Source organism: Acomys russatus, chromosome 5 (genome assembly GCF_903995435.1).
Source record: "Acomys russatus chromosome 5, mAcoRus1.1, whole genome shotgun sequence".
Lineage (NCBI taxonomy): Eukaryota > Metazoa > Chordata > Mammalia > Rodentia > Muridae > Acomys > Acomys russatus.
In genome coordinates, this window is record NC_067141.1 from 31,118,130 (window position 1) to 31,175,941 (window position 57,812).

The 57,812-nt window shown below is 51.8% G+C and overlaps 2 protein-coding genes across 6 annotated transcripts; both read left to right on the forward strand.

The window, feature by feature from the left end:
* The first annotated feature begins 6,459 nt into the window (after nt 1–6,459).
* Rab3il1 (RAB3A interacting protein like 1) lies at nt 6,460–28,113 on the forward strand. Of its 5 annotated transcripts, none has more exons than XM_051146108.1 (11): nt 9,546–9,708; nt 18,297–18,552; nt 18,976–19,071; nt 19,155–19,232; nt 19,886–20,104; nt 20,901–21,047; nt 21,565–21,693; nt 21,792–21,904; nt 24,178–24,277; nt 26,854–26,920; nt 27,592–28,113. In XM_051146108.1, exons 1-11 carry the CDS (start codon nt 9,698–9,700, stop codon nt 27,672–27,674), a joined length of 1,299 nt encoding a protein of 432 aa, XP_051002065.1. In that variant the 5' UTR covers nt 9,546–9,697; the 3' UTR covers nt 27,675–28,113. The 5 variants fall into 5 exon arrangements, with proteins under 5 accessions (XP_051002066.1, XP_051002065.1, XP_051002061.1 ...); XM_051146106.1 differs by lacking the exon at nt 20,901–21,047 and adding an exon at nt 18,048–18,194 and having other exon boundaries at nt 9,558–9,708; XM_051146104.1 differs by lacking the exon at nt 20,901–21,047.
* A 6,652-nt stretch (nt 28,114–34,765) lies between these two features.
* On the forward strand, nt 34,766–51,876 carry Fads3 (fatty acid desaturase 3). Its single transcript, XM_051146110.1, has 12 exons — nt 34,766–35,160; nt 45,112–45,222; nt 45,751–45,948; nt 47,083–47,184; nt 47,310–47,432; nt 47,698–47,758; nt 48,232–48,308; nt 48,777–48,874; nt 49,312–49,408; nt 49,563–49,642; nt 49,803–49,928; nt 51,172–51,876. The coding sequence occupies exons 1-12, from the start codon at nt 34,936–34,938 to the stop codon at nt 51,221–51,223; spliced, it is 1,350 nt and encodes a 449-aa protein (XP_051002067.1). The 5' UTR covers nt 34,766–34,935; the 3' UTR covers nt 51,224–51,876.
* Nucleotides 51,877–57,812: the final 5,936 nt, after the last annotated feature.

Consider the following 57,812-nt stretch of genomic DNA (forward strand, 5'->3'; position numbering starts at 1 on the left):
ATGTATACAGTGCTCTGTTTGCATGTATGCCTGCATGCCAGAAGAGGGCACCAGACCTTATTATGGATGGTTGTGAGCCACCATGTGGTTACTGAGAATTGAACTCAGGACCTTTGGAAGAACAGCCAGTGCTTGTAACCTCTGAGCCATCTCTCCAGCCCCAACCTTGATGAACTCTTGATCTTCCTGTCTCTACCTCCCAACTGCTGGAATTACAGGACTATATTGCCATGCTTGACATGGAAATCCAGTCACATCGCACTTCTGTATTCACCTGTGTCTAATTTGTTTTCTCTTCAACCTGTCTCTGTAAAACTCTCCCAGTAAAGATCCCTCTGAGTTCCACGAACTGAACTGCCACAAACTCAACTCCACTGCACTGCCTCTCAACTCCCTGACTCAACAGAACTGACTAAAGTGCCTCTTCATGCCTCTGTCTTCTGGGTGCTGGAGTTAGCAGCGTGTACTACCACATCTGGACCTAAGCTTTTCTTTACTTGAGACTTGCTCTATATCAGGTTGGCTTTGAATTCAGAGATCTGCTTGCCTGTGTCTCCTGGGATTAAAGCCGTGTCTGTATTCCAGCTGGATCACACAGACCTAGAAAGTCTTTGGATGTGACCTCTTTCCAGAGCAGCCATGTTCTAAATTAAAACTCCTCTACATTAAATGCCTCCCTTCAACATTTAGGCAGGTGGGTGGTTGGGATCTTAGGTCCAAGTTAGGAGTTGCTGGATGAACTTCCAAAGTATTCTGTACTTCCTCTACTAGGTGTCTTCTGTACAGTGCCACAGTCAACTGTCTGAATCTCATCCCTTATACACCACAACCTCCCAAGCTGTAGTCATGAATGGAGAGATGCTGTCTTGATCAGTGACTTATCATCCCCCGACTTCAGGCCTAATTAAATGACTGTTAGCTCAACTCCCAGTGTTTTTCTTATTGATTCTTTTGAATTCTTGATATGCTAAAGATATGGCCCCTTTGCCATTGGCTGAGCATGTTCTTCCAGTTTATCTGTCTTTGAATTTTTGCCGTGAGGTGATGAGGGTGAGACAGACAGCTTGGAAAAGTTTTCAGTGTTGATATGAACAGATCAGTTGTTTCTCTTCTGTCTCTATCCTATCCAGTGCTCCAAAACTGACCAAGTCACCCTGTGCTGCCAGCAGCTCATGGATCATCCCAGTGTCTTGCTAATGGGATGAATGAATGAAAACAAAATGTTAACGGCACTAGAACATTTAGAATGAATTCTGAATTCTTTAGTTTAGCCATTGGGGCTCCAAGCCTTATGCTTTCTTCCCAGCCTTTTCTGGATGGCCCCACATTGAGCCCCAGCTACAGGCAGGATGAAGAGTCTGCCCCTCTCTGGATGTGTCTGCTTTTGCCACTCCCAAATGTGCCGGTCCCTTTAACCTAAAATGCCCCATTTCTACTTTAAATCTTGCATAGTCCTTAAGCTCCATTGTTTCTAAAAAGCCCCACCTTCAGCACTCAGGAGCTTGAGGCAGGAATGGTTGCTGTGAGGTTGAGGCCAGCCAGGTTTCATAGTAAGACTCTGTTCCAGAAAAATAAGAAACTTGGGCTGATGAGATGGCTTAGTGGGTTAAGGGTGCTTGCTGGTAAGCCTTACAACCTGAGTTCGATCCCTGGGACCCACAGGTGAAAGGGGAGAGCTGACTCTCACAAGCAGGTCTCTGACATGTGTGCTGTGGCATATGCATGTCCCTTCCACACTAAATAAGTGTGAAAACAAAACACAACCAAAGACATTGGGCTGGGGATGTAACTCAGTTGACCGAGAGCTTACCCAGCAGAACATACATGAAGCCCTAAATTAAATCCTCAGCACACATAAACTGGGTTTGGTGGCACATGCCTGCAATCCAAGCACTACAGGAGTTCAAAGTCATCCTCAGATACCTAACTAGCTGGAGGCTAGCCTAGGCTACATAAGTCCTTTCTCAAAGCAATCAAACACCACTTCACCTCTCTTTCCAGAAAGGTGAAGAGTGGAGAGGTGAGGAAGCAAGCTTTGAAGTCAGACCCAAGCATCTCCATTTGAATGCTATTGGCTATATTCTTTAGCCTTTCCAGTGTCTTCATCCTGTCTTCCTCCTCCAAAGCTTGGGGTCTTACGATGCTAGGCCGGTGCTGTGCTACAGAGCTATGCCCCCATCGTTAAAAATAGGAACCGAGTTGGCCGTTGATGGCACACATCTTTGATCCCAGCACTCTCAGGCAGATCTCTGTGAGTTGGAAGCCAGCCTCATCTACAGACTGAGTTCTAGGACAGCCAGGGCTACCCAGAAGAAATCCTGTCTCGGAAAAGAAAAAACAAAAGTAAAAATCAGACAGGAACAGAAAGCACTGAGGACCATATTAGATGAGTGTCACGTCCTCTGTGAGCAAGTCAGTGCCGAGCCCCACATTCCTTCCTATGGAGCCTCCCACTCCAGTCATACTGTCTCATAGCTCCTGAAGGTCTAAATGACCCTCACACTCCTCCATCAGGTAGCTGAGCTTCCCCGCTGGGCAGATTCTGAGTGAGCAAACAGGTTTCATCCCTGAGAACCAGCCCAGGCCCTGGAGCACCTGGATGCATTTCACACACCTATCTGGCCTAAAGTAATCCCCTCCTTTCTCTCTCTCCATCTGAGCTCCAGTGGCTTCCTCAATTTCCAAATTAACTCTTCAAAGAGGTCTACCAGTCCCCTACGCCCTCCCTCCTCACCCCCCCCCCCCCCGGCCATCAGCAACCCCAATACAGTAAGGAATCAAACAGTTCTCAACTTGTGAGTTGACACCACCCCACAGGGGTCACATATCAGATATCCTGTATATCAGATATTTTTTCCTTTGGGTTTTTTTTTTTTTTTTTTTTTTTTTTTTTGAGACAGGGTTTCTCTGTGTAGCCTTGGATGTCCTGGGCTCTTTGTAGACCAGACTGGCCTCAAACTCACAGAGATCTGCCTGCCTCTGCCTCCTTGAGTGCTGGGATTACAGGCATGCTCCACTATGCCCAGTGTTTGTACCACCTCACTCAGCATGATTTTTTGTTTATTTGTTTTTTCAAGACAAGGCTTCTCTGTATAGCCTTGGCTGACCTGGACTCGCTTTGTAGACAAGGCTGGCCTCGAACTCACATCGATTCACCTGCCTCTGCCTCCCAAGTGCTGGGATTAAAGGCGTGCGCCACCACATCCAGCTGAGCCACCTCTTTTTTTAACAGTAGCAAAATTACAGTTATGAAGTAGCAATGGCATAATTTTGTGGTTGGTGGTCACCACAACATGAGGAACTGTATTAAAGGGCCATAGTGTTAGGAAGGTCAAGAATCACTACATTAAATGAAAAATAACATAGGTAAACTGAGTCTCAAACTAGCATGGCTGTATTTGAGTCTAAGCTTGTGTGCTTTCTCTTCTTTTTCTTTTTTTAAAAGTTTTTTTTGAAACAGGGTTTCTCTGTGTAGCCTTGGCTATCCTGGACTCACTTTGTAGACCAGGCTGGCCTTCAGCTCACAGAGATCTGCCTGCCTTTGCCTCTCAAGTGCTAGGATTAAAGGTGTGTGCCACCACCACCCTGCTGCTTGCTGCTTATGTGTTTTCAAAGCCAGAGAAAAGGATTTTCTTGTGAGGTCTTGGAGGTGGGGAGTGCTAGGGAGGGGACAAAATCTGGACCACAGAGCACAGACGGGACACACACACACACACACACACACACACACACACACACACACACACACACACACGATAGGGTGTCCTGACTCTCAGTCTCTCTCTTAGTTTACAAAGCAGCTGCTAGCGCACTCTAAAGCCACCCTAGTGCTCTGTCTGTTGTTTTGTGAACATAGCCGTACATCAGAGGCTGTCTGGCCCATGTCTTCTGAAGAGCAAAAATGATGTGTGTTTCCAGGCCTGAGGGTGAAGACTTCCTGGACAACAAGTGTACATTTATTACAGGGTGTGGTGAGGCATGCCTTTAATCCTAGCATTCAGGAGGCAGAGTTAGGTGGATCGCTGTGAGTTCAAGGCCAGCCTGGTCTACAAACTGAGTCCAGGACAGCCAAGGCTACACAGAGAAACCCTGTCTGAGGGAGAGTGGGAGGGGGAGGAAGAGAAGTGCCAGTTTAGCATGAGGAAGTCTGGTTCAGTTTCAAGTCTAAGTCAGCATGCTGTGTCCACTGAGGCAGACACACCTGCCCCTGGGACCTCAACTGTTAGCTATAAAATGGAGAGTCTGTGGGACGAGAAAAAGATCTAGGCTAGAATAGTCTTCACATTCTTAGAATTCTACAAGAGCTGTGGCTCACCCAGCCCTGCCTCAGCCCAGATTGTCCCCAGGGTCTGACTTCAGCGTTGGCCTGACCGCATCTTTGACACATTACAGCTGCCTCCACCAGCCATCCAGCCTTTCCTTAGGATACTGGCCAGACCTCAGAGCTCCAGTGGAACAGGGGCTTCAGGCAGTCCTGTCAGGCCAGAGGGCACAGAGAGTGGGGTGTTCAGGCCCATGTTTGAACTCCCCAGTCTCTTCCCTCTGCTGGAACCGGCATCCTTCTCTCCTTCCCTGGTGAAATATGAACTCAGGGATCCAGGGAGAACTCTGGCGGCAGAACATTCCATCCAGTTGTCCAAACACTGCACAGCTGGCGGAGGGAGGGGCAGCCAAAGGAGGCAGTTGGAGAGCCCAAAAGTTGTGTTGTTTTCATGGAAATGAGGGAGACCTTGCTGGGGGAGTAGGGGCACTGGTGGGTATGTGTTCAGACCCTGGCTGCCTGGAAAGGCTCAGAGGACAAGGAAGACAAAGCAGTCCCCTCTTGTGCACACTGTCTTGGGCCCTGCTTGTCCAAGGTCACCCTGTGGAACTCCTGCAAGAGTAGATTCATCTACCTCAGAGCCTGCCCAGCCAGGTCTGGGCAGCTACCTCTCGCCTTGGGAGTCTCCTCGTGACCAGACACCAGGCTCAACCTCAAGCTATAGGGGGAGGGCAGGCAGGGATGAGAATGAAATAGGAAGCCCCAGAGAGACAGACTCTAGACGACAGCTCTGTTGCCAGCTGGCCCAGTCCCAACTCTCTCTCCCAGTGCCCTCTCGTCAGTGACCCTGGCTGACTCTTCAAGCCTCAGTTTCCTGATTTGCAAGAGGAGGGGGTTGACCCTTTACTGGCTCTGTCAAAGCTCTCTTCTAAACAAATGCCCAGAAAGCAGCTTGTTTCTTTGTGAGGTTCTCAGCACCTCTGACTCAGTTTCCCCACTAAGCTCCCACCTCCACCCCCACCCCCCACCCTGTGCCTTTTGCCACCATCCAGGCCAGGTTGCCTCAGGGTGGTAGGAGATGCACCCCCTTTCTGCACATCCTGTTTTCTGCTAATGGTTTCCAGGTGAGGCCTTGGTTGCCCTGCAGAGGAAGGTGGGGGCACTGGAGAATTTAGTAGGGGGATGAGCGAGGAGCAAAAACAGGAAGGGGGTGGGAGCAGGCCATGGAAAATTCACAGCCAGGAAACCCTCCGACAGCATCTGGCTTGCATTAGGCTAAGCAGGCTTTCCAGCCCAGAGCTCAGCAGAGATACTGTTATCCGCTGGCTGGTTGGGCGGGGTGTGGTGCTGGTGGGGGGGGGGGGAGGCTCAGAAGAACCCAAAGGCTGACCAGAAACAATAGTGAAGGTAGAGGACAAGGGGGTTAGGAGGTGCCCCTGTGACGCTAATAAGGCACAAGACCCTCCACGAAGGCTGTTGTCTCCCAGAGAGGAGACTCGGTCTCATTTTATAGGCTGAGCCCCAGAGAAGTTAAGTGACTTGTCCAAGACCACACAGCCAAGGAGGAAATCTTTTTCCTTTTTTCAAAGGCACAGAATGGGATGGAAGCCGAAGTTAATGTGACAGTTGAGCGTAGGGTGGCTCAATATTTATCTTGCATGCTCAAGGCTCTGGCTTCAACCCCCAACACCACAACCACCCTGCTCAGAAAAAGAGAGAAAGAATGTGGGGGACGATGTTTCTTTGTTTTTTTTTTTTTTTTTTAAAGAGCAGTTTGAGGTGTATCTGGGAAATGACAGCTGATCAGATGTGTTTCAGAGGCTGACATTCCATTTTATGGCTGGGAAAACTGAGGCACAGAGCCGCCAAAGCTACATTGAATTGTCCTTTGGTGATGGTAGTTAATGGTTTTAAGGGGTTTTAAGAGGACAGGAGGTGGACAGTCTCGAAAGGGGTCTTGTTGAAGCCCGGGGCATCAATGTGGGGGGAGCTTCTCTCCTGCTTTCAGGTATATTGTCTTGTCCTGCTCCTAACCCACAACCCAGGAAGGAGGCCCAAGTCTTCCGCTGCCCGCTGAGCCTCAGGAGTTAATAATTAAGGGTTTAAGAAGATAGAAGCCTGTCTGAGAGGCTCCGCCCGACCACTCGGCTGCTGCTCCTGAGAGATAGCAAAGGTTAGTGTGAGGCTCTGCCTGGAGTGGAGGCAGGCTCTGCTGCTTACTCTACTGGTGGTCTCCAACGAGACCTCAGCCTGGCCCCCAGGTATGGAAGCCTCTGAGGAGCCCAGGCAGTGTCCTGCCCGAGGGTCTTGCCCAGTGTTCTTGGCCTTGAGCTCAGGCACTGTCCGCTATGCACCATCAGGTTTGGGTCCTGTACCTGAGAGGAACTTTAGAGAGGAGCCCTGGGATGCAAGCAGGTGAGCTGAGGTCTTGGGACAGTGAGGGGAGGTGGGGGGATGGGTCTTGCCACTCTGCAGTGACAAGGGGCACCAGAAGATGGCTTTGAACATTGGGATGTTTTGAATTGGGAAGAATTTTAGGAGCTTCCTACAAGGTGGGCATTAAGAGAGGAGCCCTGATTGTCTGGTCCAACTTGAGGGTTAGAAGGTAGAAACTGAACCTCAGAGAGGGTAAGCCACTCACTCATCCCAGGACACAGCTAGAAACAGAGTCTGCGACTGATTCATCCAGGCTGTCTCCCAAATCCCATCTGCCTTCTGTTTCAGTCTAAGGTCTGTGGCTAAAGGTAACAAGCTGGGGAGGGGAGAGTGGACAGGAAGTGATTGTGTGGAAGGAGGGAAGATGAGGCTGGACCAAGCACCTAGTAGGTGTTCAGTAACCTTTGGAGGGCTGGCTGTACCCAGCATAGCTTCCAGAAAAAGAAAGAAAGAAAGAAAGAAAACAGTGGCTCTGGGTTGTCTCTTGGGAAAATTGCTGTAATGAGATTCGACCTCACCACCGCTGGCCATGTGACACAAGGCAGGTTCCTTAACTTCTCTGAGTCCATCCCTTTCCAGTGGCACAGCAGGGATGCCTGTGCTGCTGAGAGGGGGATGTGTGGCTTGAGTTCACAGAGGCTAGATGCATAGGTGACAAGATATTTTTGGTTAATAATTGCATGTCAATGCTCTTAGGGTGGTGACCACACACTTGTCCTTTGAGGCCTCCCTGAAGGGCTCCAGGTTGAGGCCTCTTCCTCTGGCTCTGTAGACCTTTATCTCCCACTAATTCCACTGCCATCCTTTATCTTTGCCCTGGCTTTTAAAGACTTGGAGGGCAAGGGCCCTGGGCTGGCCTCTGTGTGTGTGTGTGTGTGTCATCGTTTCCTCCTTCCCTTAGATAGTGACCAGAACGAGGATCAGAAAAAACAGCATTTGCTCAAGGCTTAGCTGGTGAGGGGTTCAAGTCAACAAAAACATGTTGACGTCTGCTTTGGCCAGACCCTAAGCTGGGCTGGGCTGGGCTGGGCTGGGTGCAGGAACATAGCTCCAAGAAGGGGTTGGTCCTTGCCTGGGAGAAACCAATAGTCTGGTAGATAACCACCCGATAGGGAGGGAAGGACACAGGAGACCTGGGCTGAGAGATTCTGTCAATGTGAAAAGGATGCTATGGAGAGCTGTCAACGTTCTCCATGACAGATGATACTGGCCATGGAAAAGACATGGATTCTAGTCACCATGTCCTTGTTCCTATACGATGGGAAGGAACATTTTTTTGTTTGTTTGTTTTTCAAGACAGGGTTTCTCTGTGTAGCCTTGACTATCCTGGACTCGATTTGTAGACCAGGCTGGCCTCGAATTCACAGTGATTCACTTGCCTCTACCTCCCGAGTGCTGGAATTAAAGGTGTGCGCCACCACTGCCCAGCTCTCTTTTCTTTTTTTAAAATTCTTATTTTATTATGTGTGTATGTCCCTGTGTGGGTTTGTACACATTCATTCAGGTGCCCACTGAGACCAGAAGCATAGGATCCTCTGGAGCTGAAGTCAAATGAAGTTGTGACCTGCCTGATGTGGGTGCTGAGGACCAAACTTGGGTCCTCTGCAAGAGCAATGGATGCCCTTACTGGCTAAGCCATCCATCTCTCTAGCCTAACTCTTTTCAGTTATGTTATGTTATGTTTTTGGTTTTTTTGAGGCAGGGTTTCGTTGTGTGGCCCTAACTGTCCTGGAGCTCTCTTTGTAGGCTAGGCTGGCCTCGAACTCCAAGAACTCACTTGTTTCTGCTGGGGTTAAAGGTGTGCGCCACTACTGCTGGGCTCTTTTCTGTTTTGAAAGAGGAGACATTTTTAGTTAGTGAAGACGAGTCCTAGGCTAGTCGAGGCTTTGGCAGTTAGGGGCCCTTGAGAGCAGCAGGTCTCCCATTCCCCTTATCATCTGTGTTACTGGGGTTTCATAAGCCAAGCATGGTGGCACATGCCTGTGCTCTCAGCCACTGAGGAGGCTGAAGAGAGGGTATCAGTTCAGCCCAGAAATCTGGAGATCAACCCAGGTAATATATGACACACCCACAGAAAAGAGGGGACTAAGGGAGAGGAGGGAGGGGGGGGGTCCAGCCTGGAGCAGCTCCTGTTTTCCCATGGTTCTTAGACAGCTCAGAAATGGCAGCTGAACGCCTGTTTGTGTGCATGGGTGAGTGAGATGTATTCTCCAAAGCCCAGAGAGGCGTTGGCTATTGGATCCTGATCTGAGGCTGAGCTTCATTCAGGTCAGTCAGTGGTCAGGGCCAGGAGGACAGAGGAACTCAGGGAAAGGTGACCAGTAGCTAGGGATTCAAGCTTTTTGCAGATTTTTTTTTTTTAAGTACCTGGGATAGGCAGGTGCTTGTGAAGTTGCCACAGTAGTCTCCAGAACTTAGGATGGCTAGAAAGGCTGGGTGAACAGTCTGGCCAAAGGAACACTCTTTTGGGTTAACGGCCCCGCCCCCTTCCAGGAAGCCCTATGTCACTCAAGGACTGATGCAGAGCTGGGATAGAGAAGTCTGAGTGAGTGTGCAGGAGGTGTTGCGGGCTTTAAGTGACAATCTGCACGAGAATCAGATGAGACCCCCGAGACCCATAGTAGGTTCTCAAGCAAGGGCGGTCCAAAAGGTCAAGGCAGAGAGTGACTGAAAAAGGCAAAGGCCAGCTCTGGCTACGAGATGAAAGAACCAGTCTTGCCCTCGCTCTGCGGGATCACTGTCCCCACGCAGCTAGAGGGACAGGGCTGGGCCGGCAGAGGGGCGGGGCCGGGCACGTGGCCTGGGGCCCGCCTCTTGGGCACGTGACCCTCTCTGGGCCAGGGAAGGGTTGGGGTGGGGCGGAGCCGCAAACCCTAGGCGGCCAGCTGGACAGACTGGCGGTGAAGCGATTGACAGGCGCCAGGGCAGCTCTCGGACTCCAGCAGAGTTGGCGGCGCGCGTGGACGCGGCTGCGGCAACGCGGAGAGCGGAGGCGCCGGGATGTGGAGCGGGTAGGTCCCCACACGCCGGTGGTTCTGCGCTAGGTCTTGGGCCGCGCTGGCCTCCTAGGGTGGGAGACTAGGGGGTCACCGCTGTTGTTTGCACCCCATTTGGGAGATGATCGGTACTCAACCCTGCCTGCAGTGGAGGGGTGCCTGGTAGCGTGAGGACACGCTGCAGCCAGAGAGCTGAAAGGACCTTGGCGGGACCAATCTGAGTTGCTTCAGGGTGGGAAGGGTGACAGTGCCAACTCCTCCTAGCTCCAGTGGAGCGCGTGAGAGAAGTGGTGGAGAGAGAACGAGTGGGAGTTATGTATACCCTAAAGTAAATCTGGGGCGCACAGTTAAAGGAAGGAACACCCATGAACTCTGGGGAAACAGTGCAATTGGGAAAGCTGCCTGTGTCTCTCCAAGGTCCCTGGCCAGTTGACTGGAACCTTTTGATTCAAGATGTGGGGTGAGTAATATCTTCCCTCAGTTTGGAGCGGTATAGCACAGACCCCGAGTCCTGGGTGAGCCCCCTTCCCATCATCCCTCAGCTCCACTCCCCTTCTGTTAGGAACATTGGTTCTTAAGGCTGACCCCTGTTCTTGGCCAATCTAATAGGAGACCCTGTCCTGTGTTCACAAAGGTTGGTGTCCTTTCTTGAATTTAGGCAAATGCCATTTTCTTCCCTGGGCTGCAAAGACTAGGTCTTGGCAGCGGGGGGGGGGGGGGTGGAGGGTTGGGAGGTTGGGGGTGAGGGGTGGGGGTGTTTCTGCTAAAGACTGCTCCAGGCTAGGAAGAAGAAGGAAAATGCCTGAGAGAGGAACAGGTGAGTTCCATTTACTCTCATGGACCCCAGCTGAGTCTGAGCTCAAGTGCCAGAGAAGAAATAAATGGGGCTTCGAGCCCAGCCAGGGCACCAAAGCTGAGCTCCTGTGAGGTGTGGGCAGGCTTGGCTCTTTTAAGTGCCGCAGAAGCCAGCCTGTGTTTGTTGGGATTCTGCTCCAGTGAAAGTCTAGCTAGGCCTGGGAAGTGTTTTGGGGTGGGTCCCTGGGGTGCCTGCAGAGGTTGACGCCATCCTGCTTGAGGATGCATATGCTTTGGGAACTGTGTGATTGAGGAGCAACCTGGGCTGAAGGAAGTTGTGAGCCCTTATGGTGGATGGACTGAGGTAATTGCTACATGACCCTAAGGGTGGCTCCCTTTCTCTGGAGCTGGGGCCACCTTGAGCACTTTGTGTGTGTATGTACGTGTGGAGGATCAGAGGAGATGTCAGGTGTCAGGTGTCCTCTCTCTCTCCACTGTAGTGCCTTGAGACAGGGTCTCTCACTTAACCTGGAGCTTGTTGTTGACCTGAGCTGGTGGTTAGTGTAGCCCAGCGATTCCCATGGTGCCATGTGCCCCTGACAGTGCTGAGCTTGCAGCCATCTGTGGCCACACTGGGATCTGAACCCAGCTCCTCATGCTTGTGTACAAAGCACTCATACCCACTGAGCCATCTCTGTAGCCCTTGGACATAGGAACCGGAGTCTGAGCTTCTAGCATGCACTGAGGACGTAGGAACTTGGAGTGCTCCACTCCCGGCAGCAGTTAAGGCGGGGAGGACCATGCTCAGGGTCCCACACTGCCATGTAACTCACTCTGTGTGACCCCCTAGAAGCTGCCAAGGAGGTATATCCTAGGAGCTATGGATCCGAGCCCAGAAGGGGCTGGGGTCTGGCCAATCCAGAGTTTCTGGGGTTGGCTTCCTGCTGTTGGATGTACTGAGCTGTGGTGTTTATGGCAGGGTTAGGACCTGGGGATGAGTGGAAGTGACTGGACTGTGTAGCAGCCAGGAGCAGAGATCCTCCTTAGGACTCCAGAGCCTAAGCCTAGCACTCTGAAGTCAATGGCAATTCTAGTCGGATTTTAGGAGTGGCAGAAGTGGGTTCAGGGTCTCATGTAGCCCAGGATGTCCTCGAACTCCTTGTATGGCCAAGGATGACCTTGTCTGTTTCCCAGGTACTAGGATTACAGGCATGTGCCACCATGTCTGGTTGGCACAGGGCTGGGCATAGAATCTAGAGCTTTCTGTGTGCTGGGAAAGTACTCTAGCAACCGAGCTGTCTTCAGCCTTAGTTTTGCTTTACTTTTGGGCACATGTTCTTGCCATATGGACTAGGCTCACTGGAACTCTTTTAAAATAAACGCGCGCGTGTGTGTGTGTGTGTGTGTGTGTGTGTAAGATGGGGGAAGGAGTGCATGTGTCACTACACATACAGAGGTCAGAGGACAATTTTGTGGAGTTGTTTCTCTCCTTTTATGTAGGTTCTGGGGACCTAACTGAGGCCCTGAAACAGCAAGCCCCTTTCCTCACTTAGCCATTTCACTGGCCCTCACCTAGAATTCTTGATTCTCTTGCCATAACCTCCTGGGTGCTGCACCGCTACACCTAGCTCTCTGATTTCACGTTTAGGGGTCCACCCTCCCCGCAACGCACCCCAGACTGGGGTTCCCCTCCTCCATCTCCTATAGTTTTATAGGCCTTTGGTCTTAGGGGCCAAGCCCAATCTAGACGATAGAATGAGGATGATGCCTTTAGAGTTGTGCACCCAACACAGTCCTTGGCACTTCCCACTTGGTCAGCTTCTGGGCTGCCTCTGTCCCACAACTTTGGTGTGACCCGCTGGTCTCAAGTTTCCCCACTTGCTGGATGGGACTAACCATACATGTCTCTAGGGAGGGCCAAACTCCAATGGACTGCTGAGAGAAATGTTAAGATCACCCAGCCTCCCCGCTGTTAAGGGCCATGCCTTTGCCCCAGGCCAGTGACTAGGGCATTCCAAGCTTACAGGTGTCTAGGCGCTGCATTCTTGAGCAAGTCACTTAACTGTTCTGGGCCTTCACTGCCCTAAGAGCTTCTGCCATGAACCCTAAGGCACAGGGGACTGAGGGCCCCAGGATGAGGCAGATGATTCCTCCCACAACCCTGGCCTTTCAACAGGTAGAAGTGTCTTCTTGCCTGCTGCTCCTTACCCAGCACATTTGTGTCCAGGATCAGACCAGACCCTCGGTACAGCTCTGCCCTGCAGGGCCTGGGAACTGGATGTATATTCAGTAAGCCTTGGGAAATGAGGAAGGGAGAGTATAACGTGAAATAGGAGGGAGAAGGGGACGCCATGGTGGCTCCTGGAATCTTCCTTGCACCCATGGAAGGATCAGGATGTGGAAGCTGGCACAGCAGGCACTCACAACACACATGCTGAACATCAGAGGTCGTGTGTGTGTGTGTGTGTGTGTGTCTGTCTGAAATCTTGGACTAAGTGTTCAGGGGGCCTCTCAGAAGCCTGTACCAGCAGAGTGTGGGATTCTTATCTAGGCCTGGCCTGGTTCTTGGTGGAATCCCCCGCCTGGGCTGCCCTGGCTTGGCCTGAGGGGCAGTGACAGGAAGAATCTGGCCTGACCACCTACTTAGTCTCTTGATCTCATCTTCCTGCTAGAGCCTGCTGCTGTTCTTGTAACCCCCACCCGCCACCCTTCAACTGCCCCACTCCCCTCCAACTGTGGCCAGGCCCACCCTGTCTTTTGCCCCTCCCTGCGCCTCCTAGCCTTGGCTTATTGGATCCTGACTGGACTCCAGATCCTACTCCCCAGAGAAACAAAATGTGTCTCTGATTCTCAGGGTCCCCCTCTCCCACCCCTAAGCCCAGGCTTGGGTGCTGGCTGTTTCCACTCCCAGCAGCTGCCACTGTCCTGCCTTTTCCCTTCAACCACCCACAGCACCCTGTACTTCCCAAAAGCCTGAGCCACCCCCTTTCGCTTCCCTGAAGACCCCATCCCACTTCCTCATTCCCACCCCACTATTCTCATTCACCTTTCCCTTGGTTTTAAATTAGCTTGGTTAATCAATTACTGTGCTGCATATTTTACCTGCCCTCCTACCCAACTCTGGTTCCACCCCCACCCATGCCCAGGGACTCCGGTACAACACTGTGTATGTCCCCTCTCAGCTTAGTCCCTGCTAGGCAGGCAAGGAAGCCCTAGGCATCACCCTTCACCATCCCTCTCTCATTTGGGCCTTGTCTCCCTCCAACTTCCTCAAACCCCATCTGCATCCTGCCTCACTTCTCCGAAACCTTCATTTATTCCCACTTCTGGGGGCGGGGGCAAAGTCATATGCTGTTTGTGCTGTGCCTGCAGTCTGGGTTCAGTTCTCATCCTGCTACCTCCTTGTGCGCTCTCTGTCTCTCTGTCTCTCTCTCTCTCTCTTTTAATCCAGGCCACACACTCCACCCCCCCCCCCCCGCCCCGTCATTCTTGGTTGCCTTGTCATTAAAATTAGACTGCAGTACTATCATGACATCCACGGTGCTTGAAGTGTGGTGGGTTGGCCTGACTCTGAACCAGGAACCTAGAGACCAACCCTATGTACTTGTTGGTTTGGGCCTGAAGACTTGGACTGTTTCCTGGGACTGTTGTAGGCTGCTTATAGAGAGCCGTTATAAAGCCTTTTCTGGTATCTTGTTGCCACCTGCATGTCGTGTGTCTGCCATTCTGAGTCTCCTGAGTCTCCTGAGTGAGTCTGAATCCAGCCCCTGAAGCGAAATGTTGCCTTGCTGAGAGTCAGTTCCAGGCATCGGATGTGGGCTCCCAGCCCCACCCTTCTCCTGTCCCAGAGCTGCGCTCAGGGCCCCCTCTGCTGTTTATTTAGTGAACCATTGTGGCCTGGAAGAGGGAAGGGAGTCTTAGCTGTAGAAACAGCTGCAGAGAGCCATGGCCACTTGCTAAGGAGCCCAGAGCAGGCCAGTTTATCTAGGCTGGGAGAGGCAGAAGCTCAGAGGGCTGAGAGAGATCCTGTGTAGCTCTGGCCAGGAATTCCTGACCCACCCAAGAAGGTTTTTTAGTGTCTGAGTGATTGACAGGCCACAAAATTCAGGAGCCCTCCTTTAATTATACTTTGAGGGTAGAGACAGAAGTTTCTGCTGCCTCTACAGGGCAGGCATGGTGGACTGAGGATTGTAGGCATTCTACTATGTTTCCTGGGGAAGTGACCCAGGAGAGCACTTCCTGTATGTGGGGGCCCTAGGCTCCTAAGGCAGCTTTGGATGGCGGATGCTGGCTAGCTCATCTGACTCTGACCTTGACTCTTAATGTCTCTCACCCCTAGAAGATTGATTCCCATCTCATAATATACTCCTCACAAAAGATTCTATGTCCCACAGAGCCTGGGCTGCGGAGGTGCAGGGATTGTGGGTCCCTGCCTATTGGAGACCTGAGCGGTTCACATGCAGTCTTTCAGGTTAAAGTGTGTGGAGGGTCAGAAAACCTAGCTCAGTGGGACCTGTGGAACCCTTTCCTCCTTTCTCTGAACTTAGAACTGGCCTTGAAGCTGGGAAGTCAGAAAGGAAGAGGGTCTGCGGACTGGAATTCCTGCCACACTCACACTGTGCCCTTCTTCCCTTCCCGCCTCTGCCATCCCTTGCCAGGATATGAGCGCCTGCAGGTTCAGCTTCGGGACTCAGAGTGAGGGCAAGCATTTTGGGCATCTCTGCCCAGTAAGGGTTGATCCCTATTCACCTGGCTCTGTGTAACACTTCCTATTTGAGTTTGATAGCATTCCTGTGCCTGATGGTTTCCTTCCCTATCTATGGGGAAAGCAGATTCCAGGAACTTGAGACATTCCCAGGGCAAAGCATGCCACAGTCCCCTTCCTTACTCTCTCCTCAGGCCATCACTATAGGCAGGGTGTTTCTGGGTCCTAGCAAGAGTCTAAATTTATTTATTTTTTGGTTTTTTAAGACAAGGTTTCTCTGTGTAGACCAGGCTGGCCTCGAACTCAACAGCGATCCGCCTGCCTCTGCCTCCCTAGTGCTGGGATTAAAGGCGTGCACCACCACACCCGGCATGGAGTCTAATAATTTGAGCTAGGCCTGGGTGAGGCTTCCCTGCTATAACTCATAAAAAGCCTGCTAAGTTCCCCTGGTCCCAGAAACCTTTGATCATAAAGCATATGTGCTGATTACAATACTGACCCCATACTTGGCCAGAAGCTGAGAGTCCAGCTGAAGAGCTGGCTATCTGTCTCCACAGTACCCCTTACCAGCTGTTGGACCTCCATAGAAGTCCCCTCCTCTCTCTGAGCTTGTATCCCTATCTATGGTGTGGGGGAAAGACTACAGTTACTGTGTAAAGAGTGTTAAAAACATGTGGAGCTGGGTGTGGTGGCACATGCCTTTAATCCCAGTACTCAAGGGGCAGAGGCAGGCGATCTCTGTGAGTTCAAAGCCAGCCTGGTCTACAAAGTGAGTCCAGGACAACCAGGGCTACACACAGAGAAACCCTGTCTCGCAAAAAAACAAAAACGAACAAAACAAAACAAACAAAAAAACAGCAAACAAACAAAACCCCCCCAAAACAAACAAAAATAACCCACAAAACCACTAACAAAACAAAAACAAACAACATGTGGGACTGGAGAGAGAGAGAAAGCTCAGCAGTTAAGAGCACATGCAGCTCTACCAGAGGACCCAAGTTCCCAGAACCCACATCAAGTATCTCATGGCTCCTTGTTACTCTAGCTCCAGGGGGTCTGATGCTTTCTTCTGGCCCCTGTGAATACCAATACATATGACATACATAGACATACATGGACAGACACATAATGTGGGGGAGGAGAGAGAGTCAGCCAGAAGCTGGCTTAGCTGATAAAGTGCCTGCTATGCAAGCCCGGGGACCTGACTTTGAGCCAGGTCTGGTAGCACATTCTCATAATCACAGTCCTGGAGAAACAGAGGCAGGAGAATCCCCGAGGCTGCTAGTCCAGCTAGTCTAAGCAAATCAGCAAACTCCAGGGCAGAGTTCTCATCCTACATGGCTGCTGCAGCACTGTAAGGTGCCTGGGACCTCAGGGACCCTGTGCCAGCAAGCCCCCTCCCCCAAGAATAGTATTTGGAAAATGTGCTTGCCACACACACACTGGTGGAATGGTGAATCTCTGCCCTTACCTTATATTCAACGAGGCTAAGTCCCTGCCAAGCAGGGCCCAGTTCCAGGAGCCTCAAGGCCGCATGTTGGGCCTATTCCAGGACAGAGAGAAGGCTGGGCTGGGCAGTGGCCAGGGTCTTGTTAAAAGGAGTTGGCAGTGGGCTCAGTGCTGTGGTCTTTGAGATCTCACTTTCTTTTGTGTTACTCACGGGGAAACTGAGGCTCAGAGGTTCTTTGGTGAACTTCTCAGGGTCTTGAAGACAAGAGAAAGGGACAGGCCTAAGCATTTTCTTTCAAGAATTCCAAGACCCAGTCCCATTGGCCTTGTGTTTTTCCAGTGCAGGCTTGGCTGAGCCCCTCCCCCTCAATTCCCCACTGTTATCAGTCAGCCCAGCCCCCCTCCCCAGCAAGCCCCCCCCCCAACCCGCCAAGCCACTGTTGCTCTGAGGTTGCTGGCTCAGGAGCACTAGATTTTGCTGAGCAAGCAAACCCAGAGGTGCTGTCTCTGCACAAACGGCCACTGGCCAGACCTTCCCCCTTCCCTCTCCAGGGTCTGCTTTCTAGGGGGTACTGTAGTTTGGAGGTGGGGGCTGGTTAAGGGCAGCACCCCCACCCCCATCCCCAGTGCACCTAGGGTTTTCAGCTTCAGCAAGCACTGGGTCCCAAGGCCTCCGGAAGAGGGAATGTTTGTCTGAAGGCCAGGGAGAGCTGAAATTTGCTGCTCACAAAATCCATGGTTGGCAGGAAGTAGGTCTGTTCTGCCTGGGCTATTTGTAGACTCTTCCTGCCTACTGAGGCCTGGTGCTTCCTCTCTGGTCCGCCTTTGTGGACTTCTATCATATTGGCATTTCCACTAACGATACCATGTTATTGATAATGTTTGATTTGCTTTACTGTGTCTATGAAGGCTCCCACTTAACTCCCTCTTCTGTGTCAAAGTGTTCTGCCCCCTTCACCTCTCGGAAGTGACAATCACTCCCAAGACACATACATGTGCATATGAATACAAGTAAATCTTAAACCAGGCGTGATGGCGCATGCTTTTAATCCCAGCATTTAGGAGGCAGAGGCAGGTGGATCGCTGTGAGTTCGAGGCCAGCCTGGTCTACAAAGTGAGTCCAGGACAGCCAGGGCTACACAGAGAAACTCTTGTCTTGAAAAACCAAAAAGCAAAGCAAAACAAAACAACCAACCAACAACAACAACAACAACAAAAAAACACAAATAAATCTCACACACACACAAATACCTGCCATGCACTAGGTCACGACCTTTGGCATAAGAGTATAGACCCCTTCTCAGCTTCAATACATTTTATTTATCTGTCTGCTCAACAAATGTGAATTGAGTTTGGACCTAGAACTGGTCACCTGCTTCATACCAAGCACTGCCCTGTGCCCTAGGTTGGGGATGGTGGATGACAAAGGTGCATGAGTCCTGCCTTGGCCCCTAAGAGAGTTCGTGCTTGGTCATTCTGCCCTTGTGACAGTCCGGTTACAGCTGGTAGTGGCTCTGTTTTACAGATGGAAAGACTGAGGCTCATGTGACAGGTATGTGGCCTAGGGTTGGTCCCTGGGCTCAGTTCTGCAGGTCTTGAGTCCCCAACCTATGTGTGCTGATGCCCCCCCCCCTTTTTTTTTTTTGCCTTGCAGCTCATCCCAACAAGACGAGGGCCTTCCTGTGGGCCTCTCTGCTGTTTCTGTTCCCTGGAAAAACCTGGGCCCCAGCAAAGGTAACAGGGAGACCCCAGGAGACCTAGAAGAAGCCTCTGCTTCCCGAGAGGAGACCCGAGGTGAGGAACACTCAGCCGCCACTCCACTGGACGTGTCACGCCTGCGCAGCTCCTCCATGGAGATCCGAGAGAAAGGTTCAGAGTTCCTGAAGGAGGAGCTATACAAAGCCCAGAAGGTGTGTACTCCAGGCTAGGGTTGGGGGCTGAGGAAGAACAGGCAGACTGGGTGAGCCCAGATTGCTGTGGAAGGAAGGGAGAGAGAGGCCATCACTTGCCAGAGCTACATGGCCACACCCATGCTGGAGTCCTGAGCGCTCAAAGGAAGAGGCTGGCTTAACCCGGGGCATCAAGCATGCTGGGCATGCATGACACCCCTGAAGTCTCAGACGTCTAAAATGAGTTTCCCACGTCTTGTCTGGAAATCTGCTTCCAGCTCTGATGGGCTATCAGGATTTTAACCTTGTGCATGGGCTAAATAAAGTCCCACCTGGTGAAGTGAGCTGGTGGCCCCAGAGCCTGACACCAGTGGCTGGGGGAACGGAACCTGGCTGGGGTGGGGGTGTGGGGGTGGGGGATGACAGCCTCCTGCCTGCACCCAGGAGCTGAACCTGAAGGACGAGGAGTGTGAACGGCTCCGCAAAGTACGCGCGCAGCTGGAGCAGGAGCTGGAGGAGCTGACCGCCAGCCTGTTTGAGGTGTGCTGGGCAGCCTTGGGCATTGGGTGGCCCATGTGTCCAGTGTCCTGTGATCACTCATGCAGAGGTGCCCCGTCTTCTAGGAAGCTCACAAGATGGTACGGGAAGCCAACATGAAGCAGGCAGCATCAGAAAAGCAGTTGAAGGAGGCTTGGGGCAAGGTGAGACCCAAACCCTGTGTGCCTAGGCCAGCCCAAGGTTCCTGTCACAATCCTCGTCCGGGGTGTACTGCTCTCTCAAGCTAGCAAGGGCATGCAACAGATTCCTCACAGACCTCCCAGAGACCAGGAACAGGGGAACACAGGTCTGGGACATACAGGGAGGGTCTGAAACTAAGTAGCCTAGGGTACCGACTCCATCAGTGTTCCTGTTGCACCGTTGGAGACTTCTAGGGTCCTATGGAGTGCAGGAGGACCCAGTGGTTATTCTAAGGTCTCCTCTTGCTTCCAAAGCAGAACATGGGCCCGTGGCTATAGAAGATAGGCAAGCAGCTTCCTTGCTCATAGTGTTTGCCCATCGGTAAATGTGAACCTGGGGCTGTTCCTGGCTTCTGAGGGAATTCCTGAACACTCAGCAGGAACTCCAGGAAGTTCCCAGAGACCTGCCTTCAAGCAGAGGTTCACACTGTGACCTGAGGCAGGCCACGTCTCCTCTGAGTCTTGGTTTCTCTATTTATAGAATAGAAGTCTTAGCGGTTGCTCCAAGGGTGAGGGGGATGGGCTAGGTACTCCTGGGGATGCTTGGCTGCCAGGCCATGGTAGCCATGATAACACTAACCCCACATTGGGGTTGACGGTCATCTTGTCTGGGCCAGATCGACATGCTTCAGGCAGAGGTGACAGCCTTGAAGACACTGGTCATCACATCCACGCCAGCATCTCCCAACCGTGAGCTCCACCCACAGCTGCTGAGCCCCACCAAGGCCGGGCCCCGAAAAGGCCACTCACGCCATAAGAGCACCAGCAATTCCCTCTGCCCTGTCGTGTGTCCCACTGCAGGGCGTATCCCCACCCCAGACAAAGAAGGCAAGGAGGTGAGGCACGGGCCATAGGGAGCTCACCACAGGGAAGGGTGAGCATTCTTAACCATGCTAAGTCAGCGTCCTGGAAGAGCCATCCTGACCCCTCCTGTGGGACCTATCCTGTCTCTCCCTTCTCTGAACTTCAGGGTCCCTTGAACTGTGAAAGCTGGGCAGGCTCTCCTTGTTCTATGCTGGCTCTTAGAGCCTGATGGTCCTCTCTCAGGAAGCCTCTTCAGAGATACATTTCCTGTGCTAAGAGTGACAGACAGGTGCCACTGGACTTCTAGAGAGGGCTACCTGGTATTTATGACTACAGTCTTGAGATCTAAGACTACAATGTGACACTTGCATGTTCTAGGGTCCTCAGCATCCCCTGGTTGTGGTGCTGAGGCAAGTATGAGTTAGACAATATCTCTCTCCTGAGTTAGCAGGGAGACTTGGTCCAGGCTGGACCGACATGACCTTGGGTCCTTGGGTAGCTGTTAGCACTCCATTAACTTACAGGCCACAAACTTACCTCCCTCAGGGAGAGGGACCGTGGGGACACTAGAAAGCCAGCTTAGGCTGTATTAGACAAACACTGGGGAGACATGGGGTAAGAATCAGCTTGCTGGGGCTCTTGCTCAAGCCCACACTAGCTCAGAACACTCTTCATCTGTTCCTGAGCTTCTAGGGAGGAGGTGCAAGCAAAGTTCCTGGGTCCCCTTCTGAGCACTGAGCTTCCCATTGGACACTGACGTCTCCTCCTTCCTCCTGTCTGTCTCTATATGTCTGTCTGTCCATGCGTCCACCCATGCCCCTGGCCCAGCCTGGGCTGCCCCCTCTACTCTCCCTGCTCCTGTGCGTGATCCCCAGCAAGGCCATCCACCTCACCTACGAGCCGACCTGGCAGCTCCCATCTGGGGGGCCGCCCACGACCCCCAACTCCGTTACCTCTCTCTCCTTTTCCCGACAGGTAATGGCTCCTTTGGGGGCCACCCCACCTCTCCCCCTCTTGGCTTCACTCACTGTGCATGCAGCCCAGGGCAGGCCATTGTTGCCTCCTCCAATGGGCAGCAGGGAAACCTGTGACGTGTTCTCTCCTGTACGCATGTACCTTTATGTGCACCCTAGACATACAGAGACCTACGGGTTCCTATGGGGGTTTGTTCTTGAAGTTTTCTTCTGAAAGGAGTCAGTAGCAGCATTCAGGCCAAGGCCCTGGATACAAGTCCGTATTTTTGCACTGCCAAGAAACTTAATGTACACCCAGACACAAACTGTGTTGTTCCAAATTCTTTGGTGCAAAGGGCAGACGGGACCTCTTCTTCCCCTGGACTCTGCTCCCCTGCATGGCTGCTGAGGACAGGCCTGATGGTCCCCTGAGCCCTCCTGCATTTCCCTGCTCTCCTTTCTGTCAACTTTGCCTTCTCTGAGGTGCTCACTTTTATCCTTGACTACCCTTATCTTGCTTCCCCCATCCCTTGCCCCAGGTGGATACAACCCTGTTTGCAGAGTTCCAGGCTTGGAAGACATCACCTACCCTGGATAAGAACTGCCCCTTCCTGGAAAGGGTGTACCGGGAGGACGTGGGCCCCTGCCTTGACTTCACAGTGCAGGAGGTGAGGTGGGCTAAGGGTGGCCAGCTGGGAACTAACCCAGCCTGTTAGTTCCCACTCACCCAGCATTTATCTCACTGCTCTATCTTGATCTGCCACAGCTCTCAGCTCTGGTGCGGGCTGCCGTGGAGGACAACACACTCACCATTGAGCCCGTGGTGTCACAGACTCTGCCTACTGTGAAGGTGCCCACTGTTGACTGTAACAGCACCAAGTAAGCTAGCGCCCTGGACCCCTTCCTGCCCACATGGGAAGGGCCAACATGGAGCCTCAGACAGCACTCTAGGGATGCTGAGAGATGAGCCTGAGTCTTGGGCCTCCTAGGTGGTCTACAGAGCCTCAGGGTGGGTAGGGACTGTAACATTCAGGGTGACTATCTCCCAGGGTTCATGACCTAGCCTAGGACTCCCAAGAGATGGCTACGGACTAGAGGTATAGCTTAGTAAGGTCCTTGACCAGCATGCACAAAGCCATGGCATCTGTCCCCAGCACCATGCAAAACCAAGTGTGGTGGGTTTATACCTATTATCCCAGCACTTGGGAGGTAGATATGGCAGGATGATCAGAAGTTGAGGATCACTCTTGGCTACAAAGTAAGTTCAGGACAAGCACGGGCTACGTAAAACTGTGCTTAAAAATAATAATAATAATAACAGGAGTTGCAGAGATGGCTCAGCAGTTAAGAGTTTCTGCTCTTCTAGAGGTCCTGAGTTCAATTCCTAGCAACTATGGGGTGGCTTACAACCATCTGTAATGAGATCTAATGCCCTCTTCTGGCATATAGGTGTACATACAAATAGAGCACCCATATACATACATACATACATACATACATACATACATACATACGATAAACCACGAGAGAGGAGCCATCACCACTGTCCTTCTTTAGGACCAGGAAGTATCTTTGACAAAGTTCCTGCTGCCAGCTGGGGTGTCTCTTCTGGCTGGAGTCATCCTTACTCCCTCCCCCTCCTCTTCTGTCCCATAGAGATCCTGGGCTCTGATTGGCATATAGGTGACTCGGTCTCCTGCCAATAAATTACTAACAACACTGGCATGCTATCCTGCTCAGCCAGCACTGAGCAGGGGTGGCAGCAGAACTTAGCAATCAAGGTGGACTGAGGAACTTCCCTGTTGGCATTCCAGAGCCGCTGGCTTGGTGGGGCTAGTTCCACAAAGGCAGCCTGGCCACACAGAGGAACCGTTTGGGCTGGCTTTACAGGCATAGGGAAGAGAATGAAGGCTGGGGAAGCTGGAGTGTGGAATACCTCAGAGTCAGGATATGGCCGTGGAGCATGGAGCTGGGGCTGAGTGTGTAGAGGGTTGTCTGAGGTCAGGGTATAAAGAGCCTCTGCCAGTTTGGCCACCAACTCACTAGGCTGATACGTTAGGGGTCATCAGCAGACTTCTTCTTTTTGGTTTTTTGTTTTTTGTTTTTCGAGATAGGGTTTCTTTGTGTAGCCTTGACTGTCCTGGACTCATTTTGTAGACCAGACTGGCCTCAAACTCACAGAGATCCGCCTGCCTCTGCCTCCCAAGTGCTGGGATTAAAGGCGTGCATCACCATGCCGGGCCCCAGATGCTTCTTTAAAAGAGAGTTCTTTGCTCCACTCATCCTCACAGTGAAGGAAGAAGCAACAGACACTATCAATTGTCTTTTACCTGGCATTCTGTAACTATTTCCTGGGCAATATGGAAGCCACGTGGAAAGATGCTGGGTTCTGTGTGGCCTTTGGAGAAGCTCTTGGATATAGCATGGAGATGAAGGAGTAAGGGAGAGGAGAGTGGCCAGAAGGAGTGGAGGGAATCCAAACATAAGGGATGATGCAGGCTGGGGACATGGTACAGGTGTTGGGAAGGGAGCCCAGTAGAGTTTTATCATGGAGGCTGGGACTAGTGGAGAAGCAAGATTCAGGAATGGGAGCTTGGAGGGCAGGCTCTCGGGACCACTGCAACATAACGTGCAGGTAGCTGAGCTGCTGAGTGGGGTTCCCAGGCCTGGATGAGGAGAGAGGTGACATGAGACGGGGGTTTCTTAGTGAGGTCTGGTGGGCAGGGCATGAAAAGGCCTAGTGTGGGGATGTGGGAGTCACACCAGAATTCAGTTAGGGAAAAAGGGCATAAGGTCCCCAGTAACAGGGGTGGGAGGGTGGGGGATGGGGTTGGGGTACAGTTTTAGAGGCTGCAGAGGGTGGGGCCTTGGTATACCTGGCATGAGGTTTACCAAGCTCCCCTGCCTATGTGAGGAAAGAAACAGGGTCCGGGCATGGATCCAGCTGAGTTTAAGGTCTATCTTGAGGACTCTTGCCCCACCCCGCAGCTTTGTTTGGCCCTGGGCTCCTTTGGAAGCTGGGAGGGTAGGGGAGGCCAGGCCTTCCTTCCTGCCTGCGTGCTGTGCTCACTCTCCATGCACCCTCCAGCTAGCACACCTTCCGTGCTTCTGTGAGCCTCGTTCAGCCGTTGAACTTCCTCTGTTCTCCCCAGCACGTGTGCCCTGAGTGGACTGGCCCGTACCTGCCACCATCGAATCCGCCTTGGGGACTCTGAGAGTCACTATTATATCTCACCATCATCCCGGGCCAGGGTGAGTCATCCTTCACAAGCGTCACTTGGTTTCTTTGGGACCACAGGGGCTAGAACTCTAGACCTCTGGCCAGGAAGTACAGCCTAGACAACTCTCAGAGGTGCAGAGACTGCTTCGGACTATAGCCAGGCCAGGTGTCTTGTTTTCCTAGTGCTATGTGACAAATGACCATAAGTATAGGGGCTTCAGATAATATGCTGGGTTTTGTTTTGTTTTGTTTTGTTTTTAAGTCAATCTCTCATAATCCATTTGCTATGCAATTAAGAATAATCTTGGGGCTGGAGAGATGGCTCAGTGGTTAAGAGCACTGTCTGCTCTTCCAAAGGACCCGGGTTCAATTCCCAGCCACCACAATGCAGCTCACAACTGTCTGTAATTCCAGTTCCAATGGCTCTGACACCCTCATGCTAAAATAAAATTAAATAAATTATTAAAAAGAGAAAAAAGAATACCCTTGAATACCTCCCAAGTGATTCCCTGGAATCACAGGCATGCTCCACCATGCCTGTTTTTGTTTGTTTTCTTTTTTTTTGTTTTTACCATACTAGATATTGAACCCAGAGCTTTGTGCATATAGCAAGCACTCTACCAATTGAGCTACATGCCCCATCCAAAAGGTTATGTACTTTTTTTTTTTTTTTAAAGACAGTGTCTTTATGTAGTCCTAGCTGTTCAAAACTTGCCGAGAGGATCAGGCTGACTTTTAATTCTAAGAGATCTGCCTGCCTCTGCTTCCCAAGTGCTGAGATTAAAGGCATGTGCCACTGTATACCGCAGTTCTACACTTGTAGTATCTCACCTTTTTCCTGGGCCAGGACGCTGGACACTGATTTGCCAGGCTAACTCAGCTCAGGGACCCATCAGCCTTCAATTAGAGCTCAGCTCAACTGGATTCCTGTCTAAGTTCGGGGTCCTTTGCAAGCCTCTGCAGCCGCTGGTAGAATTCAGTTCCATATGTTTTCAGGACTGAAGTCCTTAAAGGCCAGCGACACCACATGGCCTGTAGAATCAGGGCTGAGGTATACCCCACGTCCACGCGGCCTCGATGTGATTCTTCCCATTGCCGGGTGCCCAAGTCTTGTTCTGTGACCTCAAGTCCCCTTTATCCCTTTCTAGCCCAACCCACAGGTCGACGGAAGGGGTCGAGCTGACCATCCTTGTGCCTTGCAAAATTATATGCAATGCTTTCTTTTATTTGTGAGCTTGGTGTCTGGTTCTGTCGGGCAAAGCTGTGTAGTGTAAGACACCAGAGTCTAGGAGGGTCTAATGGTTTGGTATGTGGTCCTTGCTCAGAGAGACTGAGGGATCAAGGCTTGGCAAAGAACATGTCCCTGAGCGAGGAACTCTACCACTCTGCCACTCCATTCTCAGGAGCCCCTTGTGGCTGCCTACTGCCAGCTGCTCACCAGGCACCTGAGTTGTGCCCTGCCTCCTCCCCACACCCCAGCCTTGTTTCCTCTTCCCTGCATGAGCCTCAGCCACAACTGGCTGATGTTTCTATCCTTTTTCACACCACCCTGTCTTTGGCAGCCTTCCCCCCAACCCCAGCTCCCTGCACCTCCTCTGATCTCCTGGCAAGTTCTCTGTTTGGGGGGGCAGGCCTAGTAAGAGCACTACCCCCTTTCTTGCAGTGTCTTTCCCTCAGCAGTCTCTGGGTGCCTCACATGTAGGCTTTCCTGTCCAAGAACCCAGGGTAAGGGGTTCCTGTGGGTCCCGCTGCCTGCTACCTCCCACCTCGACAGGTTCTGTAGGTGCAGAGCCTGCGTGGACAACTGCTGGAGCCTCTCAGTGCAGCAAGGGAAGAAGGATGACAGCAGGGAAAGGAGGCAAATCAAGACTGGCCTTAGCTTTGGCTAGATCCAGAGGGAGTCCCTAGCACAGCGCTGTCCCCATTTTAGCCGAAAGAGCTGGCCTGTGTTCCTACCACAAAACGGGCACCATGGACTCGGTGTAGCCTAAACCCTCAGGAGCTGGGAGCTGGGGCCAGGCCTGGGCCTAGACTCTGGGCAGGATACCAACGGAGCTCCTTTCTCTCTATGAGGGTCTTTGGGACTGTGCCTGTGTCAATGAAGGGTCACTAGAGCTTGGCAGGGAACAGGCCTCTTTAGCCATACTTTGTCCTCAAGCTTACAGACCAAGGCAGCTCAGAAAGCAATTAATGGCCCTTTCCGGAAATGACACATGACACCTAGTTTATGTCTGGTGGACCCAGACAGACCTCCTTGCTTCAAAGGAGCAGGTCCGTGGAGGACTGATTGGCTGCTGGTACAGGCTGCCTGATTCCATCCGTCAGCTGGGCCACTGCCTGACTCCAGCTTGACGGTCCTTACCACTGGTAAAATGAGCACGGTGAGTGCCACACACTTGCTGTGTGACTTACAGGCAGTTGCAGCAGTAATTCTTAGGAGCTATGGGAGTCTTGCTGTTGTTAATTAAACCCTGGAAGCCGAACTCTAGCAGAGTCAGAGAGCAACCTCTGGCTCTGCTTACTGGGATAAGGGTCCACATTGGCTCTTGGAGGGGACCCTAGAGTATGGGGAATCTGGTGGGTCATACCCTTTCCCTTCTGCCCGCAGATCACTGCTGTGTGCAACTTCTTTACCTACATTCGCTATATCCAGCAAGGCCTGGTTCGGCAGGATGGTGAGTGACCCCTAGTGGTCTTTTCAGGGATAGTGCTCAAGGGAGGGAGACAGGGCAGAACCGGGCTGGTTAAGTTGCCTTTTAAGTCCACCTGTCCAGCAACAGCAGAGGTCCCTCCAGTTGAAGGCCAGCAAAACGGAGCATCGTAGGTTAGTACAATGTCACTGACCCTCCTTGGTCATGGGCTCTACCTCACTCAGACGGCAGACCTGGTGCCTTCCACATATCTGGGTCAGGCTGCTTTTTCTTCTGCCCAGAAATCTTTGGGGCCACCAGAGACAACATTCCTGTTACTAGCTCTGACATTCATGGTTCTTTATGATGTCTCTCTCTGTGACTCTGGCCTACTTCTTCATGTCCACCATAACTTCCTTGCCTCCTGAGTCCTTGCTTAAAGGGTCTTCCTTCTCCAGATACAGGGACTGATGCTCTGGGCCATGCTCACTGATCTGGGTCAAGGTGGGGAAACATTGGCAACTGGAGAGGTGTAATTCTAAGCCCATTATGAAATCAACTGGATGGCGGAGGTGGAGAGTACATGCATGTCTGACCAGGATGACGGGTTTCTCAGACCACTGCCCTCCCCGAAGCCAGAGGAGAAGGCCAGGGCAGCTGCCTGGAATGACCATGAACTGTCCTCTCTCTCTCTCTCTTTCTCTCTCTCTCTGCAGCTGAGCCGATGTTTTGGGAAATCATGAGGCTGAGGAAGGGGATGTCGCTAGCCAAGCTTGGCTTCTTCCCCCAGGAGGCCTAGGGCATGGCCCCAGACCTGAAGTAGGCTCCGAGCTAGAGCAAACAGTTGCCTTGGGACGGACAAACAAGAAAGCCAGCTCTAAGGCAGAAGTTGAACTACAGATAAACAGCTGGGCTCTAGAGACAGTACTGAGCCGATACCACCCATCCCGCCTGGGACAGACAGAAGGACAGCCTGGCCTGGACTTCATGAGATGACCCTCTTGCCCACTGGGCTCTGTAGCCTCCAAGGGAATCTCAAGAAAGCACCAAAGACCAAGGAGCTCAGAGCCATTGTGAGGAGCCGCTCAGCCTTAGGGAGGGGATCCTTGAGCTGCTCCCTCCACAATTCCCTGCTGCTTACCAATCCTGTTCTAGGGGGCTGGATCTCCAGGGTACGCATTACCAGAGCCTCTAAGCCTTGGATCACCAGCACCCCCTTGTGGCCATCTCTCACTCTGTCCCCCGCCCCCCAAGCACTCTCATTAGACTGCCCCCAGTGGTAAGGCGGGTGTCTCCAGTCTGAGCAAGGTGGAGGGATAATTGCCCCAAAGTGCTCTGAAGATGAGTTCAAGACCCTTCTGTTCCTCTGCACAGAGGCCACTCTGTTCCTCGGCTCCTCCCCCAATTCAACCCCATCTCCAGGAGGCCCTGTTCCTAAAATTGCAAGGGTCTATGCCACCAGGGAAACCTCAGGATGTAGCCCTGGGCAGCTATCCAGATGGCAGGAGCCCTGTATGTGGGACTGGATTGAGTGGGCAGGCTACGCAAGACCTGGACCCTGCGGTCCCCATCACGGCCCACTGGGAACTGGGCTTGAGGGATCCAACCAAGACATATCCCTCACCACGCCCCTATTTCCTTCAAGTGGAATGTAACACGATCTCTATTTAATAAAGGAAGGCTTTGTTGGTAGGGGCTAGGCAGCAGTGGCCTTCACTCCTGCACCCTGGGGCTCTGGCCAGGGCTTGGGCATCTGAAGGAATGAAATCAAATCCTTTCCTGACTGGCCTCGTGCTTGGGATTAAGCCCAAATCCCGATGCTGCCCCCACCGCTACCACTACCAACTTGCTGTTAGGAAGACTTTCGGAGTTGAGGAGTGAATTTGCCACTCTCTGTGTTCTGCTCTGACCTGTGAGTCCCATAGCCCTCAGAGAAGACGCCCAGTCTACTAGAAGCCTGGAGTAGAAGCATCGGGGCATCCTGGGGCTTGGCAGGACGGTGCAGAATTGATTGATGCTACCTGCTAAAGGACAGATGGAGACCACAGAAATGCTGGGTGTGGCAGACGCAAGGTGGGGGTAACCAGGGTCCTCAGAGACCTCGGAGGAGGAATGAGGAGACATCTTGCGCTTCTTGCCCCTGCCCTACCTCTAGGGCTTTGTGCTTTCTTGGGATGAAAGCACATCAGATTCTGGGTTAGGATGTCAGTAAGCCTATAGGAACTTCTCCATTGGCCTGGGGCCCATGTGCAACTCAGATGGTAGATCAGCTGGGGCTGCCAGGGCTCTGCTGAGGTCCTCCGCCTTCATATGTTCTCTGGCCAGTAGCCTGTTCCCAGGACAGTTCTGCCTCTGTTGCACCTCTGTATTCTCACGTCCCCTCCCTGCTCCATTATGACACCAGGTCACTGGCCAGATAGATCCCTGGCATACCCATTCATTCACTAACCAATGCTTGAGTCTCCTCTGTGCTGGACACTGGCAATCATAAACATGCCAGAAACACATCCAGGTTACTGGATGGAGGAAAGTAAAAGACAAAGGCGGCTGTGGGGGTAAGAAGGACTTGGGTACCATATGGGACCTCCATGGCATCCTCTAGCTAGGTCAGCCCTTGTTCACCTCACCTACAGACAAGGGAGGATGGAAACCTGAGTACTGGACCCAATCAGTCCCTGTGCTCCAGCTCTGTGTTTTGGACCCAGCCATATGCAGGATCACAAAGACACCGAAGAGACACCCCAGAAGCTCATGGAGGACCTCCTACTCCCCTGATTTACTTGTCCTGTTCGTACAAAGCATTGGCCATGATCAGACCCCAGGTGGGGCCATCGACACAGCCACACCCTGATAACAGCAATTAATAGCTAAGCACTAGTCATAGTACCCAGCCTTCTCTGTGGATCCATTATTTCAGCCTCTTAGCAACATAAAAACATGCCATTATCCCTCACGGAAATGGAGAGAGGCACTGGAGTGCACACAGAGGTCCTGAGGTTGGGTTTTATTTACCACAGGTGGTGGAGGCTTGCCTAGCAAGCAAAAGGTCCTGGGGTCAGTCCCCTGCTCAAGGAAAAAAAAAAAAAGTCATGAAGAGGTCCTAAGTCACAGATCCTAAGTCTCTGGGACTCATAGTACTAACCTACCTCTTAGTGGCTTTATTGTTTGTTTTGGGGTTTCGGTTTTTCAAGACAGGGTTTCTCTGTGTGATAGCCTTGGCTGTCCTGGACTCACTTTGCAGACCAGGCTGGTCTCAAACTCAAAGAGATCTGCCTGCCTCTGCCTCTCGAGTGCTGGGGTCAAAGGTGTGCACCACTATGCTCAGCTGGTTTTTTGTTTTGTGTTTTGGTTTTTTTTAGGGGGTGTTGTTTTGTTTTTAATACTATACACTTGCAGTGTGCTTAGGTTCTTTGCCTCTTTAATTGATGCAGAAGGCTAGGGGTGTGGTAGAGTGCTCAATTCAAGGCCTGGAGTTGGATTCCCAGAACCACACACAAAAGAAAAGAAACAGACAAAAATAGGCTTGAGATTCAAACCTAGGTTTCCTATACTATCCCCTGGGAAGGAGCTCAGGGTTTTGACTCTTGGAGCTGACTAGGAAGGTCATGTGCTATCAGCTACACAGTTCTTACATTTTCTAGATAACCCACTTGGGTTTCTATGAATACTTAGCATGTAGGAATCATGTGAGCCCTCCTTGGCTAGCCCTGAGTGTGGCCTTAGGCATGGAGGTTTGAACTTGACTAAGCACATTTACCTGGTGCAGCACCCTAAGATATCTTACTTTTCCACTGGCCAAACCTGCCCTGATTTGAATTCTGCCAGGGCTGTGATCTTGGAACAAGTGGTCTTTCTCATTTATGTGTTTGGATTATGGTTTTTCCCCCCATAATCTTCCTTCTTCATTCATTCATCCATGCAGGCATGTATGCATTCATTTGGTGCTTGTGTGTGTGTGTGTGTGTGTGTGTGCGTGCATGCGCACGCACACACACCATGGTGCACATGTCAGAAGACAACCTCTGATGCTGTGATGGACTCGCATCTTTCCCCTTGTTTGAGCCAGAGTTTCTCATTGCTCATTGTTGTATAGGCCAGGCTAGCTTCTGGAAATTCTCCTGCCTCGGCCTCCCACCTTCCCCATCAGGAGCACAGGGATTACAGGCATGGACCACTGGATCAAGTTCTGTAAGAGTCCTGAGGATCTGGTCTCAGATCATCAGACTTACAAGTACTGCACCCACTAAGCAATCTCTGCCATAGTCACTTGTTTTTTATATGTGTAATTTTATCATACATTTAAGTGTAGAACTGTAGTGTCAGGTACAGTCACACTGCCATGAAACCAACCCACAAACCTTTGCCTCTTGCAGAACAAGTGTGATGCCCATAAATCCCTACTTCCCCTGCCTCCAGGCTATGGACACCCGCAGTCTCCCTTCTGCCTCTGTGAATCTGACTCCACTAGAGTAATGTAAATGGAATCATAGCACATTCGTCTTCTAGTGACTGACTTGTTTCACTTAATGTAATGTGCTCAATATCCACCCATGTTGTAAGATGCAGGGCTGGCTTTTTACGGTGTAGCACTACTCTGTTGTACGTGTAACACTCCACTGGGTTTATGCATTCATTGGCAATAGGCATGGGCTACTGGTCCCTTTTGGTGTGTATGAAAATACCTCTTGGAGCCCCTGCTTAGAGTCCTTTTAATAAATAGCCATTAGTAAATTTGCTTATATGGTAGATTTATTTATTTATTTATTTATTTCTAGAACCCTCTGTACTATTCTCCATGGTGGCTGCACCATTCTACCAACTGTTCTCCAGGGTCCCAACTTTACTGCCTCCTGGCCAGAATTATTTTATTGGGTTTTGGTAATAACCATTCTAAGAGATGTGAGGCATTTGCTCCCTGGGCTTTGATCCCCCAATAGTGATTTGGGCTCTCTTTTCACATTTACTGAATATTTCTGTGCATCTAGTTCTTACCAAGGGTGTTTAAGGAGCTGTCTGATAGATTTGTGGTTGCTGGCCTAAATAGTTCCAGACAGCCTTTACATAATTCTGTGGTGCCCATGGCCTCTGCCCCTCCTTTCTCAGAGTTGTACCCAGAACTAATAACCAAGCTTATGTGATCTGTACCTCAAGCCAAACCCTAGAGCTCTGACTTGACTCCTTTTGGGCCATATGCTGCCTGAGCTCTGGGCCTGCTCTTTTTTTGGTGGCTCTGGAGCTTTTTCTTAAAGCCATTGCTTGCTGAACCACCCTGGCACTGCACAAACATGCCTTGGCTCCAGGACAGTAGCTGGTGGCTCTGTAGGGGGTGGCGATTTCAAGGCATCCAACAAGAGGCCTGGATAGAAGCTCACAACAGTAAAGAGTTGGGACAGAGGTAAGGGGCTGTATCCAAGGCATTCAAGGGGATTCTCCTCAAACCTCAAGCTTGCCCCCTAAAAAAAAAAGTACTCCAGTTGGCTGGCTTCCCTCTGCCTTCTACACCCACATACCCTGGCAGTGGCCCAATGGCAGCTCAGGAATGTTGAGTGATGCCTCTCCCTTTCCAAGTGGTCTGAGAGGCCTCAGCTGCCCGGATTTGGGGATTTAGGGACAATGGAGCCTCAAGTTCCCCCAACCCCCCTCCATCAGACTCCCTGCAAGTTGCAAGTTCTCCAGGGTCAGAGATCAGAGAGACAGAGTGACCTAGGGATGACCCCAGAGTAGGCCTGCAGAGTAGGAAGCCATTTGTGTGGGAGTAGGGAGCGGTCACTATGGGAACACACAGCTAGATACAGGTGGAAAGAGGGTCGGGTACCACCTATAGACCCCATGTTGGACTGAAGCGGCCAGAGAGGACAGCTTGGTTTGGGCCTTGTCCTTGGTTTATCTCCTCAATCTGTCCAGACTTTACTCCTGGCTAGGACACAGAGAGTTTTAACTTACCCCACCCCTAACTGCCTCCCATACCTGAGTCCAGGCCAAGCGCCCAGGAAAGGGGCCCTCGGAGAGCCCTTGAGTCAGCCACATCTTAATACTGAGAGGTGCTGAGATTGGAGCAAGGACCACACCCTATGGGCATCCAGGTTTGGACACCAGAGGTGTATTCCCTGGGAAGAGGAGGCTGTCCTTACACCAGTGTTTGCTGCGACCATGTGGGGGCAGCAGTACCTGCCATCCTCCTCATCCAGGGCGGCTGTATCCTCCAGGTATGCAGAAAGGGGGGGGGGGTGTTCCAGGATTTTAAAGAGCCTCTGTAGAAAGGGATTAAACAGCTCCTGTCTGTGGCAGCATCATGGGTCTCTGGTTGTCTAAGCTAACCAAGCAAGAGTTCCTTGAACTAGAGAAAACCAAGAGCCCCCCTTCTCAGAGCTCTGGTCTGCCTGTGACACAAATACCATGGGTCTTCCATCTCTGTGAATTCTGCAGCCTAAGACACAACAGCAGTAAATTCATAGGACACATTCAGAAAATAGTTCTAGAAATCTCCAAGATGCAGGTAGCACACGTATGTAGGCTGGCCCTGCTGTCACCTCTCCTCATTTCACAGGTCCCGAGTATCTCACCAACATTCTTTAGAGTATCACTCGCCTCTGCTTTTCTTCCTGTCCTGTGCATTTAGGCCTGTAATGGCCGCAACTGGACTGAACACCTTCAGCCTTTTTACTCTTATTGTTCCCTAAACAATGCAGTGTACAATTATTTATAGAGCATTTACATCACATTAGGCATTATGGGTAATTCAGAGATGATCTGAAGTGCAGTGCACAGGAGGATGTGTGACGGTTACATGCAAGTACTATTTTCTGTAGACAAGAAGCACTGGTTGATTTTGGTATCCACAGGGTGCCTTAGAGGCCAGGTCTCCTACAAATTCTTAGGTAGGCCAAGAGGAAATGTTAGCATATCAGAGAAATACATTTAAGGTTCCAAAAAGATTTTCTCCCAACCAGCACGTCAGTCTCACCTTTCTACCCTGAGTCACACACACTAATTAGGGTGGTGTGCGGAAGTTTGTTTTAACTAGCCCTTCAGGCAGGTTCTCCAGGCAAACCTTCAAGTTTGCCCGTTGTGGCTTCAGTTGGTGGGAATGCTTAACTTTTAAGAAACTGGTGTCTATCTCAAAGTAACACCGTACAATTTGGGAATGTAGCTACACTCTTAAGAGGATTTAAATTTGATATGTCAAAAATGCCACCCTTGACGGGGGAGAAGTGGGAGGTGGTAACAAGCTAGCCACCCATTGCAGACTGGTCCATCCTTTCATCTCATGGATGGCAGGGCTCCAGCAATCAGTGCAGTCTGCTCCCTTCTTCCGCAATGGCCACCCTGGGCATCCCCAACCCTGTATGCAGCCAGAGGGGAAAAGAAGCAATGAGTCCCAGCAGATGGTTCCTCCTGTGAATGTTGAGGTCCATTGTTTGAAGGCTGTTGACAGTCATCCCCGAGGTAGTGTCCTCATTTCTAGCCATCCGGGATGCGGGATGCATGGCTAAAGCCCCGTGACGTCCCTAACTACACTTCTCGCCTTTCGTTGCTCAGACTCAGGCTCCTCTCAGACTCAGGCTCCTCTCGGGGGCGCCAGGGGGTGCGCCTGGGCTCAGACTCCCGGGCACGCTGGGTCCCCATCCCCCGCCCCCTCTTCTTGGTGGAGCCTCGAGTCCGAAGAACAGGAGGCGGGACAGTGCCCCAGGGGCAGGGCCGGGCGTGGTGGCCCTAAGCCCTAGCGGGTAGGGCGAGCCCCTTAGCGACACCGCCCTCCCCGGGCAGCCAATGGAGGTGGAGGTGCAGCGCCTGGATTGGAGCGGGCGCGGGACTGGCCAGCGTGGGGGCCTGGACAAGGGGCGGGCGAGGCGAGCGCTGTCAGCGCGGTTATAAGGGAGGGAAAAGTTCCCTGCGCGGAGAGCCGGGCAAGCGCACGCTCGTACGGCGGCCGCAGCGGCAGGGCGGGGCCGGCAGGGCGGGCGGCGGAGGAAGACCCTCGATCGTGACCTCGCCTCCCTCGGTGTCTCTCTCCGACCTCCGCCACGTACCGGGGTCCCGAGGACTTGTGCACAGTGGCCATGGGCGGCGTCGGGGAGCCCGGCGGGGGACCCGGGCCGCGGGAGGGGCCCGCACCGCTGGGGGCGCCCCTGCCCATCTTCCGCTGGGAGCAGATCCGCCAGCACGACCTACCAGGCGACAAGTGGCTGGTCATCGAGCGCCGTGTCTACGACATCAGCCGCTGGGCACAGAGGCACCCAGGGGGCAGCCGCCTCATCGGCCACCACGGTGCGGAGGACGCCACGGTAAGCTAGTCCACAGCTGGCGGGGTGGAGCCTGGCTCTAGCTGTAGGGAGGGGGACGTGGGTCATAGGCTCCAAGTCTCATTCCACCTGCGGGACCTTAGCATCCTTTCTGACCTTTGACCCTCCCCCCCCTCCAGTGTTGAGATGGAGCCAGGGCTAAGGAGGTTTCTTTCTTGGGTGGAGGACCAGCTGTTGGGTCAGTCCGTGCCGTAGGTCTCAGGGAGGAATGGACGCACAGAGGTGGGTGTGCTGCAAGGGGGCAGATTCTGCCCTAGATAAGGACCCTCACTGTTGTACTGAGGGAGTCTCATGCCTGCTCTGAGTCTCTCAGACTACTCCCTGGTGCTTCCAAGAGCGAGGGGCAGGGCTGGGTCCCTAGCGACAGGGATGTGCTATCAGAGACTGGGGGCTGGGCAGCAGAACTTGGGCAGGGCCTGGAGGTCTGTGGCTTATCCAGCACTTGTGTAGACTGTTCTGAGGGCCAGTGACTCACCTCTGCTCGGCTGGCAGCTGCACGTGGGAAGTCTTTACCGGGCTGGGTGGGCCTACACGGGAAGCACAGTCACCCCAGGCACAGGCTGGCCCCTAGGGACTCTCGGTCCATGTCTAGACGAGGAGGGATGTGGCTGGCCTGAAGGGCGATCTGGCCGGAGCCCAGTGGTGAAGCAATTTCCCAGACCCTTCCTCCCTCAGAACCCCTACACGCACAAAGGTGGAGGCCATAATGCTGCCCTCGACTGTCTAGAATTAGGTCTGTCACACTGGGTACCAGGAAGATGTTCAAGCCCTGTCCCAGGACTGTCACTGTTCTGTCCTCCCCCATTCACTCCAGGGATAAGAATGAGAAGGTTCCTGAAAATCATCAACCTGTGGGTCATTGTGTGTGTGTGTGTGTGTGTGTGTGTGTGTGTGTGTGTGTGTGTGTGTGTATCTGCCTTTCTACCAGCGCATGATGAACATGAGGTGCTACCACAGCCCCTCCCACTGAGCCCTAGCAACCCTGTGAGGATCGTGTTATAGCACAGGCCAGGATGCTGGGCAGGAGGGGAGACAGATAGCAGACAGTGTTGACTGATTGCTTTTTCTTGCTCAGGGCCAGGTCTGTCTAGGGGCCCTCCTGCATGGGACTCCTAACTTTATATTTAGCTCAGCGCCCTGAGACCTCCATCTAATGGTTTTGCTATAGCCACCATTTTGATTCATAGCCAGTAAGGTCTGCTAGAAAAGCATCTTTCTGCAGCTCATGGCAGGGTTCTGGCTCTGCCATTGTAAGCTGTTAGAGGTAATTCCTCTGAACCTTAGTTTCCTCATCAATAAGTGGGGAGACTTGGGCCATAGGGCAAGCCAGCTAAGGGCAAGAACATACCTTTTTAACCGTGCTGCTCTGTCACAGTTGTATGTTTTAGTAACTGACCTTTAGAGTATATGTATTCAAACTGGAAAGTGCAGTGGGACAGTCATAGCACTCTGAAGCCTTTCTGGGTGAGCTTGTATATCCCTGACCCTGTCTGTAATAAGAATAGATTGCTATAGGCCCCAGACATTCCAGTAGAGTTGCCAAAAATACCTGATGTGCTCAAGTCAAAGGGTTGGGAGGGGCCTGGGCTCAGAAGACCCTAGTCTTTGTCCTACAGGGCATACCAGGGGTTGGACCAGTCCAGTGTCCTATGTGGTTGAGCCTAGATGCCAGGTGTCCCAATCCCAGACCCTGGAGCTCAGGTTGGGGGTGGCAGGTGGCTGTATCAGCTTAGCCGCCCATCAGCTGTTCTCATGTCCAGGCAACAGAAGCCTTCCTGCCAGGAAATTCCCAGAGTTCTTGTGCCATGAAGTCAGTTTGTGGCCATCCTGGGATACAGAGCCTGGTGCCCTAGGGAGAGCACTCTGGGCCTTGGGCCAGGTTTGTCAAAGAGTCATAGGCACTCTGAGATGAGAAGAGGCGGCCAGAGAGGTCCAGCCCCTGCTGGTCATAAATATGTGAGGGTCATATGCCAAGCACCTATTATGTGCTAGATTCTAAATTCATGTTTGTTATTGATACTATTTCTTAATCCCCAGGACAACCAACCCCCAGGTAAACCGGGTATTGCTACTGCTATTCCAATTTACAGATGAGAAAAGAGATTCAGAGAAACAATGTGACTTGAAACAGTGGCAAGTATGGGATTTGAATGCCTAGCCACACTCCTTTCCACGTTGCTTCCTCAGTGATGGGGTTCCCTAAATCTACCCATGCATATCTCTCATGTGTGCCCCTTGCCTTTGCAGATGCAGCTGTGAACAAAACACTTTCAGGGTAGGACTGTCCAGCACATGGGTCAGCTAAAGCAAAGACTCAGAGGTGGGACCGTACCATCCATACCTAAGGAACACAGCACGGCTGCAACAGAGAGCAGTCATGGGGTGGAGTCAAAGACAGACATGCTAAGCTCACTGAATATCTTTGTCCTGACGGCAGAGCATTGAAACCAAAGGGGTCTGATGTATGTTTAAAAGGCTGTTGAAAGGATGGGATGGAGGAGCCTAGTTGGCAGACTGCTTGCTTAGTGTTTGTGATGCGCTAGGTTCCATCCCGAGCATTGCTTAAACTTGGTTGTGTTCGCATGCACCTGTAACCCCAGCACTCACCAGGTAGAGACAGAGAATCTGGAGCTCAGGGTCACCCCAAGTAGGAGACAAGTTTGAGTCTGATCTGGGATTCCTGAGATCTTGTCTCCAAATAAAAGGACCTTTGGGGCTGGAGAGATGGCTCAGAGGTTAAGAGTTCCTGCTGCTCTTGCAGAGGACCTGAGTTCTGTTTCCAGCACCGACATTGGGTGGCTCACAATTCCTTGTAACTCAAGCTACAGGAGACCCAACATCTCTGGCCTCTGTGTGCACTTTCATTCATGTATTCATATTCCCCCTAAAACACACGCACGCACATAATTAAAAAGAAAATCAACTTCTAGAAGAGCAAAGGCTTTAAGAGGTTAAGGGAAACAAGATGGGGGCCTGTTTTCTCCTTGGGGATAGCATTCAGAACACTTGACCATGTAATTGGTCTCCAACGTGTGAATGTGGCCAGGGGAGAAAGTCAGATATGTGGCCACTAGTAGAGGCCATTAGAATTAGCTCTGTAAGCTGAGGCTATAGCTCCATGGCAGAGTGCTGGCTGAGCATGCTCAAGGCCCTGGGTTCAATCCCCAGCAGTGAAAGTTTTTTTTTTTTTTTAAGGAGGTGAAATAAGCCATAGAGTCCAGCATTGTGGAGCAGCACTTGGCAGGAGGAAGCAGGACCATGAGGAGTTAGTTGCACGGTGATTCAAAGCTGTCCAGGACTACATGAGATCCTGTATCAAACGCCCCGTTCCCCCTGCTTCCCCCCAACCCCCGCAAAAAAAAAAATGTCAGGTTATCTCTATGCTGTCTTTAGAGAAGGAGCTGACTTGTCCTTATGCTGAAACTCTATTTCCCCTTCAGTGTGGCTGGGATAACAGTGCTTTTCTTTGGGGTTCATATGGGAATGGTGCTGGGCACCTGGGTGACTGGTTACCATGGGCAGTGAAGCCCTGTACTCAATTGGTGTGGTTATGGAGAAGGTGAGGACTTCCCATAGTCCCTGGTGCCCATCAGTCTGGAGCATGGTCATCCCCAGAAGAACCCAAAGCCCAACAGACCTGGTCCACCTGACCTTCTTGTGGCTCCTTGGGAATGACTTGACCTAGAAGCAAGCATGGCCAACACTGCCCTCAGAGGCTGTGTCATAGTAATTTCAGCCAACAGCTATTGACCTAGGCTCTGTTTGGGGCTTTTAGATGTACTAACCTACTTAATTCTTCTAACAACCTTTTGAGGTTAGGTCCTGTCTGTTGTGGAGATAAAGAGATTGCAGCAGAAGATGAGTAGTGTCGTGGCATCCTTGAATGACAAGGCAGGCCTTCATCCCCAGGCTTGGGAGGGAGGGTCTGTGTCTGAATGGGAGCTGAGAGTGAACAGGATTGTGACCAGGAAGCTCTTGAGGCCTAGTGAGGGCAGGATAGCCTCAACCACCCAGAGCCAGTGCCCACACCCTGTTCCCACCAACCAACCACACTGGTTGCTTTGAAAGTCCTACTTCAGCGAGGAGTTGTTTTATGGGGCCTGAGTGGGCATTTGTTTGTTTTGTTCTGAGAGAGGATCTCATCATGTATCTCCAGCTGGCCTAGAACACATTATAGTCACCAAGCTGGCCTCAAATTCTCAGGGACCAATTGCTATCTCCCTCCTGAGTACTGAGATTACCAGTGCAAGCCACCGCACCCGACTCTGGTGGGCACTGTTTTACAGGTGCCTTGTCCCGCAGGCTGAAGTGCCCACTCCCTCCCTGTGGGGAGGAGTCAGGATTGTGTGACTGGCAGGAATGCAGCGTGCTGAGGTGGGAACGATGGTGACCTCAGAGTATCAGGCAGCCTTCCCCTGGCTGCCTTTGGGTTTCGAATAAAAGAGCCAGGCTCCAGTGGTAAAGGCAGAGTTCAGCGGTGAAGAGAGGACCGTGTGCCAGAAGCTGGGCCATTTTCAGGCCCTTGCTGAGGCAGCAACATCTCTGAGGCCAAAGGTCCTGGCTGGCGGAAGATTAAACGTGTGTTCCCACCCTCTACCAGCATACCAGGGATGCTGGGGCACCGGAACAGCTTTCCTTGAGTTGGGTTTTTGCTGCACAGACTGAAGCCATATGTACTGCTTACACAGCTGTGTCCTTGCTTCCTTGCCCTTGCCTCAGTTTCTCCATCTGTAATGGAGGGGCGGGGTTAGTGATGATGTGTTCTCACCAGGCCTCTTGAAGGGAGTGTTGGGGAGGTGGCAAGGTGTAATGGGGTACAGAGCCTTGGTCTCTCCTGTCTGTCCACCATCTGGAGGGCAAAGACAGGGATAGCCTTGGGGTGTCTTTGGAGACCCTATGGCCACCTCTACCAAGGTGTAAATGGGAAGCAAGGGCAGGCCCAGATCACCAGAGCTCCAACAGCCCTCCCTGCTGCCTGCTTCCTGGCTGGAATAGCCTCCATTCTTTGGCCAGAGACCAGAACTTCCTCCCTCCCCGTCTCATGCCTGGGGTAGAAGGAGGTTGACTCCCCCAAGCCCCCACCCTTCTTCGTTCCTTAGCCTGAGACTCAGCTAGGTCTTGACCAAACACATCACAGTTTCACTCCCCTGCCCATACCTGCTGCCCACGGTTGTCAGCAGCAGGTGCCGAGCAGGGCCCCAGGGCACAACAGAGCTGGTCAATGGGGCTTGTGTTAGTTAGTTAGACATTAGACTCTTTCTAAGTGCTTTACCCACCAAGTCAGCTCTCCCAGCGGCCTGTGAGGCATATGCTAATGTTTCTCATCTTATTGAGGCGTGCAGAGGGAAGAGGGGAGCAAGCCTCTAAATGGAACCACAGTTCTGTCTCTGCAGGAGAACTGTCCAGGCTGTACCCCACATCCCCATCCCCCAGTCAGCTGACATGTAGAGCTCATAGGGAGGATGGGGTCAGGGCAGGGGCTCTGGTAGTCTGAGGTTTTCATATTCTGAGGGTGTGTGGGCGTTATAGAGAGCAGACTCGAGTTCAAATCCAGATCTGCCACTGCAGACTTTCCCCACTGGGATAGGTGTCTCAAGCAGGCTCACTAGTGCTCACCTGAAAAGAGTCCACAGCTCTGCCCTGGGAGATGGTGAGGGCTGGCTACTGGCTACTTATCATCTGCATCTGAACACTTGCTCCAAGCCAGGTGTATCTGTAAAGAGAGCCTGCAGGGGTCACTGGGAAACTTGGGCTTGCTATGGCTTTCTGTTTGCTTTGTTTTACTTTTTTCCTTTAGATTAAAAAGCTATGTGCACGAGTATTTTGCCTGCCTGTATATATGTGCATCCCATGTGTGCCTGGTGCCCAAAGAGGTCAGAAGAAGGTGTTGAATTCTTTGGAACGGTGGTCACTGATGCTTGTGAGCCACCATGTAGGCGCTGGAAACTGAACCTGGACCCTCTGCAAAGCTAGCTAGTGTTCCCCGTCACTGAGCAATGTCTCTAGCTCCCATGGCATGCCTTTTCTTTTTTCTTATTTTTCGAGACAGGGTTTCTCTGTGTAGCCCTGGCTGTCCTAGACTCTTTGTAGACCAGGCTGGCCTCGAACTCACAGAGATCAGCCTGCCTCTACCTCCCGAGTGCTGGGATTAAAGGCGTGTACATGGCATGCCTTTTCTTCTTCATTTTTTATTTTTTAAGATTTATTTATTTATTACATACACAGTGTTCTGCCTCCATATACACCTGCACATCAGAAGAGGACACCAGATCTCATTATAGATGGTTGTGAGTCACCATGTGGTTGCTGGGAATTGAACTCAGGACCCCTGAAAGAGCAGACAGTGCTCTTAACCACTGAGCCACCTCTCCAGCCCCGGGCATGCCTTTTCTTTCTTTTTTTTTTTGTTTTGTTTTGTTTGTTTGTTTGTTTGTTTTCGAGACAGGGTTTCTCTATGTTATCTTAGCTGTCCTGGACTCACTTTGTAGACCAGGCTGGCCTCGAACTCATAGTGATCCGCCTGCCTCTGCCTCCCGAGTGCTGGGATTAAAGGCGTGCGCCACCACGCCCGGCTCCGGCATGCCTTTTCATTCCAGCAGTTTTTACACATTCTTCCCTGAGACTCAAAGAAAAGACCTCCAGTCTCAGTGTGTGTGTGAGAGAGAGAGAGAGAGAGGGAGAGAGAGAGAGAGAGACAGACAGACAGACAGACAGACACAGAGACAGATACGGAGACAGAGAGACAGATAGAGACACAGTGAGGGATGGGGAGAGAGAATTTATCTGTCTGTCTGTCTTTCCATGCCCCAGGCTCTGTGCTCAGGTGGGGAATTCTGGGGCCTAATGCAGCATGGATGAACCTTGAGACTATTATGCTATGTGAAACAGGCTAATCACAAAGGGAAAAATGCTGTATGACTTCATTTAAATGAGGTTTCCTGGAATAAGGCTAGAGCCATGGGAACAGAGTAGAAAGGTGGGGCTGAGAGTGTGGAAGGAGAATGAGGAGTTTATTGGGTTCTAGAGGTGGATGGTCACAGCCAGCATGAAGGTCCTCGGTGACACTGGACATTACACCTAAGACTGGTGAACTTAGGTGTGTTTTACAAATAATAATAATAATAATAATAATAATAATAATAATAATAATAATAGTAGTAGTAGTAATAGTAATATTAGAGGAGGAGGTGGCGGCGGTTGTAGCTCATCTGGTAGCTTGTTGCCTGACACCCACAGAATCCTTGTGTTCAATCCCACTTCACACCAAAAGTGGTGGTGCACACCTGTAACCCCAGCACTCAGAGATGGACACCGAAGAATCAGAAGCCAGCTAGTATTCAGTTCAAGGCCATCCTAGGCTATGTGCAGCCCTGCCTTAGAAACAAAGACAGTAAAGTTTATGCTGAGCAGTCCAGTATCAGAAGGGTCCTGAAGTGAGGAAGGAGAGGCCCCTGCTGGAGAATGAACTGGTTCAAAGTCACATGGAAATGGGGTCGGCAGAACCCCAAGACCAATCCCCAGTGAGCCTGGGTCCAGGCAGCTTCCTGTGGAACCCCATTCTTATGTCTCCCTACCCTCTTCCTGTGACCCTGCCCCTCCTTCATCTCCAGAGGAAATGAGGGCTCCACTTTTATAACCCCCATTGCTGGATGAGCCCCAGGCAACCAGCCAGCCTGGGTTATTTTGAAAGCCACACCCTCCTAGCCCTTAATCCCTGGCTGCCTTGGGTTAGTGACTGTAGGGTAGGCTCTAGGTATGGCCTCTAAATACAGTCTCCTTTCTCCAAGGAGTCTTCAGAAATGTCCTGCCAGTAACTATGAGGACTACAGTCATTTTCCACATCATTTTGTTTAAAAGTTATTTTATTGGTATTACTTATTTTATCTGTATGTGTGTGTTGTGTGCACACATGTACATAGGTGTAGGTATGAGCACCTAGACGTGTGTGGAGACCAGAGGAGGGTGTTTGGCATCTTGCTTTATTCCGCATTCCCCCAGTGAGGGCCGCTCACTGAACCTAGACCCTCGCTGGCAGCCAGCAAGCACCAGCAATCCTCCTGTCTCTGCCCTCCCCCACTTCCTCCCCTAGGGCTGGGGTTACAGACTCACGTAGCTATGCTGAGATTTCTGCTGGGTGCTGGGGATTTGAACTCAGGTCATCATGCTTTCACACCAAGTGCTCTTGGCACTAAGCCATCTTCCCAGGCTTTGTTTTTATTTTATTTAATTAATTTTTGTTGTTGTTTTTGCTTTTTGTTTTTGTTTTTCGAGACAGAGTTTCTCTGTGTAGCCTTGGCTGTCCTGGACTTGGTGTGTAGACTAGGCTGGTCTCAAATTCACAGCTATCCACCTGCCTCTGCCTCCTGAGTCCAGGCTTTTATTTTTAATGGGCACTTTATAAGTTCCTTGTTCCTGGGGCCAGTGGACTAGTTCAATACCTATCTACAATGTACAATGAGCAGGGTAATTAGCTTGGTGACACAGTGGGGTGACTGTAGTTAAAAATGTCATTTCTGTTTCAACCGACACAAGCAGGTAGACTCTTGGACAACAGGAGGCCTCTGTTCTTTGTCAGACTTCTGCAGAGGTATTTCCTTTTAGCATCTTGAAAGGGCCCTTAATCCTCTTTCCCCGGGCCATGGGGACAATGCCATCCAGTCACCCTCTCTGCTTTTGAAATTGCAACGGTAAAAATCAGTCGGCCAGCTGTAACCAATAAATGGGCTAGATACGATATCATATGCAAACAGTGAGTTGTCTAAGTAAGCTGCAAGAGCAAGGCTGACTGAGACAGGAAGGGTGAGGGAGCCTGGTCACCTTTCTCCTTATCTTCTTATTCCCTTATCTGTTTTATCTCCCTCTTTTGAGTTTTTCCTGTAGGATCCCAATTATTATAGAAAGACACAGAGTGTCAGGCTTTTATATACTTAAAGAAAATAATACTGTCTTCCTAGGATGTAGCTCTGCTGCTAGAGTGTTTACCTATCCATGCACGGAGGCCCTGAGGTCAGTTCTCAACACTCAGGTGAACTGGGTGAGCATGGTGGTGCATGCCTGTAGTTCCAGCACTAGGGAGGTTGAGGCAGGAGGATCAGTCCAAGGTCATTCTCTCTTGGGCTATTTAGCAACTTTGAGGCTATCCAGGGCTATCTGAGACTATCTCCAAAAAGAAAAGAATAATCAAGCAAGTGTAGCTCAGATACCTTCCTTGCATAAACCCAAGAACTCAATTCGTACAGCTCACCACCGACCCACCCCAAGTGGCCCTGGGGTCTTCAATACCAACTTTCCCACACACATTATACCCACTGTTGTGTTAGTAAGAATTGGATAAATTTAACATTTACGAGCCAAAAAATAAAAAATTAAAAAAAAAAAAAAAAAAAAAAAAGGCTATCGTTCACAGAAAGCTTTTTAGAAGGGCTAAACCTTTTCATGGATGGATTCAATCTTTCTAGGGTTCTTCCAGGCATATGGAGAAGAAAACCCTGTGTTGAATGAATCATATGGGGCATGGCAATTGAGGGGTGTTGAACAGGGCACCTGGGGTCTGGGGAGGACTAGGGAGGGCTCAGAGGTAAGGCTGACCCTCCTAGTCTCATGTCTATGAGACTGGCTGACTTTCTATCTGTCTGTTCTGTCTCTCTACCAACAGCCATTTCTTCCTTTTTTTTAGTTTTAAGTATTAGATTTATCCAATTTTTATGTGTGAGTGCTTCGCCTGCATGCGTTACATGTAACACATGCATGCTTTAGTGCCCATCAGATGCTAGGAATCTAACCCAGGTCCTCTGCAAGAGCAACAAGTGCTCTTATCCACGGTGCCATCTCTCCAGCCCCTCAACAGCCTTTTCACCCTAATTCTGTTGGTTCTTCCTGGGTGCTGCTACATGAGCTGCCTGTCTAGTCACTTGACTGTCTGTTCTCCTTCAGGATGCCTTCCACGCCTTCCACCAGGATCTCCGTTATGTGCGCAAGTTCCTGAAGCCCCTGCTGATTGGAGAGCTAGCCCCAGAGGAGCCCAGCCATGATGGAGCTCAGAATGTGAGGGAGCAGCTGGAGGGCTTAGGGGACATTGCCTGTTGCCAGTAGCAGCTTGTGCTATATTACTACTGGGGGATGCAGGGTGGGGCTGGGGCTGTGTCCCTTTTGGGGCCACAGTCAAAGGTAAAGCCATAGCAATATCCTGTAGAAGTAAGAATTGCAGATGTGACTTAGCTAGGAACTTGCTGTGGGTCTCCAGGTGAGCTTTCTTTCTGCTCTAGACCCAGTGGATCACCTCCATTCTCAGCCCCAGTTTTACAATGAGGATATTTTTTTAACTCCTAAAGGTTTCCTCTATAGGCTCTGGTTTTCTCTGCTTATCACCCACTGCACATCTTTGGGGCCAGGAAGAGACTTAGCCACTAGCTAGTTCCCCAGCTCACACCCTGGCTGATTTTCTTGTTCCTCTATCCATCACCTTTGACAACACCTGGATGATGGGAATAAAGGATGTAGGAACAATGGGAAGTTTCTGGGAACTGTGACAGTCCCTGCTTCCTCATCTGCTGGACCACTTTCCTGCCACAGGCCCAGCTGATTGAGGACTTCCGAGCCTTGCGCCAGGCAGCTGAGGACATGAAACTGTTTGAAGCTGACACTACTTTCTTTGCATTCCTGCTGGGCCACATCCTGGCTATGGAGTTGCTGGCTTGGCTTATCATCTACCTCTTAGGCCCTGGCTGGGTGTCCAGCATCCTTGCAGCCCTCATCCTGGCCATTTCTCAGGTAACCCTAAGACTACACAGCAGATATGGGGTCCAGCACATCTTAGGACAGTTTGTTTATTTATTTATTTGATAAATGAAAGGAAGAATGGATAAATGGGTGAATGAGTGGATGGATGGATGGATGGATGGATGGATGGATGGATGGATGGATGGGTGGATGGATGGATGGGTGGGTAGGTAGGTGGGTGGATGAGTGGGTGGATGGGAAAGTGAAATGTCAGAGGCCCTTGAGATATGCCAGATCCAGAATGTCGCAGCCCTATGTATGACAAGACTTGTGCCTGGGAAGAAAAGGATGATTGACCCTTCTCTGCCTATCATGGAGGTCGTGGCTAACACTCCTGTGACAAAAGACAAATTAGCAAGAGAAAAACTTAGACAATTTATCTGGCTGTAGACTTCTGTGGCACAGGAGCCTTCAGATTATAGAGCAAAAGACCAGGGTGAACTATCCATGTTTTTACAAGCTTCTACGAAGCAGGGACAGCCTTAGGAATGGGGTCAGACATGAAAGGTCTGTGTGATGGAAATAGAACGAAGGGGCTGAGCCAGTGGAAAATGGACTGGCTCAGAAACCTGTCTGCTCAGATTCTTCTTGACCTCTTTCTGAGGCATTCTTCACTCCCAGGGATGGGGTGGGATGGTTTTTGAACCGGGGGTCTGATGAGCTCTTTTCAGATGAGATAGCCCTTCTTAACTGTCAATACCAAGGCAAAAGGGAAGATTAGAGTAGTGGTTTTAGGACCTTGTGTCTGTGGCCTGCCTCAGGTAGGGTAGAGAAGTCTACGTTCTGTCATTTGCCTTGGGGGATGCAGGGAAACAGGAGACAGGAAGCTTGCTTCTGAAGCCTTTATTCAGAGGTATGATTTTTTTTTTTTTTTTGAGCCCTGATGTTTGCATGCACACACACCACCAAAGTCAATTGCGTTGAGTCAGTTAAAGAGACAGCTGGTTTCAATGGAGTATCAGTAGTCGTTAGAGCATCAGCAGTAGGTGGAGCATCAGCAGTAGGTGGAGCATCAGCAGTGGGTGGGGCATCAGCAGTGGGTGGACTCCTGCCAGATGGGGCCCAGGTAGCCTCCTCCATTACTACTGGATTTCTCCTCTGCTTTTGGCCCACCCCTCTCCCTAGGCTCAGTGCTGGTGTCTGCAACATGATCTAGGCCATGCCTCCATCTTCACTAAGTCCAGGTGGAACCATGTGGCCCAGCAGTTCGTGATGGGGCAGTTGAAAGTGAGTGTAGATCTCGGTGGGCATACAGGCATGGGATTGGGGCCCTATGCTGGGTCTGCTCAAGCGTGTGGGTGCCAAGTTGGACCACAGCCCGACTCTGCCTCTGAGATCCCTTCTTCCCACAGGGCTTCTCTGCCCACTGGTGGAATTTCCGCCATTTCCAGCACCATGCCAAGCCCAATATCTTCCACAAGGACCCAGATGTGACTGTCGCACCTGTCTTCCTCCTGGGGGAGTCATCTGTGGAGGTAGGTGGGATAGGACCTGGATGCTCTTATGACAGGCCTGCAGCTAAGGGAACCTGGCAGGGACTGAGACCTCATGCTCACCCCCCAGCTCAGCCTGCATCCTAGGTCTCTCAGCTCTCGCTCCAGTCCTTCCCCCATAGCCTAGCCACCTGGGGATGAGTGGCCCAGTGGCTAGAATCTAGAGTTGCCTTTGACCTTGGCCTCAGCCAGCCCCATGGTCTTGTCCTGGAGAGCTGTTCTCCCCAGCCGACGCCTATCTCCACAGTATGGCCAGAAGAAACGCAGATACCTGCCCTACAACCATCAGCACCTCTACTTCTTCCTGAGTGAGTACCTCCTGGCCATTCGGGGTGGGAATGTGGTGGGGCCAAGCCTCCTCCTAGCTACCTTCCTGAGCCCCACCCCCCACCCCAGCCACCTTCTGCCCTAGTTGTCCTCACTCTTTCCCGCCCTCCCCAGAGTCCCTCTACCCTCGAAAGTGAGGGTTGTCGGGAGTCCTAGAGTATTTTGTAATTGCCTCTGCCACCAGGGACTGGGTAGACTCAATGACGGGAATGTGTAAGGCTAGCTCCTGACCTACACAAGGGAGGTGGGAGACAGGGGCAAGAGCCAGCCACCAAGGGACTGATAAGTATGAATAAAGCCTTGTGGGAGCCGTGAGGTCAGCTCAGCAGGGAGGTCGGCATTTACATCCAACATAGGTGTTCCTGGAGGAGGAGCCCCCTCCTCCCCTCTCTCTCCCCTTCTCACCTGGGTGCCCCATCCCTGCCCCTGCATGCCCTTATGCTCGCTTTTGCAGTTGGTCCACCGCTGCTTACTTTGGTGAACTTTGAAGTTGAAAATCTGGCGTACATGCTGGTGTGCATGCAGTGGACGGTGAGTGGGTACCACTCAGGACCTCAAGCGTAGAGCTTTCTGGGTGAGGTTTAAAGGGGATCCTGCTATCTATCCCTGTGCCTGTGTATGTGTGCGCGTGCGTGCGTGTGTGTGTGCGTGCGCACGCAAAAAGACAAGTTTGTACCTTCGGGTGTGCTGTGCATCTCATCTGTGGAGGAGTCCCCCCCCCCCCCCTTCCTGGGGAGAATCACTGGGTTGACTGCCAGGCATCTGCATCCCAGGCACCGGCTGCCCTAATGGGCCCTTCAAGGTTACCACTGGTGGTGACAAGGCAGGGACTCCTTTTATTCAGCCACAAATGCAGAAGCTCAATGAGGGGCAGTGCCTATCCAGAGCCCCGAGGCAAATGAGAGAGGGCAGAGTGAGCCCAGCCTCCAGCCCCCTGGCCCCTGGTTCCCTCCCCTAGCCCGTGGAGGCCACTCAGCTTGGCCTCTGTGCTTCTCCCAGGACCTGCTGTGGGCTGGCAGCTTCTACTTCCGCTTCTTCTTGTCCTACTCTCCCTTCTACGGTGCCACTGGGACACTGCTCCTCTTTGTCGCTGTCAGGTACGGCCAGATTCAGAATGACGGGGAGTGGGGAGGTCTCGCACAGGTGGCCGGGGGGGGGGGGGGGGGGGGGACCCTGACCACAACCCTCCCTGCCCAGCCTGTTGTCTCTCAGCAGGATGGGTGGTGGCAGCATCACCTCTTCAGGTGGCTGTGAGGAGAACCAAACACTAACAGGGAGGCCGGACCCCGGGGTTTGCCGGGTCTGGGGAGAGAAACTGGACACTGTGGGTGGGTGGCCCTCTTGAGAAAGGTTGACATGGGCTCAGCCTCACTTGGGGACACTGCTCTATGAAATTTCTTTAAATGGCAAGGAGGGAGCAACTAGAGAATCCCATTGTATAGATGGGGGAGTAGGGCCCCAGGTCTGGGTTCAGCTGTAAGCCAGCCTCCACTCCGAGCTGGATGTGTGGTGGTTACGGAAGGCTTCCTCGCAGGGTGCTGGAGAGCCATTGGTTCGTGTGGATCACGCAGATGAACCACATCCCCAAGGAGATTGGGCACGAGAAGCACCGGGACTGGGCCAGCTCTCAGGTAGGCCCTGGAGAGCCTGGGGGAAGCTTATGCCTCCTGGGGGCGGGGTCATAGACTGGGAGGGATCAGGCCCCGCCCAGGCTGCCAGATGGCGGCAAGGGCGGCAGGGTTCTGAGCCAGCCTCCCTCACTTGTTCCTGTCCCGCCCCTGGCAGCTGGCAGCTACCTGCAACGTGGAGCCTTCACTCTTCATTGACTGGTTCAGTGGGCACCTCAACTTCCAGATTGAGCACCAGTGAGTGTGGCCTGGAGGGCTTGCTGGGTACAGAGTGAGGCCAAAGCCCGGGGCCCAGGACTCAGCTCTGTGAGGGTCCCTGGAAGATGTGGCCTGGGAGGTGAGGAGTAGGTGGGCTCCCTCTGGCAGCTCCCTACTCAGATCTGGCCTGCCCTCCCAGCCTGTTCCCCACGATGCCAAGGCACAACTACCGCAGAGTGGCTCCCCTGGTCAAGGCATTTTGCGCCAAGCATGGCCTACACTACGAGGTGAAGCCTTTCCTCACCGCCCTGGTGGATATCATCCGGTAAGGGTGCGCCTGGGCCCCCTCGGGTCGCATTTACTAGTCTCTTCCATGCTCAATCCCGGGTGGGTTAACATCTTCCAAGCACCTGACCCTCAGAAGGGGCCCTTCCTAAGAACTGGCTCTCTAGACCTTTTTTTGATCAGCCAAGTCTCTCCTTTTTCTCCAAGGTGGAGAACTCATGGAGCCCTACACATAGGGTAGCTAGTCAGACAGGCTGAGGGCTTCCTGCCTCCTGGGAGCAGAAACAGAGGCTCTAGTTGGGGGAAAACAGGAAGCAGCTGTGGGGCTGGGGAGATGGCTCAGTAGGTAATGTGCTTATAATGGTGAGGACCTGAGTTCAGATCCCCCAGAACCCTGTTAAAAGCCAGGAATGATGGCATGTGCCTGTAACCCCAACACCAGGGAGGCAGAAACACGGGCGTCCCTAGGGCTTATTTGCTGGTGAGCTTCGGGTTCAGTGAGAGACAAACACATACACACACACACACACACACACACACACACACACACACACACACACGGAGGCAGGAGAAGGGATGCAGAAGGTCAGGCTGAAGATGTAGTATTGGCATCTGGCACCCAGGTGCCAAGTATGGAGATGCTGATGTGTGTGAGAGCAGAGGCAAGAGCCAGGGAGACAGCTGGTCACTGGGAACGGGGTACCTGCCTGAAGAGCATTCCAGGTAGAGGCCCTGAGGCAGCAGTGTGCTGATTTGTGGGAGAACTGCAAAGCGGAGGAGAGACTACCTGGCTTTCTTTTTATTTTATTTTATTTTTTTCTGGCTTTCAAATCTTGCAAAGATGCACTAAGTGGGAAAGAGTGGAAGCAGAAAGGGTAAGGCCAAGGTGTTTGTACCTGTCAGGCAGGGGTGATTAGGGCTCAAGCCCCAAGGAACAGCCTTTGGGGTGGGAGCAAAGGTTGGATTCTAGACCTTCCCGGCTTCTGTACTTGATTTCAGAATTCTGTTGGGGCAGGCTTGTGGTCGCAGAGTCCAAGAGGGAGAATTAGGTGACCAATGGCCAGGCCCACTGAGGCTCACAACTGGACTTGGCCACCTGCCACTCACCTCCTTTGTTGCAGTCCAGATTCCACTCTGGTTAATGAGTTCCTGGCCCCACACAACTGCCTGTCTCAGGGTGGATGGGAACTCACAGGGAGGTCTTCACTCAATACTCCTTATGGGACACAGGGGGATGCTAACACCTCCAAGTTGAGTCCCTGATCCCCATTCCCACCTCTCAGGTCCCTGAAGAAGTCTGGCGACATCTGGCTGGATGCATATCTCCATCAGTGAAGGCAGCACCCTCATGGCTGGCGAAGGGGGTAAGGATCCAGGCTCGAGCAGTCACCAAGCCACTGGGCGAGATCGGCAGCCCTCCTCACCCCCTGCTGAGGCAGCTAGTCTGCCTGCCTGGTCCCGCTGGCTTTCCTCAGCCCTCAGCATTTTCTGTTCAGGAGCCCTATGGCCGTGGCACATGTCCAACAGGACCAGGGGCAGAGGGAACATACCTAAAGCTACATGGTGAACATAGCATGTTTTCCCAGAGCAAGAATTGGAGGAAAACTTGTTATTTTTATATAAAAAAAAGCAACCCAGATGCGTGGAGCCAAGTGTTGGATTTTCATGGGTTTTGGAGCAGAGTCTGCTTCAGACTTCCCAGAGGGCAAGTCAGACTGTCGGGATGGGATGGAGTGTAAGGACTTCCCCTCCATCCTGGGTGCTCCAGCTCAAGGAGGTCATAGCGATTCCATCTCAGCTGTACCTGAGGGCTTGGTCCCTTCCTGTTCCTACACTCAGCAAGCACCCTAGGGTGAGTTACTACTCAAAGGCCCAGGGTGAAGGCCACACCTGCAGGAGCCTCTGGGTTATGGGATGGGATGGGTTATATCCGTACTGGCCTCCTTTAGCCCGCCACGCAGGAAGACCCAGTAGTGGGGAGCTCTGCCAAGCTTGGCATGGCACAACAGTTGCCGTGCGGAGTGGGCAGGGGCCAAGGGTTGGAATCTGAGGACTGTTTCTTGAGCAGGAGTTAGTCTCCCACCGGGCCTCAGGATCTTCATCTGGACAAGGGGTGCAGTTGGCTGTACCTATTAACTTTTTGATGGCTCCAGTGGGGGGGTATTGCTTTATTTTGATTCTCCTTCCTCCGCCCCCAAAGTGCTAAGGATGCTCCCTTCTCTTCATGCTAAGCACTCCAATGTGGGAGGGCATTCCTCCCCTAGTACTGAAAATTTTGACTCAATGCTTTAGGCATATTAGGCAAGTACTCCACTATTGCTCTAAACCCAAGCTTGGTGAGAAAGGAGAGGGGGACGGTGGGCCCTCTCACCCTTAGCAGATACTCCACAGCTCCAAGCTGGGCTGCAGATCTCCTTTACAAGAAGTTCTAGCAGCTTTAAGCTGCAGCAAACCCGGCAGAAATGCCGAGCTGGGGGTTGCCTTGAGGAGCTGAGGCTGCCCTCCCCCCCAACTCTGTCCAGCACTCCCACTGCTCTAGGCTGTGCTGTCTTTGACTGGGGGGAAGGGCACAAACGTTGTAGTTCTGGTCACACATTCCCCTGGTCCGGCTCTACAGAACATGGACTGTTCTAAGACCCAGAGCTCCTTAGTGTTCACAGAGACCGTGATCAGTGCCTGGCTTCCCAGCCTCTTCTCTCTGGGATGCCCTCCTAACCCGCAAGGCTCCTCCCCTGCCCAGCTCAGTGTCAGTGACTGGTGGGTTCCCAGAGCCTGGCCAGAGACCTCAGCCTGCTTTCAGAGAGGAAGACAGAGAGACTGGATGTATGGCACCTTTCCCATCCCGGGCCAGGAAGGCACATGATGGTCTTCCAATTACATTACCTCCCAGGCCTGCAGTAGGCAATGTAAAGCTCCCTGTGAACTCCTTGACCAGGGCAGTGCCAGAAGAAGCCTCCTGGATAAATCTAGTGAAGCAAAGGCTGGCGGCCCCGTCATCTGCTGAGTACCCATCCTGATGCCCTCCCTTTCTCTGGGATTAGGTGGATGGTGGTTTGTGGAGGGCTAAGTCCTACATCTCCTGGGACTTAAGGCTGCTTGGCCTCAGGGAAGGAATTCAAGCTCTTGAAGCCAAAGCATCACTTCCAAAGTGATGAGAAATAAAAAGGATGTCCCAGGAAGGCTCTTAGCCAAAGGCTGGGCTCAGAAGTGTATTTATAAACCTTATGTGCATGATCCCATGGCCCTGGGCTAACTACTTTGTGCCCTGAGACAAGCCCTTTGCTGTCTCTGGACTTTATTTTCCTTCTCAGGTAAGGACTGAATAGCCCTTGAAAGGCATTTCTAAGTTCTGTACACGTTACCTGTAATCCAAGCTATTTAGGCTGAATCAGGGGGATCACAAATTCAAAGGCAGCCAAGGCAACTTAATAAAATCCTGTCTCAAGATGATCCTAATAAATATTTTGAGGGTCTGGGGATGCAACTCAGAGGTAAGATTGTTAGTCGAGCATGTGTAGGTCCCGAGTTCAAGCCCTAACACACACACACACACACACACACACACACACACACACACACACACACACACACACACACACTACTTCCTGCCTCAAATGCAAATTTCTTATGCCCAGAGTTTGTCATGCTGTCTTTTTGTACTGACAATTCCCACTCCAAGAAGTCCCCTCTCCCATCCAAATCTTGATGACTCTTAGTGCCACCTAGGTATGGCCAATCCAGGTACGGCTCTGGAGGGCATTCCTTCCATATACTGTCTGCCAACACCTTGTCTCCACTTTGGCAAGTGTCAGAGCTCTATTGGTGTCTCTGACGCTCTTAGGAACATGACCTGCTCTGGGGAATCATTGAGGCTGCAGCACCACCCAGGGGTATCCACCGGACTACAGTGTGGACTGCGCTCTATGCTGCCCCTAGTGGCGGCCATGGGGAGTGTGTTCTCCCTGCAAATCCAGGGTTACCTAATAAAATACCCTGGCACCAGCCCTGCCTTTAGGTCTCTTCCTTCTACCTGGAGCCATTACTCACAGGTCATTTTGGTCTCTTCTTCCCTTGTCATTTATGCTATATATAGCTCCTGGTAGTGGGTCACCTTCACTCAGCTGAATCCTAGTTCCCTGCTTAGATTAAAGATGCAGAGATCATAGACCACACTTATCAAGGGGATAGGAAAAGGCTCTCACGGAATCTTTGAAAGACCCTACTGTATCCCTTTTTATTGTCCACAGTACAGACCTGGGTCCGGAAATAAAGCTTCCTGAGGGAAGCCACGGCTTGTTTGTTCTTTTAGTCCTTCTGGCCAGCTCACATGAGCCAGCCTCTCCCTTTGTGGGTGCGGCTGGCAGTGGGGAGATAAAGGCCTTGAGAAAAGGGAATGTGTAAACAGACTGTCGTTCTTAAAAACCTTAACACTTCCCAAGCCCTGGTTCTTCTTACTAGGTCTCTTGGACGCTATTAGCTCTTGAACCAAATGGTTTGAAGAAAAACCCAAGTGCCTTCAAAGTTCAAACAAAAGCATCAGTGATGGCAGCAGGGCCACTGTGATGTCCTCAAACACTGGGTGGTTGTGTGTTTCATTTATCTGTGAAGCCAGTCTGTAAAAATCCATCAATCAAAAGAACATCAGGAGCCAGGCGGTGGTGACCCATGCCTTTAATCCCAGCACTTGGGAGGCAGAGGCAGGCGGATCTCTGTGAGTTCGAGGCCAGCCTGGTCTACAGAGTGAGGTCCAGGACAGCTAGAGAACCCTGTCTTGAAAAACCAAACCAACCAAAACAAAAAAACAACAAATACAAACAAAACAAACAAAAAACCCAAAAGCATCAGTGTCCAGAAACTACAGCAAGTCTTTTCCTCCAGCCCGTTCACAGGTCACCAGATCTGCCGGGACCCGCTGCTGTCTGGTCCATCTCACAGCATCTGTCCTCATTACAATTCTTTCCAAGTCAGCATAACAAAGCCAGCTGAGCCTCAGTGGGCCCAAGCTAGCCCAAGTGGCTGTAGCTTCTGCTCCATACTTTCTTGCCTGAGGCCTTCCCTCCCCTCCCAGTGGCCCCGAGGGCTCCCATGGGTTCGGCAGGATGTGTGTATGAGGAACTAATCAAGCTTCTGGTCACCTCTGGGCCTCCAGCTATACACACAGACGCACACAGGTGTGCAGGCTGCTCCAACAGCCCCACCTCCGGCTCTGGCATCTGCTCATCCTACCATAAACCTGGCAGGGTTTTTGTTTTTGTTTTGTTGTTGTTGTTGTTTTTCAGTAGCACCCTATGCCCTATCTCCTCCACCTGAACTAACTGCCCCACTGCCTGCCTCTACCCATGGGGCCTCCTGCACAATAGGACATTTGGCATCATGGGGGAAAGGGGACGAGATGCTCGAGCCACCTGGGATAGAAGCACCAATTCCCCATGTATGCTCTGATTCATCTGCTGTCACTGGGCTGCCTCCGGGTGAGTATTTTCCCCTTTCTGGCCTCAGCCTTTTGGCTTGTGATGTGTTAGGGTTTGATTAGTCTGGGCTTTGAGTATTAGAGAGGTTCATAAAGGTGCTAGGGGGGCAGAACCCACCCCACAACTTTGGGGATATTGGTCAAGCGCCTCAGCTGAGCACTGTAACATAAAAGAAGCTGTTAGTGTAGACAGCAGATATGGCGTCCTCAGCTCTGGATCTTAGGTAGTGCTCAGGGGCAAGGCGGGAGCGAGGAGCGTGTGAGAGATACAGTAAGGTAGTTATCACAGGAAAAAAAAACAAAAAAAACAAAAACAAAAAACCACCAGAAACTCAAGGAAGAATGTGGGCTTAGATTTTCTCTGGTACCTTCACAGCTGAGACCACCTAACCTGCACCGTTCGCTTCAGTCACCCTCCTACTCCCTGGATCTCTAGGTGTCAGATGCCATAGACCCCAGATTCATAGTTTGGCCTGAGACATTTTGGGTGTTGGGGTGGGGGTGGGGCAGGTCTGGCCGAAGCAGCAAGTGGAAGACAAAGGTAAGTACTGAAGATATGTTCAACAAAGTCCGCCACCTCCAAGGTCTTCTCCGGGCTTATCAGTCAGCTGAGGCCAAGGCTCGTGGAGACTGACAGAAGCCAGCAGCCCTGGAGTCATTCTATCACAAGCTTTTTTTCTTCTTCACTGTGGAAATTGTGGTACTGAGGGTCCTGGGGATGAAGTGGAAGAGGACCCATCCAGTGGGGCAGTGACAGTGTCTGCCTCTCCAGGGGCTGTTCTAGTTAGTGTAGTGACTAGGAGTCACCCCCACACAGTGGCTACTGTTCCCGTACCTATCTGGCTAGGTTCTGATCACCCCTGGGCATGAGATCTCTTCCGGACCTCTCCCCAGCCTTGATGGGAATAGCTATGAGGCCAACAAAGAACCCCTGCTGTATTGGCCACTCCACGCCCGATGGCTCTTCCTTGACACATCTGGAGGGACATGGCCTGCAGAGCCTGTTCAGAGATGGATGCTCTGAGTAAGGCAGCAAGGTTCCAATCTCAAGGTAAACTGGATTATTCTGGCTTCTCAGGCACATGAACTGTGACCAGGCCTGGGATGATATAGCCCTTCCTCCATTCCTGCCCCCCGCCCCCCAGACTGTAGAGACTCACCAAGCCTCCACATGGGCACAACACCACAGGTTCGGTCTCCAGAACCTTCACTTTCTCCTAGAGAGGACCAGGGTTCTCTTTGCTACTTGCCTTAACAGTTAGGCCTTTCTCCTGTCCGGCAGCACCTCCCTCCCTCCCAGACCCTGCATCACCACATCCGTGACATTAGCATATATGAATACTAGCCATCCATTGGTCTTACTGAGCTACAGGCAAGACAGAATAAAATTACTTTTCTTTTATTTCCCAAAAAAGTAGAGGTGGGGAACAATATAATACAAATTACTAACAGGTCGTTATGGGTTCCCTGCCTCTGGAGTAACACCAGCTGGTCTCGCTTGGGGGTGGGGGGCTCCTAGAGGGCTTCCCCAGTGCAGGCCCAACCTCTTCCTCCAATTTAAATATTGGTTAGTCCAGTTAGATCTCAGAATGACACAGTGTGGGTCCCCTCCCACCCGCCCTCACACTTCCCTTATGCCCTCAGCTCCCCGGCCTCCCCTTCTTCTACACTCCTGGGCACCCCCAATGGCCCTCTTGAGGCACCCCATCCCACCCTGTTTTTCTGCCCTCCTGATAGCAGCAGCCTCAAGCCACAGCTTATACTGTGGCCTTAATGGCAAAGCCTAGCTCTACCTAAAGGACTCAGGGAAGCCTGGCAAGGGACATCTGGTAAAGGTAGATTGTCCTAAAGCCCAGCCAGCCCTCTGTTACCCTCCTATCAAAAAGCATTCTGTAGGAAACATTAACACAACAGCAAAAAACGAACAGACAAACAAATCTGTAAAAAATAGGGGAGAACCAGTGAGAGGCCAAGTGCTGGCCAGGCTGGCAGCTCTATTCCGGGAAGAGCTGCTCAGGGGCTCTCCTGCAAGGTCCAAGACCATGTCTCAGGGGCTGGCCAGAGGATTTGGAAAATGGTCTGATCCCACTAGAATCCCGGGCCTTTCCACGAAGAAGCATCTGGCTGGAGTGGGAAAGGTTAAGGCTCCAGATTGGCCAGTCCCTCTTTCAACCTGGCCACTGCCTCTGCCGAACCCACACAAGGAACACTCCTTTTGGTCTCTGGAGCTGGGTAGATGGTGAAATAGAACCCACACAAGTCCCCGGGCCTGGAGCTGTGAGGGTGGACATAGGAGGGCTTCTCCTTGGGCCTCAAGGTCTGTGCTGGTCCTGGGCAGCTGGAGGGAGACCCTGGGTACCGATCCTAGCCATGGGAAGGAGACCCAGAACACAAAGCACATCTTCACCCAAACGACCAGACCGTAAGGCTGGCAGGGAGTGTAGAGCCAAGTCC

Coding starts and splice junctions, on each gene's coding strand:
- Rab3il1 (XM_051146108.1), top strand. Junction 20,105..20,900: donor CAGACAAAGAAGGCAAGGAG/GTGAGGCACGGG, acceptor CCCCTGGCCCAG/CCTGGGCTGCCCCCTCTACT. Junction 21,694..21,791: donor TTGACTTCACAGTGCAGGAG/GTGAGGTGGGCT, acceptor GATCTGCCACAG/CTCTCAGCTCTGGTGCGGGC.
- Fads3 (XM_051146110.1), top strand. CDS start 34,936: ATGGGCGGCGTCGGGGAGCCCGGCGGGGGACCCGGGCCGCGGGAGGGG. Junction 47,759..48,231: donor GCACCTCTACTTCTTCCTGA/GTGAGTACCTCC, acceptor TCGCTTTTGCAG/TTGGTCCACCGCTGCTTACT. Junction 48,875..49,311: donor CTCCTCTTTGTCGCTGTCAG/GTACGGCCAGAT, acceptor GCTTCCTCGCAG/GGTGCTGGAGAGCCATTGGT.